Raw genomic sequence first — 72,089 nt, 5'->3', positions numbered from 1 at the left:
TTCTCTACGCAGGTGGACTTGTACACATAGAACTTACATCTGAGATCTAGTGTGGTATAGGTTATATCGGATCCATTCAAAAATCGTTTGGTTTAACTTTCTTTTTTGAGCACATATTACGCAGTAGCAATTTATATCTAGGTCATGAAGAAGGCTAGACACCTGTAGGGTCATTAGAGCCGAAACAGGTAGACCACGGTTGCAGTTATTATGTTAAAACTGCTCTATTTGCTCTGTTTCTAATCCTGACATCATGAGACAACCATTAAAGAATGTCTATGCCTCCTGATAGTTAGTTTTAGTTCACATTAGCAAATTTTTGCTTTAGTTTGCACCGTGCTCATTACTCACATTCTACAACTATAAATCTTCATTCTGTATTTTAAGAATCCTAGGATAAGGATATTACTAACAAAAGCATCCCTGTGTTCCTCCCTCACAGTGAGGGGGTTTTAACCCTCAGCTGTACTAGGATTTACAGCTGGGAGGAGATCCCTTATGATGAAGCATGTCACCTCGGTGAGTGATGGGATTCCGTCCTTTAAGATAGGATTCCGTTGCAGGTTTAGTTATTTGGTGTACGTATAGGCACATAGGTCATCCTAGTTTTAGATGCCTTTCTGAGACCCTCTGACTTGTTTGTTTTGTATTCTTCTCGTCTAGGCCTAGTATTATTATATTAGCAGCAGTTGTTGATAAAATGATTACCATGCACTATGGCCAGAAGGAATTATGTGGAAGAGGAGGAGGAGGATGGCACCATTACTTTTTCCAACGAAGAAGACGTTATGTCTGATTGTCTGGCCAGTTGGCCACTCTTTTTCTTTTGAAAGACTCAGAATCACCAATAGCTCTAGCCACTGAGTCCAGTCCTTTGAGTTGTCCTATTCATCATAAGCTTTTTCAAAAACTGACACCAACTAAATGCCCAACCAGATATATTATTATTTTTAATAGGGCATACTGTCTACTCTAGTCTGTGTACACAAATTGTACTGATAGTTGTGGTGCATGTATTGTATTCAATCTTGCTAGTGAAAATAATTAAATAGGGGGAGGCGTATATGGCATCTAAAAATGTGTAATGTTTTTTCAAGACATAGCGCACACCAGTAATGGGTCCAGCAGGGAAGGTGATGCTAGCCAGAAGGGAGAAGATGCAGCAGCTGCAGGGTTTGATCCAGCAGCAGTGGCAGGTGGTGGTAAGTCATATTCCTTTCTTATTCCCAATTAGATTTATAGGATATATATATTAGCTGCAAGGATATACACTGTACTGTTAAATGAATACATATTGGACTTGCAGAACGCAAACTCAGCCCCAGGTCATCACAGCGCTGTAAGCGAAGCATAAGGGTGACAGCAGAAAACATACTTGTACCGAGGGCTGTAAGAAAAGCCAGGTCTTTCAGGCATTACTGAAAAAAGAGACACCTGGCCCGAGAGTTCTTCCTGGAGGGAGTTCCACAGCTTAGAAGCAACAGTGGAAAAGGCTCTACCTCCCCATTTGACCTTCTTAGATCTCGGTACAGTTAGCAGATTCTTATCTGCAGACCGGAGCCGCCTGCTAGGAATGTAGTGATAGACAATATCCTTAATTGCCTCAGGGGATGAGCCGTATTAGGCTTCGTGAGTCATGCACATAGCCTTAAAAAGGATCCTACAACTCATCGGCAACCAGTGCAGCAACTTGATGGAGGCTGTGACTGCATGAAATTTTGGTAGATTCATCACCAGCATAGATGCAGCATTCTGCACCATCTGCAGACGTCGCACTAGACCCTTTTAATGCCCAAATAAAGGGAATTACAATAGTCCAATCTGGATGTTACCAGAGCAATGACGGCCAGTTTACGTGCTTCGAAGGAGAGAAAATGAAAGATGTTTCTAAGGATCCTAATGATCACAAAACAGGAGGAGACTGTCCTGCTAACCTGAAGGCTTAGTGACAATGAATAGTACACGATAACCCCAAGGATTTTCCCATGGGCAATGAGGCAGGGAAAGACACCAAGCTCTTCCGGCCACCAGTAGCTGGACCAGATCTCCTGTTTACTCCTAAAAATCAAGACCTCAGTCTTCTCACCATTTAATTTCAGAAAATGTTCCACCATCCAGGAGGAAACTGCCTGTACACTGTTCCTAAAATTAAGGGCCGAATCACTTATACTATGCGTAATAGACACCATTATATGGGTGTCATCGCATAGGACGGCACCCCAACCCAAAGGATCTCACACCTTAGCAAGAGGAGCGACATAGATATTGAAAAGAGTTGGGCTCAGGGAGGAGATATGAGGAATACTGCACAAAAAGGATTTGGGGGCTGAGTAGAACTGACCAAGTTTCACCGTCTGTGCCTAAGAGAGGAGGCACGAAGCCCAGAGGGCGAACCCCCCGATACCTATCTCTCTAAGGCGATCAATCAGCCTGTGAGGAGACAGGGTATCAAAGGCTGCTGTGAGGTCAAGTAGAACAAGGGGAGTAGTATACCCTGCGTCTACTTGAGTCAGAATGTTGTTAAAAAAAGCCGTAAGTGCTGTTTCCGTACAATGGTGGCTTCTAAACCCATGTTGAGAACCATAAAGTAGGTGGTGATCCTTTAGGTAGGAGCTAGGATGAGTGGTCAAGTGAGTTTCCAGGAACTTAGCTGGAACAGAGAGAAAAGAGATTGGCCAATAATTCTTCAGTTCATCAGGGTCCAACAAATGTTTCTTTAAAAGGGGCTTCACTATCGCCGTCTTCCAATGAGTGGGATATTGCCCCTCTAAGATGGCAACATCAGTAATAAGGGGAATGATGACTTCATGACCAATTTTTAGCACCTTGAGGTTGACAGGGATCTAATGGGGAGCCCGATTTGACCCGTTCTAGAAGCTGATCAGTCACCTCAGAGGACAAGCAAGGAAAAGTAAGGAGGCTGGGAGATGCCTCCGTGAATGAGGTCTCATTAAGAGGGGGAGAGGGTCGAGCAGACAACCCCGCAATGGAGTTGGATACTTCATGCAGGGCATTTATGTCTGAGATCTTTGTATGGAAAAATTAAAAAAAATTCTCACAATGCTCCAGGGAGAGTTCTGAGGGGTCAGTGACATAGGGAGAGGTGAGGGAGTTTATTACCTTGAAAAGATCCCTGGAAGAATTCATAGATTCAGTGGTCTTGGAAAGGTATAGTCTCTTCTCCACAATAGCAGTTTTATGATTTTTTTTAGACCCTATTTATGCAATTCCCTACTTCCCGGTTCTAGGTCTGTGCGCCAGATCCTCTACTGTTTACGAAAGCCCTGCCTCAGCTTTCTGAGTCTCTCCGTAAACCAGGGAGCAGAGGGTTTTTTCCTTGCTATGTAGTGTTTACTCAGATGTGCAAGGGTGTCCATTGCTATCGTAAGATGTGATAGCTCTGCAGCTGCCAAATTCACATTGGGGACGTTAGAGAGCTCAAGGTTATTAAAGAGATCAAAATGTGACTCCTTATTGATGAGGCTAAGATCCTGCTGCCAGATAGAGCCATCGCTGATGCCATGAAGTGTAAATCAAAAGGGATGGCAAAGTGGTCAGTCAAAGCTAGGGGGATCGGTTCCCCCACCCTTATACGAGGGTCTTTAGAGAAGACACCGTCCAGGATATGCCCCGCTATATGGGTGGGCTTTCTGACTAATTAAGAGAAACCACAGCCACTCAAGGCTTCCAAAAGGAATTGAGAATCTTTACACTGGGTATTGTCTAAATGAAAGTTAAAATCCCCCAATAGAGTGAAATTAGATCTTTCACAGAAGGGTTCTAACAGCCTGCTAAAATCCTGGCTCAAGGAAACCCTAGAGACCGGTTGCCTATAACATAGGATACCCGAGAAGCTTTCCGTGGGGTCTAGGTTGATTGAAAAATAAAAGGCCTGGTAGAGATTAAGCATGAGCGCAAAATCCGCTCCGATCCCGGATTTTGCGGATTTTCGGTAAATCGGCGATCCGCGAACTCTCGCGAATTTACCGAAAATCCGCAATTCGCGAGCGGCGGATTCCTCGGTCAAAAGTTCACGCCTTGCTGGTCTGTAACTAATTTACGATGGCGCCGGCAAGCTGCCAGCGCCATCCTAAAGTTACTTAATTAGCTTCAGCAGGAAGCTCTAATAGATAAGATAAAGCAGGGGCTCGAGCGCCTGCTTTATTTTACCAATTAGAGCTTCCTGTTGAAGCTAATTTAGTAACTATTTTAGGATGGCGCTGGCAGCTTGCCGGCGCCATCGTAAATTAGTTACAACAGGCACAAAACGGTGGTGTCTTCTTGAATAAACATGAAGGGCAGGGTTCATTCTGGCACGACGGTCCTGGCACAAAAATTAAACCTCATCCGCAAGCACTTACAGATAGCAGTTAAGCATGTGCCCTAGTTGAAGCTTAAATTCAGTGACGCATTCATCGGCCCCAAAAACAATCGTGAGCGTTGTCAGGGCTGGGCAGATGTGCCTTCTTCCCAGATATACCATCGAAAATCAGCTGTGATGCTGGACATAGGCCTTTGCATCCTCGACTTTCACGAGCGCAATCCTCGTGACGTTCCTGTGGCCGGGAGCTTCTGTATTTTCATCTGCTGCTCTGATCAGTCTCTGACCTTTAATGCACACAAGAGGCATGTGCACTCGCATGGAAGCCCCGTCCGTTTGGCCCCGCCCACACACTCGAGGTGTGCACCGTCTTCCAGCCATTTACCCACTATGATAGGTCACTCAAGGGACCCCTGCGCCCTTCGGCGTGATTGCATAGTAACACACACCTGGTCGCTGTTGACAACTCTCTGGCACTTTAGGTAGCTGTAGTGTAGTAAAAGCACTATACATTTACCCAACGAGGTAGCACTTACTGATTATCCAGTAGAAAGTACTCCAGTTGAGTAGAGGTATGGCACAAAACGGTGGCGTCTTCTTGAATAAATACGAACGGCAGGGTTCAATCTGGCACGATGGTCCTGGCATTGAAGCCCCGCCCCCAAATCCGCCGATCCGCTAAATCCGCGGATTTTGCGGATCCACGATCCGTGAATACGCAAATTCGTGAATCGTGGATCCGCAAAATCCGCCCATGCTTAGTAGAGATCAGAAGGAGCGGACAAAGCATGACTGCGGCAGATCGAGGTTTCTTTATAAAGAATGCCCACACTCCCGCCCGCCGCTCTAACTTGTCCATTCTAGCAAAAGTGTACCCATTAGGGATAGCGTCTACAAGGTCAGGGACAGAGGCGTACATAGCCCAAGTTTCAGTTATAAACACCCAGGTTGGCTTCCTTGCTGAGACAAAGTCTCTAAAAGCAACCTTATTTTTAATCAGAGATCCTGCATTAATGAGATATCCCTGCAAACAGGGGCGTAACACAGGCCCCCGCAGCCCACGCATGGCGGGGGGGGGGGGGGCCCTGCGCTCCAGGGGCCGCCTCACTTCATCATGAACTAAAATGATGAACACGGCACGTCCGGCCTCGTAATAAATTATATGGTGCAGTTTCATTGCCATCCACATGAGGGGTTCCAGGGGCCCATCTGCAGGTTATTTGCTCACTTAAGACACTTAAAAAATCTCTCTCTGATGAATTATAAAGCACGTAATCATGGAAGACGCTTGGTAAATAAAAACTGACATCACTCTTGAGGATTGAAGCATTAAAGTGGATTTAAAAAATACAGCCCGACCAGTTTCCCATGGCAAAGATGGTGACTGAAGCTGTTCTCTCACCTCGTTTTGTCTTGCTCTGGAATCCTAAAACCGTATGCCTTGCTCTGGGACAGTTGGAGACGCCCCCTAAGGACCACATGATAAACCCTCCCCGTGTTATGAACTTTATATTAGGGAAGAGATATTTTTGTTCTTTGATTCTTTAGCAGATTGCTATTATCTGATTTGAACGTTCACCGAACTAAAGAAAGTCGTTGTGAATGGGTGCTGTCTAGGGACCTTCGTAAAACTGCACATCTCTAAACACAAGCGGAAATTAGCACAAGTTGGCTCTGTGTTTGCAGCACCAAAAGCAAGTATGAATGAATGAAATAATTTGATAACGCGACGAATCACCCCCGTAGGCGTATCTCGGCGCAAAGTGAATACAGCCAGTATTCCTTTTAACTGCACTTAACTTCACTTACCCTCAGGGAAACTGAACCAACGCACGCCTGGGCCCTGTGCCTCAGAGGCTTGCTCTTCATTAATTAAATGGTGCGCAATGCGCACGCGCGGGCCCAAGCCGGGCCTCTGAGCCTCTTCATGAATTAAATGGTGCGGGGCCCGGCCGGGCATCTGAGGCTCCCGCTCTGCTCTTTATATTAAATGGTGTGTTGGTGTGGGTGGGTGCGCGCGGCACGCACTTGTCACCGCGATGCGTCTGCGCGGTCTTCAGGGTGGGGCAAGGGCTGGTGGCCAATGCCCTGATTGCATTTGTTATGCGCCTTGTGGAGCGCGCGCAATTAAAAGTGCGCGTAACACTTGGGTGGCACATCAATCCCAGGACCCAGCCACGGTACGACAGAGAATGTTAACGACCGTCCGATTTCCATCACCGGCCATTAGGCCATAAATTATAATTTAAATTATTACTAGCCCCTGCCTGCAGTGCCTGGCTAGCCTTACTTGGCCTGCCAATGCCTTCTCTGCTACCTGCCCGCCCGCTCGTGCCTACCTCTGAAGATGCAGGCCAGTCTCAGCCCACAGGTCAGGTGAGTCACCACTTGCTTGTGCGTGTGTGCCGTGCTAAAATACTCTGCCAGTACAGCTATGTCTCGCAGTGGTAGCTGCTGTCCCATACATCTTCCAACGTGCCCGTGCCAGCTGCACTTTAAAGTGCATCGAGAGCATGACTACTCTTTATTCTACCACTTTCAAACTTGCTGTGGTTTAAAGTGCCGGCGCCATCTCACCAGAACTTTACTGCTTCCATGCCTGCCCAGTGCTAATCAAACTGTAATACTGTGCTGTTCCTCACAGATGTGCACGGGCGACTCTGTGCTGGGTCGTTTATTCCTTATGTCTCATTTCATTCCTTCATATTCTAGCGCCGCTCAAATTGTAATGCAGTTTTGTGCCAGATGTACATTAATGCTTCACTCTCATGTTATCTGATTCTTCATATTTAGGTGACTGTCATGCAGCACTATACTCTTGAATTAATGGCTCAGTGTCATGCCATCTGCGCCTTAGACTGTCATGGTGTAATGCTGCCCTATACAGACTGTGTGTTAATGACTGGGTGCCATGTCAACTGCGCCGTAATATTTCAGTGACTTCATGCAGCGCTATACATATGGATTAAGAAATCAGTGTCACGTCATCTGCGCCTTAATATACCATTGACTGTCTTGGATTAATGCAACGCAATACTGTATGTATGTTTATGACTCGGTGCCCTGTTAATTAGGCCTTAATATTTCATTGACCTCATTCAGCACTATAAACATGCATTAATGGCTCAGTGTCATGTGCGCCTTAATATTCCATTGGCTGTCATGTTGCAATGCAGCGCTATACCATCTGTTCTTTATTGCCTCACTGACAGGTCATCTATGCCTTAATATGCTAGTGCCTGTCATAGTGTAATGTTTAACGGACATGTCATCTATGCCTTAATGTCCCAGTCACTGTCATGGTTACCTTTATTGTGCCTCAGCGCCTTGAAGTCTATGAATTATCAATGTACTTACTCTCAAGCTGTAATTTAAGTTGAAAGTGCCCCTCCAAGAGTTGTTTCTTGGGCCGGTGTCATTCCAGATGTGAGCTAAATCATTAATGCCAGTGCATCTGGGTGGAGAAGTGTGACTCAATGGTTAGAGCGGCAGACCCTGATGCAGAGGTCTAGCCTGGGACCAGGGTTTAATTCCCCGCCTCAGCGGGTCTTGGGCTCAAAATTCCACGGAAATGATAATTCTCGCCTCGGTGCCTATTCCAATCATGGAGTCCCACTCTGCAACTCTGGGCAATAGCTTGCTTAGTCTCCACAACGGCCCCCACAACGCTAAGGATGCCTGGCCTCCACCTTGGGGGTGCCCAGGAGTGGACACCTCACAGGGAAAGCCAGGATGGGTTCCACAGCGGTATTCGTACGAGCGCCTTGAGACCCTTGCGGGTGAGTAGTGTGCTATACAAATATCAATTTACTTCTCGGCCATTCCTGGCTCGGTGTCCAGGTAGCCGCCTGTCAGTCATATCATCTGCCCTGTAATGCACCAGTGGTTCATTGTGTCCTTGTTCTTCAGTAAACTGATGCCCTTGAGCACGGTGTCAAGAGCATCACCCCCTACCCAAATCTACCTAATCTTTCTTAGAGAGAAATCAAAAGAAACATTTTGATAATGTTTCTAAAGATGTCAATACCCATGGCAAACAGTTTGCGGAACATTAGAGTTAATGTGCACAATGGCATAACAGAAGCCTACCAGAGGCTCTGCGTTCCGGGGGGGGAGGGGAGAGGGGGTGGCCTCTGGCACTGGCAAGTCCCTGGCCTGAGACCTCCGAACTGGGTCCGGAGCATGGGGCCCCTCGGCATGTACTTTGCAGGGGGGCCCCCTCTATTTTCGTTACGCCATTGCCTGCAAACTCTGTTCTTTGGAAGGGGGCCTGATTACATTGTTATCAGGAAGAATGTTATAGACCTGCTTAAAAGAAACATTACATCCTGTGCATACTAAATGCCGCTTTTTTGCTAAACATTCTGGGTCCAAGTATGATGACAAGGGACCCATTCTGACCGAAGGTCTAACAGTACATTTCTGGAATAATATATCAATGCCAGCTGGTCAGAAATGGACAGGGCAGCATCTCCGGCATGTGGCGCAGACTTAACGTGGATGGGCGCAGATGGGCTTGCCTTTGGCGTGCCGGCGGTGCTCCCGCTGTGTGCGTCCACTGTGCGTGTCCGCTGCACGACGAGCCGGCTATGCTTCTTAAATAGTCTAAGGGACTACAGCGCTAAAATCCCCTGGCTCGGCCCCCTAACAACCGGAAATGTGCCTGGATGTACGCCCGCGCCCTCCACAACAAACGGGAAAACCCGCAGTTGAACGGGGCGTTGGCGAAGCTAGGAAGGCACTGGAAAGGGAGACAAGCCCCCGAGAGGTAAGAGGGAGCTAGAGGCTCAAGACAAAGTAAACAGTGCAGCAGCAAAGTACTTAGGAGATTTAAGAGTCTTCTCAAAATGTAATAATAAAAAACTTAAACAGTAAAAAAAAGAGTTCAAGAGCAAGTAACATCAGCAATTACATGGAATCTGTGCGCGTCCACTGTTCGCCGAGCTGGCCATGCTTCTTAAATAGTCTACTGGACTTGAGCGCTAATATCCCCTGACTCTGCCCCGTAATGACCGGAAATGTGCCTGGATGTACACCTACGCCCTCCACAACTAATGGGAAAACCCGCAGTGGAATGGGGAGCTGAAGAAGCTAGGGAGGCACTGGAAAGGGAGACAAGCCCCCCAAGAGGAAAGAGGGAGCAAGAGGCTCAAGACAAAGGGAAGAGTGCAGCAGCAAAGTACTGAGGAGATTTGAACGCTTTCCCCAAATTTTATATTACAAAATATTAAACAGTAAAAAAACTGTTCAATTGCAAATAGCATCAGCAATTACGTAGAATCTGCGAGCGTACGCTCCGTGCCGAGCGGGCCATGCTTTTTAAATAGTCTAAGGGACTAGGGCCCTAAAATCCACTGGCTCGGCCCCCTAACCACCGGAACTGTGCCTGGACGTATGCCCGTGCCCTCCACAACAAACAGGAAAGCCAGCAGTGGAACGGGGCGCTGGCGAAGCTAGGAAGGCACTGGAAAGGGAGACAGACCCCCCCCCGAGAGGTAAGAGGGAGCGAGAGGCTCGAGACAAAGTAAACAGTGCAGCAGCAAAGTACCGAGTAGATTTAAAAAACTTCCCAAAATTGAATATTAAAAAATTAAACAGTAAAAAAAGAGTACAAGTGCAAATAGCATCCGCAATTACATGAAATCTGCGCGCTGAGCCAGCCATGCTTCTTAAATAATCGAAGGGACTAGAGCGCTAAAATTCCCTGGTTCCGCCCCCTAATTGTAAATGTGCCTGGATGTACGCCCGCACCCTCCACAATAAACGGGAAAACCCGCGGTGGAACGGGATGCTGGCGAAGCTAGGAAGGCACTGGAAAGGGAGACACGCCCCCGAGAGGTTTGTTGAGAATACTATAATATAATAACCATGTTTGGATGGATGGATGCCTGGATGGTATTCAATCATAGGTAAAGACTGGACGGAGACAATATAAAAGAAAATGAAACCATGCAAATAGAAATAATGCTAGAAAAACAATTCAATGATAAACGTAACAATCCCTGGGAAAAAGATTGAAAGGAATGTTTATTTTTCAAGGTTTTTGATTCAAAGGTTTACTTGGAGGTTGTATTTCAGACTACTCTCTTGACTCACAGTAGTTTGGAAGCAAAACATATATATTATGTATGCATTTACCACCAATCATCACTAGCCTCCCTCCGACTCCGATGCCCACTCCCTCCCTACCCAATGTCATTTGGAAAGTGTCAGCCACGGGTGGCCTATTGGCTGCATGGTTACAAACAATTGTAGTACCTCACGCAACTTGAATTTGTGACGTTTATCATCATTCATATTCGTAATTAATCATATCATCTGTCTTTTTGTAGTAGTCAGGGTGAAAGTGAAATTGAGCATTTGCCATTGATTTAACAGAGTATTGCCAGAATATTAGAAAAATAGATGATGTTCCAGTACAACTGCCCCACCTGCAGACAGTGGTAAATTAACGTGAGTCTACAACACAAGTATGTCTGTCTAGGCCCCAAGCTGAGCTGGCATGCCTACAAGAATAATTTAGCTAAAGAAGAGAGAGACGAAGAATACTTGTCTACTCCATAGTGCCTAATGCCTAAAACTGTAATCACTTTCAAATCTTAGGCGCTGAGGAATCGAGGATACCACAAATGTTATGTGCTGCTAGTGCTACTGTGCCACTTTAATTTTATGTGTTACTCTTTTGCTACGATTAGCGATTACGATTGTCTTTTTCTCTTTCTTGATATAGCTACTCCTTCCCAACCCACCAGGCAGGAGAACTCGGTTAAGATCCGGAAGCAGAAGCTGGAGGACATCAGGGATGAATATCGGTGGCTGGTGGCTCTGGCGGTGGAGGAGCTTGCTTCTGCAACCTCTAATGCCCTGGACCCCAGCTAGGCCCCCGCATTACATCTGGTGGTATGGTGCTGTGGTCTGGAAGCCGCACGCCGCAAGTCAACAACTGCTGCCCACCCCTGTTCATTTTAAAAACTTTCAGTGCTGCATGCTCCTCTGGATGGCGCACCGAGAGGCCAGGATGGAGGAGCGCTTGGAGCATCGTGAGCATAAGATGCAGTTCCTAGCCTAGCTGATCATAGACCTCAGTCTCTCGCCCATTTTTAAATCTTTTTTTGGTGGGTGGGACTTGTTGGGGAGAGGGTGGAAATGTGGGAGTTGGGGAAAACCTGGGTGTTCTTTGTTGTTTTTTTCGCACATTTATATTTATGGACAATTGGACTTTTTACTGGACATTGGTTGGGGTTAGGGAGAGGGGTGGGTCAGGTGTTGTGGGTTTCTTTCACTCTAGTTGATTTGTTCGGGGAATACGTTTATAGTTTAACAAAAGAAGTTAAAAAAATGTAGGGGTTACTCTTTTAGATTGCCCTGTTTCCTCTGCTGCAAGGGTGCAGACTTTTTTTTTAATTTGCTGATGGTGTAACACACCAACAGATAGATGTGGAACCTCACTTGTCCTACTACTGTCTGTCTCTCCTCCTAGTCTATGCAGTCTGCAACTAAAACCGATATGGACTTGGAAGGGTGTGGGTGTGTAAATTAATTAATTTCCATAGTATATACATTATTGCATTCCCCACAGTTCTTCTCTTACCTGTGATTGATGATTAGGCGAAGTAATGACTGCATGGGGATGGTTTAGTTTCCCAAGGTGCCATGGTGGTGGTAGTTGTAGACACTGCAGTAGCAGTGACAAAAAAAGAAAATGAGACAGTCATCTTAGAGAACGACTAGTAGAAGTACAGTACACAAGAAGAAGACTGCCAAACGAGAAACTATGAGACGCAATGTAGAATGGTGGGCTAGCCTGGTACACGTTACAAACTGAAGTCAAATAGAGCTATGAACTTTTGAAATGGACAAGCTTTACCTTTAGTACTGGATAGATAATGATGCTGGCTATTATGATGGATTATGTACCTCTGAAGTAAATTTGAATATCGAATACTGTCTGTGCGTGGGTAAACAATCTAATATATGCCTGTGTGGGCTATAGTTTTACTTAGAGCAGTACTTATGCCTGCCCCTTAATTGGCGTTCCTTTCACCACATCTGCCCAACCAAGTGTGTGATCAATTAATGGTTTAAATTTAATTGAGTCACAACAATAAATCACACCGCTCGGGGGAGAGGGTTAGGGGTTCGATGAATGGATAGGAAGGAGGATCTAAGGGAAAGGTTTGACAAAGACAAACAGTACAACACAAGGACAACAACACATTCATCCTGGCGGCTGACCATCATAAATCTGCTAGGAAAGGAAAAGGACATGCATGCTTGATAAGTACTAGACTAGTACAGGTAAATTGATTTTCCGTCTACCCCAGAGAGACCCAAGTTACATTTATGCTCTTGTAGTGGGCTTTGAAAGATAGCAAAAGATTTTTTAATATCTATGTCACGAAAACTAAACAAACATAAACAATACACACAGTGTAATGATTGAAGAGAAAAAAATATACTGTATGTATTGCCAAATAGGGAGTTGCATATCTGCACTGCATTCCACTTGGACTGTCGGTTATTTTTGGGTGCCTGGCCTATGCGGTTCAGTGAGGTAAGTGTGAGTTGTTTTTCCAGTATGGCATAGGGTAAGATGGAAAGAAATGAAATTTAAGAATCAAGGGGAAAGTTAAACGGCATAAAGGAGTGCAACAAGATGACTTTGATTCGGAGGCAGCATGGCTTTATTTCTGTTTCTGGCAGTTACCTCCTACAACAGGCCCCCTACCCAACTTCAACATAGCTTCGATTTTGATCCAGACATCACTGAGCACAGACATACACAGCAACATAGCATGCCATTTTCCCAATTAAGTAAAAATCCAATGCACCGCGATAGTATCAGTCAGACAGTCACACCACTCTCACCACCACCACCACTACACAGACATGTGTAGGTCTGGTGTTGTTGTTGTTTACCTTTAGGCCACTTTAAAGTCATCATTATCAAAATCGATTGGTATCAGTGAATTCGAAAACTTCCATCTTTTTCTGGTGGCAGTTCTCAAATTAGTCCCGCTCATGCCCACACCCTGAGTCATTCCATCAAATCTGGTCCTCCTGAGTCTGACTACAACTCCGAGTATGGTGTCCAAATCTGTACCAACAGTTTCCTGAGTGAGTCCTGACTGAATGTAATGGATCGGCCTGAGGTAGTACAGATGTTATTGAAGAGCAAGAAGGGAAAGATTGACTTAACGGACTCACTGTAGAGTAGACTACAGTAGACTACATTTGTGTTGGTAAGCTTTGCATTAACTAAGTGACTGGTCAGGTTTGAGTCTTTGAGGACTATAAGTAAGCATAAAATGAATAAAAAAGCATTGTGGACAGTTTGGAGTGGACCCGGTGAAGGAATCTTGCTATCCGATCTCTCAAAGGGGAAGGAAATAAAATAACCTTCAGGGGAAAATTATTGATCAGCCATCTGTAGGCCACCGCAACATTGTGAATGTTAATCATCATCATCACTAAAACATTAAGCGTAACAAACAATCACCCAGTCTCACACTGCCTGACGCCACAATATGAATCATCTCTCTTTTTCTCAAGTCTCACCTCAAGTTGACAGACACATGATTTATGATGATGACATATCATCATTCACAAGTTGACATCTTCACAACAGATAGCAATCACTCAGTGTGCAATGCATGCCATCATTTACTTGCGCTTCACTTGTGCTCACAGTGATCAATTGGTGGTGGCACATTGCAGAATGCAGATCATCTATTGCTTCATTGTAAAGCCCAGGGTTGGAGGTAGAGGCAGGTACACATTTGTTTGTATTAATTTCTCCATCGAATGTCAGGCTTGATGGAAATGGCTTAGGGTGAGTCAGGACTTCTTCACTGTACACAGTTGCAACTCCATTATGGCAATAACATGTGTCAAAGAGTAAGACGGTGGGGATGGATTGGTCAACCAGACACACACACAAATAAAGTAAATAATATTCCTTAGATATATATTTTTGGGGGTGTTTAGACATCAAAGAAAGAAAGAAAGTAAAGCCTAGTTGTGAGGTAAGTAGAGCTCATCTTCAAACTCTGGCGGTTCACCCAGAAGTAGGTCATCTAACACACTACTTCCATGATCTGAGTCTCCCTCATCTTCCTGCTGTGATACTTCAGGTATGATGTAAACCGGTAGTATAAAGTGCTGATTCAGTTTGATCATGGTTAAGTTCTCTACAGTTTGGGGCAAGAGATTGGTCCTTCTCACTGTCAGAAGGGCACCAGCAGCACTGAAAACACACTCAGCAGAGACCCTTGCTATGGGGCAAGCCAGATAGTTTCTCGCCACCCTGCTGAGCACTCGCCATTGGCGCCTTTTCACATACCAATACAGCAATGGGTTTTGATCAAAGTAGACCTCTGTTGTGTCATCCAGATAGGCTTGGACCCTCCACTCAATGGTCATGGGAGCTCCACTTTGCTCGGCCTCTTTTGTCTTTGCCTCAGTACTGGACTTAAGCCCTCCCAGTAGAAATTATCCCTGTGCTCTTTTGGGGGCTGATGCTCCTGTTGTTGTTGTTGTTAAAGTTGATGTTGTTCTTCCTGTTGTTGGTAGTTTTGGCTACTATGAGCCAACTGCACTGCCCTCAGGCTCTGAAGTTGAACTTGAAGGCTGCCCTGCAGTACTTGTTGTGCCCTGGAAGAGCGGGCCTCTAATTCCCGGCCATTCCATTTCTAGCTGACTAGCTTGCACTGCTATCCAAAGTTTGTAGGTGGCAAAATCCCCGTCTGAAAAGGGAATTAAAGTGTCCAGTAATGATTTGTACCGTGGATCAAGAATTGTAGCACAAATGTCATGATTGGATGACACATGCCTCTTTGCACCCTTGTATTTTCAGATTAGCGAAGGATTAAGTTCTCCACCAACTCATATGCTCCTTTTTTTCCTCCATACCTGCATACATTGGAGACACCTCCTTTAGCTGTTCCTGTAGCATGTGCAACATTGGGATAGCTTGGCCCATGGTACAGTCCTCCTTGCTGACTTCACGTGTGAAGACCTCGAAAGGAAGCAGCAACTCTGTCAGGCATTTTATTAGGTCCCATTGGTCCATCTCAATGATCATGCCTTTCAAAATAGCATACCCTCTTTGCATGACATATTCATTGATTGGTCTGTACTGCTTAAACAGACGTTCAAGCCTGTAATAAGTTGAGTTCCAATGTGTTGGCACCTCCTGGATGAGGACTTTAACTTGCATTCTATTATCTTGTTGAATGATCCTTAGCTGCTTCCGGGCTTTAAAAGAATGGCTGAAATGTGTGCAGATTCTTCTGCAGGTGGTCAGTAAGTTGCTGACTTGGTCTTCTTTTTTCAGAAAATCTTGAACAATGTTGTTAGTGCAGTGCGCCAAACACAGGACCCTGAAATAGCTACCATCGGCCATGGCCTTATCTATATTACTGCCATCATCCATGGCAACAAAACCAATGTTAAGCCCTCTTGGATGCAGCATTCAAAGACTATAGTGTTAAATGCTTCCAAAAATATTGCAGCAGTATGGGATTTCTCTATGGCGAACAAGGCTACTGTAGCATGCTTCAGAGCACCAATAAAAATGTCAGCAGTGTCACCACCTGCATATATGTTTCGTTTACCCCCATAAAGGAGAGCCAGTGTGCAGTGATGCACATGTAATCAGTGGCTTGGCAACTGGTCCACCTGTCTGTTGTTAGAAAGTTAGTGTAAACAACACTCTGCTGCAAAGCTTGTCCAAGAAATTCCAGCATGTCATGATGAAGTGCTGTAACAGCACCTCTGGCAAAATAGGTCTGGCTGAGAACCTTCTATTTTGGGCAGATGGTTTCCACTAATTCAAGAAAATCCACCCCTTTCACAAAAGAAAATGGGAGGAGGTCCAACGCTAACATTTTTTGCCAGCTTCGCGTTGTACAAATGTGCCGTTGGCTGGTTGTGTTTGTACTGCCCCCTGACCTAAACATGCTGAGAATCATAGCCTGGATTTTTTTCATTTCTGGTGCCACTGATGCAGGTGACTTCTTGAGACCAAATATTGTTAGGCTCAATGCACATTTTTTCATTGCGGTATTCTCTTCCTTTGGACTCCTTGGTGTCTCGGCCTGACTCTTGTGCCATTGTGATGGTGCTGATGATGATGTGGGCGTACCACTGCACTGCTGGGGACAGGTCTGCTTTGTGTACTGGAGAAAATGTCTCCCTCTTGTTCACCTTCCAGCATGATCAGATCTTCATCACCTCCATCATCAACAATTGTAGTTTTATTTTTTTGCCACTCAGGAGCGCCTCCCACTTGATCAAGTGGTGTTTTTTCAGATGGGCTGTTTGGCCTCCAGTACCATAGTTTGTACCAAGCTTGCCCCAACTGCACAGATGGAGCATATAGCAATGTGTTATCCTCTTTATCCTCAGGATCAGCGTGTAGATAATAAGGCCCCCTCCAGATCTATCCAAACCCAGCTTGCTATAACAGCCTTGGGCAAAGGAAGGATCAGATGAGGGCTGAAGGAAGAAACGGGACGGGAAGGAAGGGGACAGCAGGGAGGGAGAGCTGGAAGACAAAGGACAAGAGGTTGGAAACGTTTCTGGTATTTGGGATCTGCTCTAACAGATAAAGACGTTGTAGACTCTCCCTACCTTGAAGACAGAACGATTGGCTGCTATACTCAGGAAATACTTCTCTGCTACTGATAGCTGGCCTTGGTATCTTAAATGGATCTTCCCCTCTGAAACACACAATGTGATACGAACAGTAAGTACACATAGGAGTGGACCCTACCTTCTATCATGAGTAATTCGAGATTTGTAACACACCTACCCTTCTTCCTTTCCCTTATAGTCACAAAAGCGGATCCTAGGAACAGTTCCTTAACAGTATCCAAATTAACGGTGGGGGTTACGTCACCCAATAAGAGAAATGAAAAAACGAGTACCTTGTTGTCTGGAGACAAATGTCTGAACCTCCGACGAAAGAAACTGAGGGCGCCTGGTTGACTTCACCTAGACGGAATCCCCTATGGACAACGACGTTACAAACCCTCTGCAATAGCCGAGGAAAGAAGGCTCGCCAACAAAGGGTTTGGTTCTATGAAGACGAACAAATAATAAACAAAGAACCACTTCCGCAATAGCCGAGGAAAGAAGGCTAGCCAATGGAAATGGTAAGGGAATCGTGAGGTAACAACCCCATCTCCGCATGAGCCGAAGATCCACGGCTCGCCAACGGAAATGGAAGACTCCCATTTGCGCACCGATTAGGTTCTGAGTCCCCTCCGCAAGAGCCGAGGAAAGAAGGCTCACCAACGGAGGGAACAGGAAAGATGCGCCTAACTGCGAACAAGGTCAATAGCTCCACGGAGTGGCGGTTGCCTCACCGCCTGTTCTGTATCGCTCCCGATGCCTCTGCAACTCTTCGGTGCCCCAGAACTTGAAACACGGACAACGGATTAGCCAAAACTCAAATGCAGAAGCCAGGTCGAACCGATACCATCCGGGTCTGGAATCAGGATATCCGACACCGGACCAAGGAAGTGGTTGCCTAAATACCCAGCCTCCTGCCGCTTAGCATTCTGGGCAATGTAGTTCCATGCCCCGGCAGCTTCTCAGTGAGGCGCGAATCGGTCCATAACAGTGCATCCCCCTTCACCTAGAGCGCCGAACTGGACCAGGACGCAACGGATGTAGCCTATGAAACTCATTCAGCAGACGAGGAGCATGCACTCCGGATGCCGGCTCCCAAGAGTTCTCCTCTGGTCCGTATCCTTTCCAAGCCACCAGATAACGCAAACCCCTTCCTCGCCTCCTTGAGTCCAGGATACCACTCACTTCGTACTCCACCCCATCTGGAACAACCAAAGGCGGAGGCAGGCGACGCACGGCAACAGCGGCAGGCTTCAGTAAAGACACGTGGAACACAGGATGGATCCGGAGATGGTGAGGCAGGTGTAGTTTCATGGCCACCGGACTAATGCATTGCACTATGGGAAAAGGTCCAATGTAACGAGGATTGAACACGCTGTATCTTTTAAATCTGAAATTTCTGGTCGACAGCCACACTCTGTCCCCCACCTGATACAGCGGGCCTGGACGACGTCGTTTATCCGCCGAGGCTTTATACGCCTCCTTGGTCGCTTTCAGATCATCCCTGACTCTCACCAGTATGTTCCGTACATCCGCAATCCTTCTAGCTGCCTCAGGCACCGTATCTTCCCTAACCGGCTGTAGGAAAGGTAGAAACCTCGGATGACGACCATATGTGCAGTAAAAAGGGGAGACCTTGATGGCCGAATGCGTGACGTTGTTATATGCCACCTCAGCCAACCACAGATATTCCACCCAGTTGTCTTTCCCTTGGGATACAAAGCACCGCAAGTACTGCTTCAAGGTTTGGTTGAGCCGCTCGGTCTGACCATCGGTTTGTGGGTGGAAGCTTGTGGACAGAGCCTTCTCGATATGCAGTGAGGAACACAAAGACTTCCAGAACCTGGCGGTGAATTGAGAGCCACGGTCCGAGACTATGACTGCAGGCAAACCGTGCAAGCGCACAATATGAACCATCAGCAACTGTGCCAGCTGCCCTGCCGTGGGAACCTGAGGGCAGGCGATGAAATGGCCCATTTTAGTCAAGAAGTCAATGACCACTAACACTGCAGTACATCCCTGATCTCTGGGCAACCCTACCACAAAGTCCAAAGAGATGCGTTCCCACGGCACTGAGGGGGTAGGCATGGGACAAAGAAGACCAGCGGGACGTCCATGATCTGCCTTTACGGTGGCACAAACGGTACAGAACGAAATCCATCGTTTCACATCAGCCCTTACAGATGGCCACCAACATTTGCGAGTGATCAGGTTGACTGTCTTTTCCACCCCCATGTGTCCAGCACTAGGTGAGGTATGACACCATGAAAACATTTGTTTTCGAAGAGGTTCTGTAGGGATCAACAGCCGTCCTTGTTTGACAGGGAAACCGTCCCTTACTTGCCATTCCGGATGTCCCTGCAACCATTTCTTCCAGTGCTCCGACTCGAAGCCCCTGCGTATCCCCTGCAGAAAAGCGTCAGGTTGGATGGCCCCTATCACCCTAGCAGGATTCACGATGGAGGTGTCCATTCCCTTTACGGGGGTTTTCGAGGATGACTGGCGTGTGAGAGCATCCGCCTTCCGATTATCTACTCCTGGACGAAAGGTGATAGTAAAGTTAAATTCCGAAAAGAAAAGCATCCACCGAAGTTGCCTTGGGGACAAATGACACGCAGCAGACATAAATTGCAAGTTTCTGTGGTCAGAATAGACAGTCACTTTATGTTTGGCACCCATCAGAAAGTGACGCCATTCGGTGAAGGCGATCTTGATAGCAAAAAGCTCTTTCTCCGCAATACAATAGTTACGTTCCGCCCCATTGAGTTTCCGGGACATGTATGCCACAGGATGCAAGAGCCTTGTCTGTTCAATCCGTTGGGACAGAACAGCCCCTATCGCCACCTCTGAAGCGTCCGCCTCCACGATAAACGGCAATACAGGATCAGGGTGCATTAGCACTGGTGCGGACACGAATGCTTGTTTCAACTTTACGAAGGCCTCTTGAGCGTCCTCACCCCACACGAATTCTTGCTCCTTGCGCAATAACCTGGTAAGGGGTGCCACCACTCCAGAGAACCTGTCTATGAAGCGGCGGTAAAAGTTAGCGAAGCCCAAGAAACACTGGACGTCCTTAATATTCCTAGGCACTGGCCAATCACGCACCGCCTGTACCTTCCTCTCTGACATTTCTTGGCCCTGAGGGCTCAGCATGACCCCCAGGAACTCTACGGTAGACACGTGAAAGTCACATTTGGACAGTTTACATTACAATCTATGTTGACGCAGAATTGCCAAGACAGCTTTCACGTGGATTTCATGCATTGCCTCTGTTTCTGAATAGATAAGAATGTCATCTATGTATACTATGACGTACCGGTCAAGAATCTCCCGCAGCACGTCATTGAGGAAAAACTGGAACGCCGCAGGGGCGTTACAGAGCCCAAACGGCATGACCAGGTATTCAAATAGCCCATACCTGGTCTTAAATGCCGTTTTCCATTCATTTCCCGACCTCATCCTCACTAAATGGTACGCCCCTTTTAGGTCCAATTTAGTGAATATCTTTGCTTTCTTTACTTGTTCCAGCAACACATTAATCAGGGGCAGCGGGTATCTATTCTTGACGGGTATCTCATTGAGGGCCCTAAAATCCACACACGCCCTTAATTCCCCGTTCGCTTTCGGAATGAAGAAAAGGGGAGAAGCAGCTGGTGATTTGGAAGGACGTATGAACCCCAATTCCAACAGTTTGTCCAGGTATTGTCTCAGATGGATGTTTTCGGGTTCGGTCAAGGCGTACAGGCGTCCTGATGGCACCACTGCCCCAGGCACTAGATTGATATGACAGTCGTACTGTCTATGGGGGGTAGTACTTCCGCCAGGACCTCGTTGAATACTTCATGGCACTCGCTATAGACATCGGGTAATACCACCTCTTTTTCAGCTGCAGTGGCCACACAAGTACCATTAGCAAGGGAAAAAGAGGGACTCTGAGTATTACTGAAACAGTGTTCCCTACAATAGTCCGAATTCATGTCTACAGTGTCTTCACCCCAATCGATTTCAGGGTTATGCCTCTTTAACCAGGGTAAGCCTATGATGATACCATACTGGGGGGCTTTTATGATGCTGAAAGTGACACTTTCACAATGCATCCCATATCTCATTTCCGTTTCAGCTGTACGATAACAAACGGGACCTAAGTCCAATTTTCTACCATCAACTGCATATACCGCATTACTACTCTCGGTAGGAATAAGAGAAATCCCGATCCTCCCCGCCTCCGCCTTATCCATGAATATGCCAGTGGCCCCTGAATCCACCATTGCACAAGTAGGGACTTCTACCATGCTGATTAACAGTACGATGTTTATGAACAAATGATGCGCCCCCACTACGTTGTTGACCAAAGAAGGGATACAAACGCGACTCCAAGGAACCCCTTCATTCACCCTAGAGTCCATCAGTTTTCCGCCGGTTTTTCCAGCGCCGCGGAGACCCCTTTGCCAAAACGGAACTTGGAGAACTTGGGTTTTACAGGACATTCCCTAACAAAATGTCCTTTTTTCCCGCAATACAGGCAAAGGCCCTGTTTGCGTCTCTGTTCTTTTTCAATGGGTGTAAGAGCGGCACGTACTGCACCTATATCCATCGGTCCTACATTGGGAGTGAGAGTGCTATCCGATGCTCTAGTAGGGCCTGATACTGGTATGGTTCTGGCCTTGGCCTTGGAATCCCCCTTTCTATTCTTGAGTCGGTGATCCAAGCGTAACACCAGATTTATTAAATCTTCACAGGACGCCGGTTGTGGATCAATTTGAGCAATAACATCTTTCATTTACTCAGTTAACCCCTGATGAAACAGAGATGCCTGCTTTGCCTCGGGCCACTTGGTCTCTGTAACCAACCTCCGAAAGGAATTCAGGTATGTCAAGATGTCCTGATTTCCCTGTCGGAGTTTCAATAACTCCTTGTCTGCCGTATAGGTGTCAGCCCGTCTATCAAACACCTTGACAAACTCATCCCTGAAAGCCTCCCAGTCGTGTATCAAGGGATCATCCCGTTGAATCAGAGGAACCGCCCATTGAGCCGCATCCCCCACGAGCTATGATATCACAAACGCTACCTTGGACTGATTTGTGGGAAAGGAACGCGGTTTACACGTGAAATGCATCATAACTTGTGTCAAAAACACTTGTACTGTACCGGCATCCCCTTTGAACCGTTCTGGGTTGGCAAGTGGTACGCTAGCCGGTATTTCAATTACCACTGGACTGGGAGGGTTGGAACCAGAAGCCCCCGCATTAAAGGGATTTCTCTGCATGGTGTCCAAGCGATTGCGTAAATCGGTGGTTTCCTGTCTAGAGGATAACAGCTCAGCCTGTACTGTTATCAACACAGCCAACGCATCATCAAGAGAGGCCATTTCTACCCACTGACCGGGAGGACGTATAACCGTGGGTCGGATATTCTGTTATCCTCTTTATCCTCAGGATCAGTAGATAATAAGGCCCCCTCCAGATCTATCCAAACCCAGCTTGCTATAACAGCCTTGGGCAAAGGAAGGATCAGATGAGGGCTGTAGGAAGGGAAGGGAAGGAAGGGGACAGCAGGGAGTGAGAGCTGGAAGACAAAGGACAAGAGGTTGGAAGCGTTTCTGGTATTTGGGATCGGCTCTAACAGATAAAGACGTTGTAGACTCTCCCTACCTTGAAGACAGAACGATTGGCTGCTATACTCAGGAGATACCTTTCTGCTACTGATAGCTGGCCTTGGTATCCTAAATGGATCTTCCCCTCTGAAACACACAATGTGATACGAAAGGTAAGTACACATAGGAGTGGACCCTACCTTCTATCATGAGTAATTCGAGATTAGTAACACACCTACCCTTCTTCCTTTCCCTTATAGTCACAAAAGCGGATCCTAGGAACAGTTCCTTAACAGTATCCAAATTAACGGTGGGGGTTACGTCACCCAATAAGAGAAATGAAAAAACAAGTACCTTGTTGTCTGGAGACAAATGTCTGAACCTCCGACGAAAGAAACTGAGGGCGCCTGGTTGACTTCACCTAGACGGAATCCCCCATGGACAACGACGTTGCAAACCCTCTGCAATAGCCGAGGAAAGAAGGCTCGCCAACAGAGGGTTTGGTTCTATGAAGACGAACAAATAATAAACAAAGAACCACTTCCGCAATAGCCGAGGAAAGAAGGCTAGCCAACGGAAATGGTAAGGGAATCGTGAGGTAACAACCCCGTCTCCGCATGAGCCGAAGATCCACGGCTCGCCAACGGAAACGGAAGACTCCCCTTTGCGCACCGATTAGGTTCTGAGTCCCCTCCGCAAGAGCCGAGGAAAGAAGGCTCGCCAACGGAGGGAACAGGAAAGATGCACCTAACTGCGAACAAGGTCAATAGCTCCACGGAGTGGCGGTTGCCTCACCGCCTGTTCTGTATCGCTCCCGATGCCTCTGCAACTCTTCGGTGCCCCAGAACTTGAAACACGGACAACGGACTAGCCAAAACTCAAATCAGAAGCCAGGTCGAACCGATACCATCCGGGTCTGAATCAGGATATCCGACACCGGGCCAAGGAAGTGGTTGCCTAAATACCCCGCCTCCTGCCGCTTAGCATTCTGGGCAATGTAGTTCCATGCCCCGGCAGCTTCTCAGTGAGGCGCGAATCGGTCCATAACACAATGTTCACCTCCTTCTGGCTAACTGAAAAGAAGTCCCAAACCAGGGAGGTAAACTTTCTGATACTGCTTGTGCCACTTGCAATGTCAGATGAACTGGTAGGTGGGCGTGATGTTTGACTCTATGCAGTACTGACTTCTACTGAGGTGGTTGTGGTGGGTGTAGGTAGCTGCCAGGTCTTTGTAAATATGGCAGCTTGAGGTGGTGTTGGTGGTATCTGTGTTGCTGGTATCCATGCCACATCCTAGCAATTTTAGATGAGATAATGTGGGTCTCCACTGTGGTGGGGCTAATGTACATAATGACTGTCTCATCATCATCCTCCACATCCACATCTACCTCAATAAATCGAAGGCTTTCTGGAAACTTTCTTTTCCCTAACCTTGTCCAGTGGCGTACCTCACCCTCAGACTGAGGTGGTATCCAAGTAGCGTCTAGATCATCAGAAGGGGGGCTTGCAGAAAAAGTTGATGGACTAACGCTCCTTTTCCTTGCTGGGGATTTGGAAGACAATGTATCTTCTGAAAGAGTGTTTTTTTCTTCTTCTTCCTCAGCAGGAAGCTAGATCTCCTGAACTGCACCTACTTTGGGTAGAACTACTATTGGTGGTGGCTGTGGCTTCTGTTGCCGACTTATCTGAGTTTCCTACATTGCTTAGGTACTACTTTGCAATAACAATAAGTCAATTTCAACGTCACTGCTCAGTGGCATTGCCATGATTAGACTGCCTGCCTCTGAGTCAGACATGGGTCTAGGTTAGTGGGGTGGGTCCACTGATGCTGGGGTGCTACTCCCAGCTTGCTCCCTGGACACCACTGCTGCAGGTGCATTTTCTGGTTGGCCAAAAACATCTTGGCAGTGCCTTCTTCTTCTCACCGGCAACTTTGAATTTCTTGGTACTGGTACCTTTCCTTGGGGTCTTCTTCAAACTGCCGTTAGCACGCAGCGGCCCTTGTCTTAGGTTCACAAGTTAAAGAGACGTCTATGGTCACACGTCATGTGATGTCGTGCACGGTGAAGGCCTTCTGTCTGGCAGTTCAATGATTGATGTTGTCGCCTCCTTTCTTGTGCACCTAAAAGCAAAGAAGCATATCAGTGAAATGAGGCATTTTTGTTGCTCACTTACTAGTACAAACAAATATAACAACAAGGGCTTTCATGGTGTACTGTAGCGTACAGTATGCTGAGGAAAGAACAACAAGCACAACAAAATATACAAATGTAACGGTTTGGCGATTGGTATTGTGCATCATGTCGGATGCGGCACAAATGACAGTGGAACAATCCCTAGACAATGAATATTGTTGTGCAATGTGCACGTCATAGAGCAGACGTGGGGTTAATGTGGGTATAAATGATGGCAAACCATGTTACTTAGAAACTAAAAATAAATTGAACAAAAACTTGAAAAAATAAAAACAACTGAATATAAAAAAGAAAAAAAATCAACAAATTTGAAAACTAAAAAAATTTAAATGAAAAAAAGAAATTAAAATAAACAAAACCCCCAAAATTTAAATAATTAAATAAATAATTATAATAAGTAAAAAAGAAAAATTAGCATCAAGCGTCTAATTATTCATTTACTAAGTTGCTAGTGTGCGACATGGTCATCATCAATAACAAGCAAGAAGAAGGCTATTGAGAACAAAGAGAAGAGTAACACATGCAGGCCTATGGCAAAAGCACACTGACTGCGTCCACAAAATGGCTGCCAGACACATGGCCAGGCCACCACAACAAGAGCAATAAGCCAAGAGGAACAAAGGGAAGACATACAGGCCTAAGACAAAAGCACACTGACTACCTCCAGAAAATGCCCACCAGTCACATGGCCAGGCCACCACAACAAGAAGCAACAATCCAAGAGGAAGAAAGGGAAGAAATGCAGACGGCCTATGGCAAAAGCACACCAACTGCCTTTACAAAATAGCCACCAGCCACATGGTCACTCACAAAAACAAGCAGGAGGCCTGGAAAACGATGAACAAAAGCAGGCCTATGGACACAGACTTTACAAAATGGCCTCTGACCAAATGGGGAGCCAAGGCAAATGCTGGCATACTACTATTACTAATACAATCACACGCTGAACCCTGATAACTACAGGCCCATCACAAATGGACCTTTCCTGAGCAAACTGATAGAAAGAGCAGTGTTCACCCAGATGTCACAATTCATTGAAGAGAATGACATACTTTCAGATTTCCTAACATGATTCCATCCCGGAAGAGGCACTGAATCTGCCCTCCTTGCCATCTGGGATGACCTAAAGAATACAGTTGACCACAACAGGGTTGCTGCACTACTTCTCTTCGACCTCTCAGTTGCCTTTGACACGGTTGACCATGACACTCTGGAAAAAAAGACTTTATAAAGCCGGCATAGATGGAACTGCTCTAGACTGGATCGCGTCCTACCTTCAAAACAGAACTAATGTCATCCATACCCCACCTTTCTCATCCAAACCGTACTCCACAAAAGCAGGGGTCCCTCAAGGTTCTATCATCTCGCCCATGCTTTTCAACATCTACATAAAGTCATTACCAGTACTGATCAGTAAATTTCACCTCATGTGCTATTACTATGCAGATGACACGCAAATACTCCTTCAACTGGAATGCCCCAAAGACATTGGAAAATCACCAATTTTCTACTGTTTCAGAACCGTGGATCAGTAGATGACTTGGAGCCATCTCAAATTGAATGCTTCAAAAACTCAAATACTCACGTGTGGCGATTGGAAACATTACAACCTGCTTGCCGCATGGCCTGATGAACTGAGATCACTGCCTAAAGTATCAAAGGAAGTAAGAAACCTTGGAATGACCATGGACTCCAAGCTGTCGATGAATGCCCAAGTGGATAAACTAGCAAGATCAAGCTTTGCTACTATAAAAACGTTGCGGCGAATTTTCCCTCATTTGGGATTTCCACACAAGGTCCAGGCTACCATCTCCCTTGTTCTGTCCAAACTCGATTACGCCAATAGCCTCTACCATAGATCACCTTTAATGACCATGAAAGCACTACAATGGATTCAGAACTCGGCTGCCAGACTACTCTTGCATATCAAACCGCAAGACCACAGCTCCCCTGCCTTGAAAGCCCTGCATTGGTTACCGGTTGCCAGAAAATCCACGTTTAAGCTGCTTTGTATCACCAATAAAGCCATACATGGAATAGGACCACTCTTCATCAGGAATAAAATCACCAAACACATTCACCATACAAGAAAAAAACCATGGGTTGCCCATCCTTCTCTGTTCAAGCAGCCAAACTATGGGACTCTTTACCCCCAACATAAGGTCCACCGACAGCCACCTTATCTTCAGAAAACTACTCAAGATTTGGCTCTTCCCCACATAAGCAGAATACGCAAACAGAAATTTACAGCATATCCCTCTGTATATAAGCAATTGTTTTCACTGTTGATATGTACCTATATTTGTGTATTATTTTGTGTAAACAGTTAAAATAATATTGTGTTGTTACGAGAGAAAATATTAAATAAATAAAAATCATCTTTGATCTGCAAGTACATACTTTCATTGTGCATCTATGTACCTTCCATGTACTTGGATCTGTGTGTGTGTTACTTTTCTCCTGAAAAAGCATATTCAATGCACTACCCTATTTCTCATCCTGTGCTTCTATCAATATCTTTATTCTACATATACTTACCTCCTTTATGTATCTATATACTTTCAATGTACTTATGGATCTATATATTTATGACTTTCTTCTAATTTAGCATTTCCAATGCACTACCCTATTTCTCAGCCTATACTTCGCTCAATATATCTTCCAGCCCAACCTTCTGACTCATCTCAAACTTCTTTCTACTACTCCTTCCAATGCACTACCCTATCTCTCATCCTATACATCTATCAATACATCCTCTACATCCACTCTCTCATTTATCCCAAACCCCATACCACTACTATGATCGCCAAAATAACCCTTTCTAGACTCTCTCCTACTCTACCCCTCCTTGCATCATCTGACACCTCTTTTTACGATACCGATCCCCCTTAAACAAACCTTTCTAAACTCTTCCCTCTGACTCCTCCCCTCCAAAACTCCTTTTTACTCATCCAAATGCCTCCTCCTACTGCTAAGACCTAAAAAGAAAGAAAAAATCCTTCATTATTTTTTCCCTCCACTATCCTTTTCAATCAAAATTAACAGACTAACAAGTTCACTTATCAAATTCCATATTCAACTATACTAATATATTACCCAAATAACTGAATAACATATCCACTACTCAAATTACTTCTACTATACTAATTTTCAACACTAACCCTTTATGGGTTCCGGAGTGGCGTGCTACTCACCAGAAAAGCGCTTCAACATCCATCAGGTATAACAAGTGCTATATGAATGCAAATCTTTCTTCCCCTTTTATCCCTCTGCTATTCTTCTCACTCCAAGTAACTGACTACTATCCACCACTGACATTACTTCTTATTTCACCATATTAATTCACCACTAATCCTTTATAGGCTTCCTGAATAGCGTGCGTCAACAAGCACTATATAAATACAAACCTTTGTCCTCCTCTGTCCTTCTGCTATCATTCCAAATCCAAATAACTGACAAACCTTTCCACCACTTAAAATGTACTTGCATGTTTCACTATACTAATTCAACACTAATCCTCTATGGTTCCCGGAGTAGCGTGCTACTCACGGAAAAAAAGCTTTGACGCCTCGTCCGGGGTAGTAAGCGCTATATACTCGCAATTACAATACAACAAAATACAATACATAGGAGGCACGTAGAGCAACACATCTTTAATGCAACAATGCTAAAAAAAATCAACAGGGCTAAAAAGGTTTCATACACATATAAAAAAGATAAATACCACACAACAACACATTTTCAATCCAATGCCATCCATGCCCTAAATGATGTTTAAATACAACAAACACCCCAGAAAAAGTTGTTTCATGCATCCATGAGTAGTTCTCGGCCTATTGGCTGGAAAACCCATCGACAGACTAGGCCACAAAGTCAATCAATTCAAATCAATATTGCAAATGTATTTTAAAAACATGGAGAAAACGAAGTGAACTGAGCTACATATTTGCTGAATAAAGCAGATGAAAAAAGTGCATGCAAAAAAACAACCAGCAAGAAGACATGGCCACAACAAAGAAGGCATGCAGGCCTATGGCAGAAGCACACTGGCTACCTTGACAAAATGGTTGCCAGCCACATGGCCAGGCCACAACAAGAAGCAATAAGCATACAAAGGGAGAACAATGCAGGCCTATGGAAAAGTACACTCGCTGCCTTCACAAAAAGGCCACCAGCCACATGGCCAGGCCACCACAACAAGAAGCAATAAGCCAAGAGGAACAAAGGGAAGACATGCAGGCCTATATCAAAAGAACACTGACTGCCTCCACACAATGGCCACGAGCCACATGGTCACTCATAACAACAAGGAGGAGGCCTGAAAAACAATGAACACAAGCAGGCCTATGGACACAGACTTTACAAAATGGCCCCTGGCCGCATGGGGATCCAAGACAAATGCTGGAGCCTACTATTACAAATACACTCACACACTGGCCAGACAAATGAGGCAAGCTAAACAATACATCTCATGAAAAAAGTGTAATAACAAAAAAAAAACATTTTGTATTTCAATCCAATACCATCCATGTCCTAAATGATGTCTTAATTCAACAGACTCCACAGAAACAGTTGTTGTTTCATGCACCCATGAGTAGCTCTGGGCCTATTGGCTGAGAAAGGCCTATTGGTAGGCTAATGGGCTACATAGTGAATTAAATAAATAAATATTGCAAATTGATTTCAAAAGCAAAACATGGAGAAAATGCAGTGAACATGTTTCCTTTATGAAAGAAGAAAAAATACTTACAAATAAACAACTAGGCCCCTACTGAAACTACAGGCCAGCCACAACAATACATTTAATAAAGTAGATGAAAAGCACAAATAAAGCTAGGTACATGGCCCCAATCAAACTAACAGCACCAGTTTTTCAACTTACTTGTGAAATCTCTCTTACAAAGTCCTCAAATCCAATGATAAATTGTGCAGCAGACACAAAGAGTGGTCCTTCCAGCTCGAAATCCAAATGGAAAGTGACCAGGAGATGGACAAAGCACTGGGAGGAGCTTTCTGGACAGGAACAGAAAGTTGGAGACAGTGGAACACTTCCCTCCTCTTGAAAAATAAAGTCAAAAAAGAAAACGGACTTCTTGCACAAAAAGGTATAGCCAAATGTCAATTTGAGGAGTTTCTTTACTCCAAATCATCATTTTGAGAAGGTTTTGATGCTGCTCCGGGAGAGAACCTTCTCCAGACTGCAGTCACTGTAGATTCTGCTCATTTGGGAACGTGTTCTTCACAAAACCTCTACCTGAATTCCAATGGCAGGGAGGAATGATGTGCTTGCGACCACAAACACTCGCTGGATTATGCGACCGCCTAGCAAATCTTGTGCCGCTCGCGAACGGCTGGGAAACCTCGTCGGCGATCGGGATCAATGGTAAGTTACTCTCGCGGGTGCAAAACGCATTTAGGTGCACCATTACAAAAAAACTCTGGTCCATTGCGGAGTTTTTCTGCAACTACGCATTCTACACGGAGTTGCCAAAACTCTGCAAACTCCACAAGCGGAGCGGAGTTTTAATCCGAGGCTTAATGAGCATCTATTGCCGATTGTCTCATTGTCATTTTATTTTAATTTCTTAGCAAAAGATGTTTTTGCAATACATACGGTTTGATTTATTATGGGTGCATTTTCATAACCTTTATCTGATTCTTTCATGACTTGGGTTCTATTTATATTGTTTCTAATTTGTTGTCTTCTGTATTTATAACAAATGCCATTTCTTATTATGTACATTTTTACCTAAATCACTGTTATTATTATAAACTTAATTTGCCGCAGGTTAAAGGGATAGGGCTACCCCTGTTTGATGTAACACCCCGAACCATGGCATTGGGTGCCTGGCCTTTTTGCCCAGAATTAGGCAGGAAGCCAACCCCCTTCCCAGATTCAAGAACAAACTGGTATCAAGGCTACTGTGCTGTGTGCAAGAGGATCCCTGCCAATCCTTGCCAGACCTGGGGTGAGTACCGCTAGGTATCATGCACATTGTCGACAGGTTGTGAACATAGTACCAGCAGCAGGAAGGCAGCATTGCAGGAGGGAGATGGGGTTTAAGTAGGGGGTTAGCAGCACACACCAATAACTCACTCCGACAGTGGTTGACTGAGTTTTTTGCCAAACTCCATGCTCCAAGCAGAGCACGGAGTAGCAAAAACTCCATCAACTCCACTGACGGAGCGGAATGTAATGCCCACCGCTACTTACAAATGTTTTAATGAATTCCCAAAGTTGACCTATGAGAGGAGTAGGCCTCACAGTAGTGAAAAATGAATTGGGGTGTTTGTCACTACCAGGACATGCAAAACCGAACAGTGCATGTCCTGCTTTTTACTTACACAGCACGCTGTTATATGGCCTTCCTAGGGCCTGCCTTGGGGTGACTTATGTGTATTGAAAGGGGAGTTTAAGGCTTGGCAAGTAGTTTTAAATGCCAAGTTGAAGTGGTAGTAAACTGTTCACACAGGCCTTGCAGTGGCAGGCCTGAGGCAAGTTTGAATGGCTACTTGTGTGGTTGGCACAATCAGTGCTGCAGGCTCAGTATTAGCATTTATTTTAAAGGCCCTGGGTATATGGTACACCATTTTATAAGGAAATTACAAATAAATTAAAGATGCCAAAGAGGTTTAAACCAATTATACCGTGTTCAGAGAAGAAAACATATACACTTTAGCACTGGTTAGCAGTGGGAAAATGCTCAGATTCCTAAAGCCAACAAAAATAGAGGCTATCAAAGAGGAGGAGGATGGCAAAAGATTTGGAGGGATCCTTCAGAGTTGGCCATTTTCTAAAATAACCCCTGTCCAGACTAAAGCCAAGAAAGACTAATCAATACCTTGATGCCCTTCCTTGATTAGGGCAATAGTGTCATGTAGTTACTAAAAATACATAGGATCTGTGTGCTTAGACAACATAAAATAAGGGATTTGTTTCTAAACTGATTCCAGACATCCCCAAAGGTTATGTTAGCCTTTAGACCAGCTGGTTCACAGTGCTACCATAAGCCCACTAATTTTACCAAGGAGCGAAAAGTTTCTGGCAACTATCAAACATGACAACCCTTGCTCCTTTTGGGATCATGGAAACAGTACAGCACATTTCATTCAGTCAAACCTACTTACTCAGTCTCAGAGAGATGCACAGAACAAACAATGGGGATGTTTTTAATACGCATTTGTTGAACCAGTGTCATTCTAGTATAACATATGTTTGCTGCGAGAATTATGAGACAGAAACAGATATATAAGATTACAAGCACCAACAGAGTATATAAAAGGTAGAATTATACCATGGTACTAAAACAGTGAATATGTATGCAGGCATATAGATACAATGCAGAAATAAAGCATACTCCTACAATGCAATCCCTACCTAAGTGTACCTAAGTGTACCTAGTATGTATGTGGGTGTAGAGCCAAGAATCCCCTAGGAAAGAGCCAACCTCATTAACTGATGGGCAAGAATGAAGGACCCCATCTTGGTCTTCAGTTGGACACCCCACAAGGGATGTCAGACCACTGCGTGCTGGAGCTTCTGCGTTCACGGACCTCAGCATCTAGTGTCAGCATGGAAGCTTCTCCTCTAACTATTTAGAGTTTGGTATGGTTCTTTTATACCATAAATATAGCTGTGGGATTTCTTATACAATAGATTTGTTGTGAGTATGATTATGTAAATGAGCCTAAATCAATGCCTGCATTTATGCAAAGTAGTTAATTCCCCCTGCGATGAAGAAGATCATGACGTTTACGCAGAGTATATTCATGCTGTGATGTACGACATTTGCAGGGGACTTTTATAAGAATCCTCATGCATAATAAATTAGGCTAGCTTCAAGGAAACCACATAACTTGGTAAAAGGTCAGTGCTATGAATAGTTCTGCAGAGCAAGATAGGGCAAAGTAGGTAAAAGGTCGTGTAGCTACCTAGGTCTAGGTTGGGGTTCATTGGGGTACATAACAATAGAACAAGGAGCATTGACCACAACTTGCCAGTTCTACGCCTCTCTGAACTCATTGGGACTTTTCTGTATATACTCTTTGGGGCCACTGAGTTAACCCATGTGGAACCCTTCTCCTCACCTGTGGACCCTATCTGTGTGGCACCTAACTTTAATTTGATCAAGGATGTGTCCCAGTAGGTAGATAGCGACACCATGACCAACAAAGTGTTGTGGCCCATTCCACCCCTTGGGTTTTACTTCAGTCCCCAACCTAAGAAAAACTCTGTCCACAGAGACAGCAAACAGCAGAGGCAACTGACATCTGTCAGCCTCAAGAACCTGGCCACAGGACATTCAGGGCTCTCTGACCTCTGAGGTTTGTCAGAGTGGGGGGCAGTAGCCCCAGGTGACTTGCATGCTTTTTCCACTCTCCCTCCCTCCAGTACAGGGGTGGCATGCAGAGCCTTGTCACTCAGCTAGTATGTACTCTGAGGCTGAACATTTGCCAGGCAAGTCATGACTTCCAAGGGAGTGCAACTACCCTCAAGGGAAACGCAGTCTACATGTTTTTGCACAAGTTTGCCTGGTGCAGGTTCCCAGACCTCTGTCTGTTTGTTTGGGGACTGGAGCTTGACAAGACCAGAAGTGGCCTCAACAAGGTCAGTCTTAGGGTGTTCTGCTCTCACAGATGGCAACACCTAACTCACTGGACTTCCCACTGTGGGCTGTTTCCAACTCCTGTCCCTGCCTCTGGCCTCTGTACCCTCTGCTGTGGAGTGGTGCTCCCAGAAAACAGAACTGGAAGTGTGGTTGCGACAGCCACCCCTCCAGCTCTCCTGTCACTATAGATTGTCTTTTGGTAGAGACCAGGCTCCCTGTATGTGTTTCCTATTAGAACATTCCCGGTTCTGGGGCTGGAAATAGTGCCCCCCCTTAGTCTCTGCCCACCTTGACCTCCTGGTCAGGGCATCTGCTTCCCCGTAGCGCAGCTCCACTATTAAGGAACTGCCAATAGTGCATTCTGGTGATCCAAATAAGGTGTTTGAGGCCCTCCTCCACCCGCAGGCTCCTGCATGTGCCTCATCCCTGGTGGTCTAGAGGAAAAGCCTGCTCTTCTGTTAGTCCGCTCTGTGTGTGTCTTCCTCTTTCTGATTTTTCTCTCTCTTGTTATCTGTCTTTCCTTGCCTTTGCCTCTATTTATTTGCCTTGTTCTTGTTTCTTTTGTTTCCCTGTCTGTTTCTGTGTTTTTGCTGCCCTTTTCCCTGCAGCTGCTGCCCCTGTATCCCTGCCCCCTGAGTGTTATTGCTTCCACCTCCTAGCTCTCAGCTACTCTCTCTCCCCTGACCCCTACATAATGGCAGCCGCACCGAAGGTGTACCAAAGGCAAGCCCATCTTCGCCCGTCCACGACCCGTCTGCGACCAGGGCCAGGTTCCCATGGTCCCTGACCACCTGCTGGTAGGACCCCAGCACTCTCGACACATTCAACCCTGATCACCACAACAACTGCCAGCTCTGGATGCTGAGCAACATCAAAGGCCTGATCTCCTGCTGCCACTGCTACCGCACCTTCACCCACCTCCGGACCCAGACTGCCACCCTCAACCCACCAGACGCCAATGTAAACAAGCCCCTGAGTTGCATCCTCCTCAATGTGCGCTCCCTGCACAGATATGTAGTAGAAGTCTGGGACCTCCTCCAAACCCACTGACCTGATGTCACCTTCCTCAAAGAGACCTGGACCAATGCCAGCTCTGCACACGACATCGAAACCACCATCCCCGACGGATATAAGATCCTGAGGAAAGAACAACCCAACAACCCTGGAGGAGGCCTCCTCATTGTCCACAAAAGCTCCCTCAAACTATCACCAACTCGGATGACGCCTCACCCCCGTGGAACACATCCACTTCCAGATCCAGCCCAACCCCAGAATGATGATCCGTGGAACTCTCGCATATAGACTGCCCAGACCCCACTCGCTATTCACCAATGCCATCGCAGACTACATTGCTCCCCATTCTCTCACCTCCATGGACTACATACTGTTTGGAGACCTGATCTTCCACCCAGAAAACCTCAGCGACCCCAACACCACCGCCCTCCTAGAGAACGTCACCAACATTAGACTGAAGTAACTCATCTCTTAACATGAAAGCCATCTGGTTTACTAAGGACCGTCGAGAAGCCAAGCTCTCCTGCCAATGACTGAAGACAACTTCGAGAAACAACAAAACCCCGGAGGCTCACTACAACTAAAAGGCTGCAACCATGGGACGCCACCAACTCATTAATTCAAAGCAAGAGAAAGTTCCTTCAGGACAGAATCCTCTCCAATGCCCACAACTCCAAGGAACTCTTTGCCATCATACACAAATTTATCAGACCGAACAGCAAAACCACCAACGTCCCTCCCTCCCAAGACCTCTGCAAAAAACTCAGCTCCTTCTTCTACCACAAGATCAAGATGCTCTAAGACAATTTAAACGACCAAGACCACAGCACCGACCCAACACCCCCCCACCAGCCATGCCATTCAGCCGACCCTCCTCATGTGGACCCCTCTCACCACAGAAGTAACCACACATATGATGAAAAGCATCCACTCTGGAGCACCCAGTGATCCCTGCCTGCTGTATATTTTCCACAGGGCTGCCACCGCCATTGTACCCAAAACATAACTAATGATCAACTGCTCCCTTGAGACAGCCACATTCCCGATGACTGGGAATGCCCCAAAGTCAAACCCCTCCTCAAGAAGCCCTCCGCAGACACTACAGACCTGAAGAACTTCAGGCCCATCTCTCTTCTCCCCTTCCCTGCCAAAATCATCAAGAAAGCCATCAACATCCAGTTAGCACACTTTTTAGAAACCAAGAACATCCTTGACTCCTCCCAGTCTATATTCCACAGCACCCACAGCACTGAGACCACCCTCATTGCTGCCACAGATGCCATCTCCTCAACCAAGGCCACACTGCAGCCCTCATCCTCCTAGACCTCTCAGCAGCCTTCAACACAGTCACCCACCACACACTAGCCACCAGACTCCACAACGCTAGGATCCAGGGAACTGCCTTAGACTGGATTTGATCTTCTTCTGAGGTAGAACACAAAGAATAAGACTTCTGCCCTTCCTCTCCAAACCTATAGAGATCATATGTGGAGTGCCCTAAGGATCCTCCCTCAGCCCCACTCTCTTCAGCGTCTACATGGCCCCCCTCGCAAACATCGTCAGAAAACACAAACTGAACATAGTCTCATACACCGATGAGGCCCAACTCATCCTCTCCATCACCAAGAAACCCAACATCACTGGACAGTTTCCAAGAAGGGATAAACGATGTTGCATCCTGGATGAGCAGCAGCTGCCTGAAGCTCAACTCTGAAAAAACAGAAGTCCTCATACTTAGATCCACCCCCTCCAGAAGGTACAACACCTGGTGGCCCCCTGTCCTAGGAAAACCCACCCACCCTATGGACCACGCTCAAAATCTTGGCATCATATGCAACTATTCACTCACCATGACCTTCCACATGCATCAACACCCTCCAAATACTCCGCAAGACCTTCACATGAATCCCCTGACTCCAGGAAGACCATCACCCACGCACTCATCGACAGCAGACTAGACTACTAAAACACGCTCTACGCCGGAATCGACAAAACACTGCTCTGCAAACTCCAGAAAATCCAGAACACTGCAGCCAAACACTTTCTCGACATCCCACGACAACATGACCACATCACTCAACACCTCCATGACCTCCACTAGATCCCCTTCCAAAAAATATCATTCAAACTACTCACACACGCCTACAAAGACCTCCACAACTCTAGACCCCAATAACTCAATGGAAGAATGACTTTCAATGCCCCAAAGAGAAATCTCCACTCTGCAGACCTAGCCCTATCCAGAGTCCCCCTTATCCACAGGACCAGAGCGAGTGGCAGATCTTTCTCCTACATCGTGGCCAAAACATGCAACAAACTCCCCCTCTGTATCAGACAAAGCCCGACACTGCACCTATTCAGAAAGGCTCTCAAGACCTGGCTCTTTGGATGACCACACAGCTGCTCAAACCCCTCCCAGTGGCTTGATACCCTCACGGGTGATTAGCGAGCTTTAAAATTCCTAATTGATTGATTGATCTCTCCTACTCTTAGAAGGGACATGAGACCCTTCCCCCCCCCCCCCCAATATACTGGGACCTGACTGGTTCACTCGAAATCTCCCTCATTCACTCTGTTTGGGGAAACCTGAGCCAACCCCCTTAGGATCACTCCCCAATGTCTTCTAAGGGACTCTGGTGCTCACCCAGATGTCTGCCTCCTTTGCAAGTTCCCTGGAGCGAAATTATAATCAAACAGGTGTTTGCTTAGCTCCAAGAAACAGTGACAGAACATGTCCTCTCTGACAATCAAATTGTACAGCCCCTCTAAAGTGTTAGTATGATCTGAGGTATGGGTGCCACAGGTGTCATAATAATGCCCAGAAAATGCCCTCGGGGGATGAAGTCATCACTAGCAAATGAGGTATGGGGTGCCCTCCCACCTTATTATGACTTACGGCTATGTGTGGCATTTTAGCCATCCCAGAGTGGACTATCCTGCTCACACCCATATTGTCTGAACCCTTTTCTTGATGTGGGGAGCTTGGTAGCCCATCCTAGAGGTGTGGTTGACTAAGGGCAACATTCCCACGGAAAAAAACAGTTTTGCAACTAATTTCCCTCCAATGACCCTTCAGAGGAGGCCATTTTCCAATAAGCAACCATCTGAATAATACTTGCTTCTGTTGGAGAAAATGTCTCTCTTTGGATGATCACCCACAAAGATTTGTCTGATACTGCTGGTTTTATGACTCTGTGTGTGAATTGTGGCCTGCAAACCAGACCTTAGTGTCAGTGTTCTATCCCTTTACAAAGTAGAAAATACTACAATTGTTAACCTACTTATAATTCCTAGATTAGTTTACCAGTTTACTAAGGACATTGGGGCTGCAAGTTAAAAAATCCACCCAGGGCTGCAGCACTGATTGTGCGACCCTGAATGTGACAAACACAACGCTGCTACCAGACTGTCACTGGAAACTGTAAGAACAGTTTGAAAACTGCTTGTTCAACTTTATCATTTAAACTAATTGCAAATCCCAAACCTCCTTTAATGTCATATGTGTAAGTCATCCCTGGGGATGGCCTATCAAGCGCTAAGACAGGGTGCAGTCTACTATAAAGTAGGACATGTATTTTAAGCATGTCCTAACAGTAAAAACCGTATATTGTAATTTTGTGCTGTGGAACGGCTAATAGTCCTATGGGCAAGGAGGGAGCTAAAGGCTGACATCTCAGCTCTGTTTACTTGTGAATGAGGCTACTAAAGTGGGTACTTCAAGGTATTAAATTAGTAGGGGCATCAAACCTGCCTTGATGTCCAAGTCGGGTTTAATGTCAGTTTTAGAAAAAGGCAACTTTTATAAAATTGCCATTATGTTGCCCAGTTGTTCTAGTGGACATTCACAGATGCAGGCCACCGTTCAGCCTTCTGCCCTCCTAGGGAGGTGTGCTAATGATGCCAAAGTACAGGAGCAATAGAGGCCTACCACAGAGGGATGTGTTACTTCCCCCTCGCAGGAAGCCACACAGTATTTTGGCCCAAACTGTAAACTTCAAAGGAGGAGCTACCTTTGATGGGCAAATGGCAACCACACTCGAGAATGGCTGCTCCTTTGTTCAGGTTTTTTTCAATGGGCATGTTGCCCTCAGGCAACCACACCTCGACGATGGAATACCAAGATCCCCACACCAAGCAAAGGTTTCAGACAACTTGGCAGTGAGCAGGATAGTATACTCTGGCATAGCTAAGATGCCACACATAGCCAGAAGTCATTGTAAGGCGGAAGGGAACCTGGTAGCTCATTGGCTAGTGACCACTTCATCCTCTGAGGGCACATTCTGGGCATAAATATGTCACCCATGGTACCCAGACCTCAGATCATATCTGGACTGGAGACAGGACTAAAGAAAGACTGCCCTGTTGACCCATGGACCTGGCAAGAGAGGCTGCACTAACTGCTGGTCTGTACTTTCTGCTCCTTGGGCTAGAGAAGAGAGGGTTTTGTCTGTGGTGGTTAGCTTATGGAAAAGTTGATTCTGAGCCCCAGGTAGAGAAGGTTAGCTCCAGGAGTCACTCAGATAACTCTCTGTTCCAGCACCAGAGCAATAAAAGCTGAAGTAGGCAATTCTGACTTGTCAATAGCCACATTCACAGAATCAGCACTGACCGCTGACGTGCAGCGAAGAAGACCACTCCTCATGACTCAAAAGTTGCACCCCAGTCTGTCAGACCCTGGAGAGTCATCAGAGTGCAAATTGGTAGAGAAAGCAGACACTGGTACTCACAAAAGTCTTGTTAGTGGACCTGCTGCACTATGAGGTAAAAAGCAGAGATGTATGTTTTACATAAAAATCTATATCTCTGGAAACGTCTAGTGAATTTTGCTCATATTTGTGTTTAAAAGTTCATAAAAATATGATCTATTTTTATAAATTGATGTGGAATTTCTTTCATGGTGTGTGTCTTTCTAATTCTGATAGCTGGGGCATCTGAATGCTTTACACTAGTTCCTTTCTTTAAGACTTGCTGCTCGAAGCCACACCTACCAAGCTGGAGTTATTACAATTGAGCCTGACTGGACACGAGGACGTTTTGTGAGTGTGTTACACAGTCACAATCCTCACATTTTGGGTTTAAAACCCAGCACTCACAATAATAGTTTTAACTGGAAGCTATACACAGTGCCACTGTTAATCCTGAGATCATCACTACCGCCTCTACAAGGGTGTTAGATTTGGCATCTTTTGGCATGTTTTCCCTACGTTTTTTGCTTTCTGACCTCCCGGTTTTTACTCTGTTGATGCTAGCTTAGAGTTTCTGCGCACTTTTCTCACTGCTGATCAGTGGGAAACTGCAAGTTATTCTGTGGTAAAATGTGTTTTAAATTGGTGTTTCTATGATTGGCCTGTTTGATTTATATGTCAGTACCTTGTTAAGGGCACTGCGTGTGCCAGGGTGTGTAGATCAAGTACTGTTGGTGGGCTGCAGCACTGGATTGTGCCACTCACCCAAGCAGCCCTTAAAAATGACTCTGACCTGCCATTGCAATGCGTGTGCGCAGTCTGGTACCGCCTTGTCGACTTGGCAAGTGCACTCACTTGCCAGACCATAACCTTCCCTTTTCTTACATGTCAGCCACCCACTAAGGTAGGCCCAAGGTACCCCTGTGGGCAGGGTGCAGTGTAGGTGAAAGGAAGGACATGCCGTGGTGTGTGTGGCATGTCCTGATAGGGTGTTACTGCCAATGTTGTTTTTCACTATTGCAAGGCTACCTATAGGACAGGATGGGAAGTTTGTTTATAACATATTATAAACATAACTGGCCCTGGGAACTAGGAAGGAAAATAAAGTTTAGTATGCCTGAACTCAGAATCTAAAGATGCACCTTTTAGTGAATGTGATTTTTACATTCTGTGTTTGAAAGGACCACTTTTAGAAAGTAGGTATGTTCTTGCTCAGTCATCCCATGTGCCCTTGCTGGAATGTGGATTTCCTGTCTGGGTTTTGGATGACAGAAGACTGTGGAGCAGGGGTGGCTCCAGATAGTCTAGGTGGGTCAGGAAAGGGATGAATAGAACTGGGCTGCAATTGGGGAAGGGAGAGGAGATTTCCTCGCACCTCAAAGGGCCTGTTCTGCCTCTGACAATGCTGTCTCCACCTCCTGCCAGGAAGTCACACCAGAGAAGGCAGAACTGGTTCGGGCTGGTCACAAACACTCTCTGCATAAGAGATAAAAGGATTTTGGGATAAAAATATTGGGGCCCAGACCCCTGAACTTTAGAACTCCTTTGGATCAGGATGACTACCAGGAAGTACAGCTGGAGCAGCTGTGAGGAGGAACTACCACTTTATTTATTTGTTATTTATTTTATTTGTTAGTCTTATAAAGCGCACTATCACCTTGCAGGCATCCTGGCGCTACTGGCTCAAAAGGGCAGACAGGTGTCCGACAGGACAAGACAGGACAGAGGATTACAGTTACTTAGTAAACAACCAGGTTTTAACCTGTTTCCTATTAGGGAGAAGTTCCCTAATTTGCCTGATCTCACACGGGAGCAAGTTCCAAAGTTTGGCCGCGGCCACCTCAAAGGATCTCCCCCCTCATCTGGCCTTCCTAAACCTAGGCACTCTCACCTCACTTTGCTGTGTGCTTTGCTGCGTTGGCCTGCAGTGGCTGCTTCGGTCTTGGGCAGTGAAAGGACTGGACTGAACTTTTTGAAATCTCCTTTTGTGAGTTTCTCCAAGGGCTTGCGATAGAGCTTGCCCCCCTGTTCAAGAAGTCTCAGGAACAGCAAATACTTCAAGCTCTTCTCCCCTCAGCCCTGGGGACTGGGTGTTTTGTGCTGCACACAGAGGAAAATGCAACCCAACACTGTCTATGACACAGCTGCTGACTCCGTGTCCTGAAGGCACCGCAGAGGGCACCGCCACACTGCGATCCTGGTCTCAACGACAATGCCTGCTGATGCCACCACCAAGCTGCTGCTTGCACCGCGACCTGTGGGTCCCGCACTCCACACCGCCTCCCTTCATGACAACACCTTGGTATCCCCGATGACGCCGCCCCAAGCCGGAATCTGAGCCACTGCTTGCACCATGGTTCGAGGGCACCACTCATAAAGTTACACAATGCACCACCCTCATCCTGCACCACAGCCTTGGCCTACCGACTACCGCACCATAGACTCCAGTTCATCAGCTCACAATGAAAATTTACAGGATGAAGGAAAAAACGCCGTCCTGATATTACTCGACCTATCGGCAGCGTTTGATACCATTTCCCACAAAATACTCATTGGTAGATTGAGAGAAAATGGAATAACAGAGGGGGCTCTTGACTGGATAAGTTCTTTCCTGTCGGAGAGTAAGCAAACCATTTCACTGGGACCTTTTTTCTCGAGCGAGATAAAAATCACTTCTGGAGTTCCCCAGGGCTCTATTCTAAGTTCGCTACTTTTTAATATTTACATGGCGCCCCTCATTACTCTAATTGAATCATACGGGATACTAGTAACATCGTATGCCGATGATACCCAATTGATTGTATCCTTAGATAAAAACTCCACAAAGGCTGAACAGAATTTTGAGAACTGCCTGACCGAAGTCTTTTTGTGGATGAATAATAACCATCTGAAATGTAATTCAAGTAAAACGGAAATATTGCCCATGGGAAAAAATGTCAATTTTAGCCCCAGTAAATGGTAGCCAAAGGGCACTACTCCGCCTCCTAGTTCGGTTGAAGTGGCCAGAAATCTGGGTGTTCTTTTTGACTCGTCCTTGTCTTTTGACCATCATGTTTGGAGTGTTGCAGACCAAAAATCAAATTTCTAACATTTGTAACCACTTAATGCCCTTATTCATGCATTCATTATTGCATGAATGCATCCACACATTCATCTGGCTATTGACTGCAGTCTCTAAAAGCACGAAGAAGGAACGCTTAAAACAATACACTGTTCTGTTTTTGGCTATTTTAACTTTGCTGCAAACAATTCTAATGACATTGCATCATCCTGTATTTCAGGCGTCATCATGAATGTACTTCCTAGTTATTATTAACTGACAAAATCAATACAAATATATTTTTAAATCAATTGGTACTCTTATTTGCCAAAACATTGTTAAGAACTGTGGCTATAATCACATAAGAGTCTCCAAATAATTACTATGATAATATTGAGCAAACACTTCATTTTTAGTATGTCACTGGAGATGGGAATAACTCAGAATAACAATGAATTTAAAGAAAGCCATACAGGTATTCTCATGCAGCCTTTACGAATCTGCTCCATCAACGCACCATTAGCAAGGTCATTCATAAATAATACTTTGTCATTTATCATACTTGCAATAGTATAGTCTCATAATAAATCATCCATTAAATGAACATTGTTCAGGGTTAGACAGTATAGTGAACCCTTTTAGAAAAATATAGCATGCTGTCAATGGGAGTTATCTAGGGACAGACACATCATTGTATTGTATTTCACTTGGGTCACGCATGGTGCCACAAGGGCAACACAATACTTAAAATAGATTTCCCAAGACATGTTAGGCCACCATGCAATGCTTGGTAAATCTGGAGTAACATAGCAAGTTGCTGCATTGCGTTATCCTACCCTGGGAAGGAGTACCATGGGTGCAGCATGGGTGTTCCCAAGTATCCACCCAAGGATTTTGACATATTCTTAGATTTAACAAGACTGATCAACAGATGAGGCTTAACAAAAATAAATATTTGTCTTTCTCCTTGTTGCTTCCACTTTCTAAGTATGCTGCAAAAAGCCTCAGGGGATTGTTTGGTCGAGCATTCAAGACTTGTTGTAACTTCTCTTGTGTGCTTAAAGACATCTCCCTACTTTTGATTTGTTTGTTTCAGTGACCTTTAAAATTCCTTGCCTGCTAGTGGTCGGTCATGCCTCTTTGTCCCTCCTTTTTCACTGCTGTTCTTCCCATGCACCAGGGACTAAGTACTGTCACATTCCACTATGGTTCTTTATGTGTTCTATGGAGGACTATTTCTTTCTTGTTTTCCTGGTCATTTACTGTTTGCCTGTGTTCAGCTTCGGTGCCATAGCTGCTTACATATAAATATAGTATTTCTCCCTCCCACCTTCTCTTAATGCCACAGTTGTGTTAGTGCTGCCTCCCATGTCAGGCCTCCCGCTCCCTTAATTGCATGTATTTAGCCTGTTTGCACTTTTCATGCACACAGTCAGTTGGGCTTCTTTTTGGTATGATATTCGTTTTATTTTGGGCTTTCTTTTAAAGTGGATTGGACTTGTTGAAGTCTTGTCTCCCACTCCTACTTGTGCCTGGTGTTCCTGTCCCATCTTTCACCCCTCCAGCCATTTTACAACAGCTGCAGCCTAGTAGCATCCACCGTTGTACCATACTTTCAGGTAAATTTGAAATAAAAGCATGAAGTTGCACCTTTACTTAAAAAAATGCTTTTCTCCCGTGTTGCTGTTTGTTTTTCCACAGATTTTGCTAAGAAATGGTTAATCACTCTGAAGACTGTTTGGCTGTATCATACTTTAAGATAAATGTAAGTTGAAATCACAAAGTGGTGCTTTTCTTTAAAAATGCTTTTTCCCACCTTGCTGTTTGTTTTCAAAAAAATTGCTGCGCGCTTAGCCCCAATCTCTCATCTTACAACTGAAGCTCAGCTCAGCTTGGGAGTTGCAAATATTTCTGTCTGGCTGAGAAACTTCTATCCAAGATGAGGCAGAGCTAAAAAAGAATTCTCTGTGATCAGCCAATTGTGCATGAAGAGGGAAAATCCTCGAACGGAACCAATGAGCAGCCCCTGACCCTTCACGATGAGCAGGGTTTGGAAAATGACTTGTGCCACTTAAAATCGTCGCCCCTGACATGGCATTCCCGCAAATAACCAATATGAGCTTTTGACTCCTCCCCCATTCATTTTTACTGCTATTAGCCTCCTCAGCGGTTGAAGGGGGGTAAGTCCTGGGTGGACAGTATATCCGCCACTCGCTGGGAATCTCGCTCACGCAGGTGCCTCTGTAAACAATTTTTTCACTGCATCCTGCCGGAGTTTCCTCAATTCTAGGACCAAGTAAGTTTATTACCACCTCAATTAACATGACACTCCCATCAATAATGCAGTACCAAACACCCCTATTTGTATTATCAGCTTTAATCACAGCCATCCTCCTACTCCTCTCTCTTCCTGTGCATGCGGAAGGCATCACAATGCTCCTTACTGACAGAAACTTGAACACCACATTTTTTGACCCTGCTGGAGGAGGAGATCCGGTATTATATCAATACCTGTTTTGATTCTTTGGTCACCCAGAGGTGTATATTTTAATTCTCCCAGGCTTTGGCATAATTTCACATATCTTAACATACACTACTCCGCTAAAAAAAGAGCCCTTCAGCTATATGGGAATAATATGGGCGATAATATCATTTGGGCTACTAGGCTTTATTGTATGAGCCCACCACATGTTGATGTTAGCCTTAAATGTGGACACACAAGCTTATTTTACATCTTCTACAATAATTATTGCCATCCCAACGGGTGTAAAAGTCTTTAGCTGACTTGCAACTATACACAGAGGCTGTATCAAATGAGACACTGCAATGCTCTGAGCCCTTGGTTTTATCTTTTTATTTACTGTTGGTGGACTCACAGTAATTATGCTGGCAAACTCGTCATTAGACATTGTTTTACATGACACATATTATGTTGTAGTGCATTTTCTCTATGTTCTGTCTATGGGTGCTGTATTTGCCATTAAAGGAAAATTTGTCCACTGGTTTCCTCTTTTCTCCGGGTTTACACTACATTCAACCTGGTCTAAAATTCATTTTGGCGTAATATTTATTGGAGTTACCTCACATTTTTTTCTCAGCAGTTTCTTGGTATTGCCGAAATTCCACGATGGTATTCAGTCTATCCAGACGCGCACACCCTATGAAACACAATGTCACTTATTAGATCTCTAATCTCCCTTGTTGACATGATCATAATGAGGTTTATTATCTGAGAGGCATTTGCATCAAAACGGGAAGTGATAACAACAGAACTAACACCAACAAACATTGAATGGCTACATGGGTACCCACCTCCATATCACACATTTGAAAAGCCATCCTTTGTTCATGCCCGAATTTACTAACTTGAAGGGAATCAAACCCCCCTGAGTTAATTTCAAGTCAACTGTATAACCAATCTACCACTCTCTTCAAGATGTTAGTAAAAATATTACAAGGGCTTGTCAATACCTAATTACTAGTTCAAACCTTGCACATCTTATATGGCACACCCGTCACAGCTAGGCTTTCAGATGCAGCACCCCGATTATTGAAGAACTACTACATTTCCTCGACCACGCACTAATAGGCATGTTTTTAATCAGCATTCTGGTACTTTATAATATTGCAACAATAAGGGGGGCGTGGCTAGCGCGCAGCCAAGATGGCCGCTTCTCTGTAAGCTCCGTCGCGTCGCCGGGGGTCCTGTTTTTTTATTTTGTGACTGACCCCGTTTCTGCGGTTTTGGAGAGACTGTGGCGTGTTTTTCACTCCCTTTTCGTGGTGATGACTGTCCCCTCAGGAACGCTCCTCAAAATGGCGGCACGTGAAGCATGACTGAATCTTCGACGTTTGCGGAATAACTACTGCCTGTAATCTGCTACGTACTTTACAATGTACTTTTTCAGTCAGCGTTTTCTATATATTTCTGCTTTTGCGCCTTGACATATAGCTATTGTAGCGGAATATTCAGGTGCTCCTTCTTCTGTTTGATGCTCTCTTCAAGTTCCTAATGCTTCAGCTGCATCTTTCTTCTACTGTGGATACTGCTTTGTCATGATTTTCCCATTGTGCTTGAGGTTTGGTCATGCTTATGTCTTCTCTAGCTTTACCTTAACACATTTTCGAGCTCTGGAAACGCGCCATTATTTTATAGTGTGCTCTGTCATAAGGGTTTGGCTTTTTCTTTTTGCTGGCCTTATAGGATACTATTTTTTGGGTGCAGGTGTGTGCTCTGTTTTGAATTTATTGTCGAAGGGCAATAAGAACTTTATTTTTTATGCCCAGAGTTGCGCATACTATTGTTTACCAGGAGGCTGTCCTCTAACAGAGAAGTGTCTCGTGCTACATCAGTGGAGGCAAACACATGCCGAGGGATTCTTTATTGTCTCTATTGCCTTTTCTCATGGCAGACACCATGGGTCTTTCTCCCAAAGCCAAGGACTCTAAAGGCAATCTTAAAAGATCTAAACAAACTTCTCCTACTCCGGAGCTTGTACCGAAAGACTCTTGTACAGAACTAGATGCTATTCTCTCTTGCCTAAATGCTGTTCATGATATTGCGCAGAGCACTAAAACTAACACTGATTTACTTCAAGTTGAAGTTGCGGCAATTAGGAATGACTTCAACAATTTAACACTCTGTGTTTCCAATGCGTAATCGCGGATAAGTGTTGTGGAGGATTCCGCACATCAACCGGCTAAATCCATGCAGAAAATGGAGTGCTCCCTGGTGCCTTACGGAGAGATCTTATGGAGCAGGAAGATAGGAATCGTCAAAGCAATCTACGTATCTTTGGTTTGCCCGAGGATGCAGAAAAAACAGCGCCATCAATGTTAGAGTTTTTGCTCAATTGGATTCCTACTGTGCTGAATATTTCTTTTTAGAGAGACTTTCAAATAGAGCGTGCACACAGGGTTCCTACATTTCGTCCGAAGTCTTCACCACATCCTAGATCGCTGGTTTTCAAACCATTGCAACATCAACATTTTTAGCAAATTGTGTAACAGAAGAGGAAAATTAAAGTGATTAATTGGGAAGACGACATAGTTGCTATATCCCAGCATTTTGCTAGAGATACTGTCGTCAGGCGGAAAGGTTTTCTAAATTTGTGAAGAAGACTTTTAGACATGAACATTACCTTTTCTTTTGCTGGTCCTTCACGTTTTGGAATAACCTTCAGAGGTCGCACTCAGGTTATTTATGAACCTTCTGAGTTGTCTACCTTTTTGGATAATCAGACCGAATCACAGATGGAGTCTTCTTCTTCTCCTGGTCCTTCTGGATCTTTAGTATTTCTTGTGAGGTGTCTGTAATTTTGCTCTCACCTGTTTGTAGTATCCATGCGATAATGCTAGGATATCTGTTTCTATTTAGGAGATGTGTTTGATGATGCTTGCAGTTTTACATTGGTTCTAACTCTTTCTTTGCAGGTTCGGCTCCCATGATACAAGATGCCGTTATTTTCATACCTTTATTTTCCTTTTTTCTGTTTTATGGCTCTAGTAATGGTGCTCTTTCCTATTGTTTTCTTTGATCTACTTTTCTAATCTCCCTGCCTATTCTCTCTTGGAGTAGTATCTCTCAGTTCTTGGTTGTTGGGGTTTTTTGGGGCATTATTGTTTTTTTTTGTTCAGAGTTCTACGGCCAGATTCATCAACGTAAAATCGGCTTGCAAAGGGCCAGATTCTGGGAATCTGGCCCTTTGCGAGCGCAATTTTTGCATTTGGGATTCATCATCCCAAATGCAAAAATCGCTATTATAGAATTCACAATTTTGCGAGGAATTGCATTTAAGGAATCTCGATTTGATATTCCTTAAATGCAATTCATGAAACATTTAAAAATTGCGAATTCGCAATTTTGGGCTGCTATTTACCGCAAAGTCAAACCTCGTGGTAAATAGCGAAAACTTAGAAAAATGCACTTAAGTGCATTTTTCTAAGTTGTATGTTACACACTCCTTAGGACATGTGTGTGCATAACACCAGCATCCAATATCATTTCAGGGGTGCAACAGTGTGTCCTTTGGACACCCCTGCACCCTTAAAATCACAAACTCAAAATGCGAATCGCTAATAGCGATTCGCACATTGATATGTCTTCCCATTCATTCCTATGGGCCTTTAGGCCCATAGGAATGAATGGGGAGTTATTCCTTATTTGCGATGAGCAATTAGCTAATCGCAAATAAGGAAGCTGTAGGAATCGCAAAATAAATTGCGATTTGTACATGGATCCCGTTTTGCGAGTCTGTAATAGCGATTCCTTAATAATCGCTATTACAGACTCACAAAACGGGACTTTGATGAATCTAGGGGCTAATCCCTTGATATTGTTTGGTTTCATGTATTATGTTGGTACCTCTCCTTTCTTGCTTTTTTATTGGATAGCTCAATATATATTTATGTGCTGTATTAAAGTCTTATTGTTGGTTATATCAATTTTCGTTCTCTTGTTCATGTCTGATGGTGTTTCTGTGTATATATGGTCTGTTATGTCTTTTCCATGTATGTTTTTCTGTGAGTATAATATGCAGTGATTTTCTAATTCATTTAAGATCATAGTTCATATTTTATTTCTAATCTTGTTGTTTCAGTATTCTTATGCTTTGTTCCATATTCCAATACTTCCTTTCCTTGTTATTAGATAGCCTATTGGTATTATGATCTGTTTATTCCCTGCTAGTTGCATTTCTCTAATGAGATATATGAATTGTTATATATGAATTCTATTTTGTTTTTATGATTCTATATCTATTTATGTATGTTATTTCTATCATATATTGTTCTATATATAGTGCGCTCTGGCGTTTTTTTTATGATGAATATTATATACGTTTTTCTTTGCCTAAAGGCTGTTCATTTTGCTTGATAGCTCCTCGTTAGATCTATTGTTCTCATCAATTTATAGAATGAATTTATATATTTATTTTAATTTACCTCTTTTGCTGCTTCTGTTTTCTTATTCTCTATTGTTTTCTGCTTATGTTGGTGGTTGGGGTTTTTTGCTGGCCTCCTTGGTTGCTCCTTCATGTCTTTTCCCCGTATGTATTTTGTCTATTATAGACTTCCCCTGGTGGGTTCTTTTTTCTCTTTCATCCGGTATCTTGCTTTCTTTTTTCTCTTCACCTTCTCTTTCTTTCCAATCTTTACTTATTCCTTCTTTTCTAGAGTCTCGTGCTGGTGTCCATTGTTTGTGTTTTCATTGGTTCTGTTTTGTCTTTGTTGTGAAGATGCTGATGCTATGTGTTTATCTTCTCTTACACTAAGTAGTATTTGGTATTTTGATTCTTCACTATTATGCCAGGCTTGAACGTTTTATCACTTTTCTGTGCGTGGGTTGAATCATCCTGTGAAGAGGGCAAAAATGTTGGTCTATTTTAAGAGCCTTTCCAGTGATTTAGTATTGCTGCAAGAAACCAAAATATTGTGTAAAGAAGCTTTATTGTTACGGAAGGAGTGGGTTCTTGATGTTGTTTGTTCTGAGGCTTCTGGTAAGAAGAATGGAGTGGTGACTATGATTTCCCAAAATTCTGGATTGACTATTGTTACTGCGGAGCATGACTCTGAGGGTAGGTGGTAGCTGACTCGTTTATCCAATGGTTCTCCCGATATTTATGTGATGAATATTTATGCACCTAATAGTGATGATCCCTCTTTTTGGCGTCTTATTACGAGGAGTTCCTCATAATGGTAATTTGATTGTTGGAGGGGACTTTAATCTCACTATGGACATCATCTTGGACAGACGCTCTGCTTTTAAGTTTTGTCCCCCTAGGGCTCACAAACAGATGACTAACATGTGCTCTTCCTTTAATCTTACTGATGTGTGGAGATTGCATAATCCCACTGGTTAGCGATTTCACCTTTTTTTCTTCTCCTCACTCTAGCTTTTCTCGTATTGATTATCTTCTAGTTCACTCAGTTCTTCTAAAACACTCTTCGAATCCTGTCATTCACGGCTGACTACAGAGATCTTGTATGATCAAGTTCAAGTTGATTTACTTAATGAGGATATTGCACAGATTTTCTTGGAGAATGAGTCCTCGGTTAGCTCTCCTGTGGTTTTATGGGACGCCTTTAAGTGTACGATCAGGGGCCAGATCATTAATAAAATGGCAAAAAAGAATTCAGATATTAAAAAGCAACTTTCTGCTTTAGCGGATACTATTAAGCGGAAAGAATCCCTATATAGGAATTCTAAAGATAAGGCGCTTTTAAAGGCTATCAAGAATTTAAAATACTCTTACAATTCTATTGTATCTAAGAGAGCTCACATTGGTGTCCAGGCGCAGAAGTCTAAACAGCTGCTCCTAAAGAATCGTGCAGGGAAGGTATTGGCGGCTACGTTAAAGTTCCAGGATTCTAATATTAGATCAGCGCAGATATCTTGTATAAATGATAGCTCTGCAGCTAGGAAATTTCAAACTAAGGAGATTCTCGAGGTCTTTCATGAGTATGACAGTAAATTACCCAAAACATTTTGGGGGAGGACCCTTACTCACCCAATTCGGGCCATGGGGAATTGAGATGCAATAAACAAATTCCCAGTTTGATACAATCATCAAATGCCTACCGCATGAATAACCAATTGTGAACATTCATACAAAAGGAAACCTCTAGAACCTAGTACCTTTCGTGCCTCAAGTTTACTAAAAACACCTAAAATAACAACGACTGTAATCTAAAATAGTGAAGAGAAGTTCATACACATTTATTACGTAAATACATTATGTTATTTGTTCAGTGTCTCAGATATGTACAAACACAGAGTATTACATTACAATAATAACAATATCATAAAAACAAATGTAATACATTTGGCTAAAAACAAGTGTCGACGCAGCGTTTTGGCTGACTTGAAGATAAAGCACCTTCTTCAGGACGGTTTCTAAATATTAAAAAAACACATAATTACAAACCCGTACATTAACGAGAGAGTCTATTATGTTTACAGTTTCTACATACAAATTGTACATTTAATTCTCTTTTACTAATTACAAAAACACATTGAGGTACTTAGAGTTGAGGCTCCCTGGTTTCATGCAAATACAATACTCGTTCAAATGATCAATTTGAACCAAAAGACTAAACATTTGATATATTTGTTGCTGTTCACTGTTATCAGTTTATAGGATTGGCATAAAATCACCAAATGGCACATATTCGAAGAAATCTTCTCTCCCTGTTCTCTTTCTCGTATCCCACATTCATACATGGATATAAAACTCCATCCTACCTTTAGCATTAATTCAAAAACATCATATGATCTCCTAATCCCGGTTTCTGGGATCACCATGGGCCAGCTGAAATAATCCAGCTCCTATGTAGAATAGTCACTTTTTATTAACCTAAAAGTAAGATTTGGAGTCAAACCTAAACTCTAAAAATGAATATTATCTTCTGCCTTCCATTCATTTTGTACTTATAAATTACCTATAGATATATTTTGGAGATTCATCAGAAAAGGGGGATTATCCACTTTTTAGTTCGGGATTGTTGTCCTCAAACCTACAGGAGTATTAAGAAAAACTCACAATTAGACCACTCTTACTTGCAGAGAAATTATATCACGTGAAATGGTCATTTATAGCTGCTTACTCACCTAGGAAGCAGGCGGCAAGACACTAAAAAGGTTCTGTCTACAGCAGTCTTAGTCCTGCTGTTTTCCTGAGCCAACGATGTACGGGGGATGTCCTCCCGACGTTCATCGTATCTCTAGTTGCAGTCTATAAACAAGAAGTTGTTTGGAAATATATCACAACTTATTATCGTACTCATGTTACCCTAGGTACAATATGGCACTTAAGATGAAAATGCATTGGTTTACATAGCACGGTGAACGTGTCTCAGTAAGAGGATCGGACAGGCATTTATCAATTATGACAAAATTGCGTGAGCCCGCTTATCACGAATAGCACGTATATCTGTTTTTAACAGCTCACGACACGGCTCAGTAAAGGATACGTACATCCCACAACGTTGGATATCCAACATAGAGTGAAGAGGTTATTTTCACGTATTCATGTTAAAATACGTCCTACAAATACGGGGCGGGCATTTTCGAAATATCTGAAAATCTACATACAGCCACATTATGCAGCAAAATAATTCTGCTATCCCAGCTGGATGAGCCTGTTATATTACCGAACTATGGGTAGGGGGGCTCCGACAAGTTTAAAGAACCCGCTTCCCTCCGGATCACCTGTCTCACAAGTGTACAGCCCTCCTGCTTCGGTCGATCGCACGTATGGTGGAGTCTTGCGTCACCCCTTCAGAATGGATTTGGACAGCTGAATGGTCCAAAATTTCTCCATATATATGAGACTCAATCACCCATTGATCGGAGCTGATTGGTTCACTCACACCAACCCCACCTATATCTGCTCAAAACATAGGCAGGTTCACATTTTTTTATGCTGTTCTCGAAATAACTCAACTTTATTAATCAATGTTATTCTACGTTTAAAATCATTTCATCGGACGTTTAAGTTGTATAAAACGTGCACGATCTATTATTATTATTATTAACTTATCTCTCATACAGACTCGATCTGTTTCAATATTAACGTGATGGTCATAAATTGCCACATCTAGCACTATAAATAGATTGTTTTTTATTTATTTATTTGTATTAACTATTCACATCTATGTGTGTAATACTAGGAAGCATATCTTAGAGATGTTGTTTACACGCTATTGGTCACACATAATCAACTGTCCACAAAATACTCAGGGGTGTTCCTTAGACAAAACATCTATATATATATATGTGTGCACTAGCTAGCCGGTATAGGGTCAGAATAACTCATACCATGGGGGATAGTCCTATATACCGCCTAAATACGTCCCTTAGCATAATCTCACCAGGTAACTTTTAACATTAAAAAGGGCCTGCATCAATTCTATATTATCTATTATTTCTATATTTTTTACCTTCAGCATATTCAAACCTTATGGGCAACTTGTGAATCAGTCAGAGAATCTATTTACGAATGATGACAAAATATATGGGCCTTCTGGATGTAACAAGGAGTAAGACCTCTTTTGTTATTGCAAGCGGAACAGTTATATTATTCGTTCCCAATCTTCCTTGCTATTCATACCTGCCCGTACTGAATTAAAGCGGGACATATAATACTGCTCACGTTTCTTTCTTTTATTATTTATATCTCCGCCTCTCATATTCAGTTCAACTATTTCTAGGCCACACCATCTAAAATCTTCAATGGTATGTCCTGCTTTCTGCCAATGCTCAACGAGTGGAGCACCTTGTTTAAGTCTTCTTATAGCAGATCTGTGTTCATTCATCCTGATCCTTACTTCTCTACTGGTTTCACCGACATAGACTTGATTACATGGGCATTGTATCATTTATATCAAGTTCTGTGTCCTGCAGTTTATGAAGTTTTTGATCTTAATTGTTGTTGCACTGTGAGAAATACAATTTCCTCTAATGATGGTGTTACAATTTATGCATCCTTGGCAAGGAAAAGTACCAGTTGGTAAAGGTGCATAGTCAATGCTGGATTGTATGTTTTTTTTACTTCTTTCTAGGTGTGTACTAAGCTATTTCTAATAGTACGATTTCTTCTATACGAGAACAAAGGTTTAGGTAATTTTTCATTATCTTTGTTCGTTATAAGGTGCCAATTCATATTGATTATGTTCTTCACTTTATTGCTAATAGCAATATAATTGGTCACAAAAATCAAGGGCTGTTGTTCAGTGATGTCTGTCGTCCTCTCCTTTTTCTCAAACAGGGAGCCCTATTGTAATACCTAGCCTGCTTGTAGGCATGTCTAATTAACGTTTGGGGTAACCTCTCTCTAAAAAATTTTGGTTTACGATTGTCCGCATGTCTCTCAAAATCTTTCAACGTTGTGAAATTTCTTTTCAGTCTTATGAATTGCCCAAAAGGAATATTGTCCTTTTGGTATGGCGGGTGATTACTTTCAAAATGGAGCATGATATTCCTGTCCGTAGGTTTATTATACAATTCGACACTCAGAGTGCCCTCAGTGTGTTTAATTATTATATCTAGGAATTCACATTTGTTTGTTTCTATTTTAGAAGTAAACTTAAGGTTACTATCTCCTAAATTTAACCAATCTATAAAATCTCTCAGGGTGTCCAATGCTCCTGTCCAAATAAAAAAGTTGTCATCAATGTATCTTGACCACATTGAAATAATCTCGTAGAAAGGTGTCATTTCATTAAAAACATGCCTGTCTTCAAATTGGGAGACGTAAAGGCAGGCCAGGCTGGGATCACAGGTTGCCCCCATGCTGGTCCCCTTCACCTGTTTATAAAACCTATTGTCAAAAAGGAATATATTGTTTTTCAGCACAAGTGTCACAGTCAACAATAAAAGTATGTGGCGGACTAAGATCTAGATTATCTGTACAAAAAAGGGATTCGATCATCTCAATTGTTCTATCCTGAGGAATATTGCTGTAAAGGGCCTCTATATCTAAACTTACTCAAAATTGAGTATCGGGGTTGAAGGTGAGACCCTCTACCTTTTGGATATTAGCAGTGGTGTCCTTATATATGCTTTTTGGGCTATTACTAGTGGTTGCATAAAAATGTCCGCATACTTGCTCAAAGGTTCGTTCAGGGATCCTATGCTTGACACTATCGGTCTCATTGGAGGATTATTAATATCTTTATGCACTTTTGGAAGACAGTACAGTCCTGGAATGGTCACATTAGTGTTATTGAGAAAGGCAAATTCTTCCTCACAGATGATCTCATCATCCTTTGCCTGCTGTAATAATCTACTAATATTATCTTTTAGTAACGTCCACTCATGTCTGCTAGACACTTGATAATGAGCTTTATTATCCAGCAGCCCGTACATGCTTTAATTATAATCTACAGTATTCATGAGGACTATACTCCCGCCTTTATCCGCAGGTTTTATGGTGAATTCATCACACTTTTCCAAATTACATAAGGCTACTCTCTCCTCTTTTTTAAGATTGTTATTTATCCAAATTTTTTGTTTGTTTAATATTCATTTTTAGAGTTTAGGTTTGACTACAAATCTTACTTTTAGGTCAATAAAAAGTGACTATTCTACATTATTATTATGGAGGTTTGTAAAGCGCCTGGTTACGCGCACCGGCGTGTCCCCGCGCTAGAGTGAGAGAATATGAGGAGGCCAGACAGGGATTGGTTACACAAGTACGGACCGGAACAGGTGAGTTTTGAGAGCTCTACGGAACTTAGCCTCGGAAGGTTCTAGACGCAGTTCAAGTGGAAGCATGTTCCAGCTCTTGGCTGCAAGGAGCCTGAAAGATCTACCCCCCATGCGCACTTTGTTAATTTTGGGGATAGCTACCAAGCCAGAACCAGTGGATCTAAGCATCCGCTTAGGTCTGTATGGAGTGATAAGGCTTTGTAAGGGGGCGGGCGCCTTTCCCCCAATGATGCGATGACATGTGCATAATGATTTAAAGGTGATCCTTTCCCTAACTGGGAGCCAGTGGAGAGCCTTCAAGGCCGCTTTAGAGGCTGTTCTTCTTGGAAGCCTCAGCACCAGTCGGGCTGCGGCATTCTGTTGCACCTGAAGGCGATTCAGACCTCTAACCGTGGTCCCCAGGTAGAGGAGGTTGGAGTAATCTAGTCGCGATGTCACAAGGGCGTGCACCAGTGTCCGCCTGGCACCAACGGGGAGCAGGTCCAGAATCTTCTGCAGGCTCTTGAGAATTCCAAAGCACATCCCAACCACTCGACCAATCTGGGGAGTGAATGATAGGTTAGAGTCAAACATCACCCCGAGGTTTTTGGCCTGCTGACAAGGCACGGGAGTGGTGCCTAGGCATGCTGGCCACCATGCCGAGGACCACACATCTGCACCACCCCCCACCACGAGCACCTCAGTTTTGGCAGCATTCAGCTTCATAGGAGCCGTATTATTTCAGCTGGCCCATGGTGATCCCAGAAACCGGGATTAGGAGATCATATGATGTTTTTGAATTAATGCTAAAGATAGGATGGAGTTTTATATCCATGCATGAATGTGGGATACGAGAAAGAGAACAGGGAGAGAAGATTTCCTCTAATATGTCCCATTTGGTGATTTTATGCCAATCCTATAAACTGATAACAGTGAACAGCATCAAATGTATCAAATGTTTAGTCTTTTGGTTAAAATTGATAATTTGAACGAGTATTGTATTCGCATGAAACCAGGGAGCCTCAACCCTAAGTACCTCAATGTGTTTTTGTAATTAGTAAAAGAGAATTAAATGTACAATTTGTATATAGAAACTGTAAACATAATAGACTGTCTCGTTAATGTACGGGTTTGCAATTATGTGTTTTTTTAATATTTAGAAACTGTCCTGAAGAAGGTGTTTTATCTTCAAGTCAACTGAACGCTGCATCAACACTTGTTTTTAGCCAAATTAATTAAATTTGTTTTTATGATATTGTTATTATTGTAATGTAATACTCTGTGTTTGTACATATCTGAGACACTGAACAAATAACATAATGTATTTACCCAATAAATGTGTATGAACTTCTCTTCACTATTTTAGTTTACAGTCGTTGTTATTTTAGGTGTTTTTAGTAAACTTGAGGCACGAAAGGTACTAGGTTCTAGAGGTTTCCTTTTGTATGAATGTTCACAATTGGTTATTCATGCGGTAGGCATTTGATGATTGTATCAAACTGGGGCATTTTTTTTATTATATTACAGTAAATTATACACTCCCCTTAATCAATCCTCTCTTGATCAATGCCAACAATTTTTTAATTCAATTCCTACTCAGACTGTTTCTGATGCTGATGTGGTAAAGTTGGGGAGTCCGATTCATTCCGAGGAAATTATTCATGCTATTAAGTCCACTCGCTTAGGGAAGGCTCTGGGTCCAGATGGGTTTCCCATTCTTTTTTATAAGATCTTTCTCCCATCTTTCGTATCTCGCCTCAAGGATGTTTTTGATGACTTTGTTTCGTCTGGCTCCCTCTCTGGTTCTGCGGCTGAGTCTACTATTGTAGTAATTCCTAAAGAGGGTAAAGATCACTTGGATCGTAAACGTTTTTGCCCCATATCTCTGCTAAATATGGAAGCAAAAATGTTTGCCAAAATCCTGGCTAAACATCTGGAACCATATATTCCCTCGCTTATTCACTCTTCACAGACTGGCTTTGTTAAAGGTAGGTTGGCTAGGGATAATATCCGAACATTTTGTCATATCTCAGGGAAAGCAAAGCTTTCTAGCCTTCCTGCTGCAGCCCAGGCCCTCGATGAAGAGAAGGCTTTTGACAAGGTTTCCTTGCCTTTTCTACATGAAGTGCTTCGATCTCACAGTCTTGGTGATTCCTTTGTCAACATGGTGATATCAGAGTTAACGGAGTTACCTGTTCCTTTTTTAATCTGTGTCAAGGTACTAGACAAGGGTGCCCGTTATCGCCTCTTTTGTTTTTGTTATCTATTGATCCTCTTCTTCGTTTACTTAATCTTAACCAAGATGTTAAAGGATTTCAATTTGATTCAACTTGTTTAAAAACAGCTGCCTATGCAGATGATGTGCTCATTTATTCTGATGACATAGTTAATGTAATTCCTGCTATTTCCGAGACTATTAATGTTTTTTCAGGTGTTTCTGGTTATGTTCTCAATGAAGATAAATTGGAGATGTTTCCTCGTAACGCATATTGTTTTCTTGCCCACATGGGAAATGCTGGCTTTAAATGGCAATCAAAATGTATTAAATGTTTGGGGATTGGGTTTTGCCACACTTTAACAGACACAGTTTTGTATAATGAAGCTCAAATTTTAATTGAGGTTCATCAACTACTGGATACTTGGTCACCTAAATACATTTCGTGGTGGGGACGTCTTCAATTTTTAAAAATGATGATCACGCCCATTATTAATTTTGTGTCCTCGATGCTTCCTGTTAAGTTGTCTTCATCTTTTTTCCATGAAATTCATTCCCTCACTTCAAAATTCCTTTGGAGTGATAAGAGAGCCAGAATAGCCTATAAACATTTAAGGAAACCCTGTGATATGGGAGGTTGTAATTTTCCTGACTGTGATCGATACCAAGTGGCTTTTTTAGCCTCTCAAGGGGCTCTTTGGTTCTCTACAGATCCTCGACATACTCCGCCGTGGGTGTTTATTGATCAAGAATTATCTTTTCCTTTACCTACCTCCTCTTTTTTAACTGCGTCCACATTGTCTATTCCTTTTTCTCGTGCTATTATTTTAGATACCATTGCTGCCGTGAAAGCTATTGATAAAAAAGTAGCTAAGCCAACCCATAAGTCTAGATGGTCTTCTTTGTGGCACAACCCTAAAATTAGGATTGATATTGATTCGGCATAAGTGGCCTATTGGGCTAACAAGGGTATAACGTTAGTTCAACATCTTTATGGCCCAAATCATGATCCATTGCATTTTTCTTCCTTAGCTTGGCAGTTTTCACTCACTAATTTGGATGTTTATACATTTTTTTAAGTTAAAGTTGCCGTTGCTGAGGTTCCTCTTGATCCAGTTTCTGATACTGTTTCTCTTTTATCTATGTGGTTCAAAACAGGTCATGTGGCCTCTAAAATCTATACATTTTTATCTTCCACTCCGCCTTTGTTGTCCACCGTTACACAACAGAAATGGCTTCACCACTTTGACCATGATCTTTTTAAGCATATTTCCCCAGAAACTTGGCAAACTATTGGGGAACTTTCTTTTCGTAATCAAATTGCTCCCTCTCTAATTCAGTCTAAATATTTTTCTCTCAATCTGCTGCATGGGACTCCGTTACACCTACACTCCCTCAATCTTAAGGATAATAATCTCTGTTGGAGTTGTAATTTAGCCGCTGGTACACATCAACCCATGTTTTTTTTAATGTTCTTACCTCCAACCTTTTTGGGAACTGGTTCGTAAACATCTCGTCCTAATTTAAAAAAATAAAAAAAATTTTAAGGGTTTTATTGAAGAAAACAAGAGAAATGTACAGTTATCGGGTGTCATACATAGAATACAATATTGCGATAGGTGAGCGAATAAATCAATGTGGAAAATTCAATCCCAAGGAGTATGCAATGTCAACCTAGTTCGGTACATCAATAAGGAGAAATACGATCAATAATACAGCAAAGTAGCAGCCAGAAGGGCTCACCCACCCATAGTTCAGGATAATGAAGACCAAGTCAGACACCCGATACATAAGAAAATCAATACAGGATAAACAACCCGTCTCTCGTAAAAGAAAAAAGGAAAGAAAGAAAAAAAAGGCCATAGAACTAAACTAAGGCAAAATAACAAACCCCTCCCCAATCCCCCCACCCTGCACCCCTGCAATGGCTACGGCCCATCCCCACTAGCAGCGTCCCTGTCGCCCCGGAACTAGACCTAAAAGAAGGAAGAAGAAAGAGTGAAGGAGGAAATATCAAACAGGCCCTCGGTCTCCCTTACCAGTAGCAGCCCGCCCCTACACGTATCCAGAATAATACAATGCAACGATTAGAATCAGACAGGGGGAGCTTAGGAGAACCACCTAACTCCCGCGCTAGTATAGGTTACAATCCCGTATCAAATGAAATCATTGTTCAAACCCATCCAGTCAAAGTCAACCCTGGCCGCTGCGATTTTTCATGCAAGCCGTGTCCGCTCGATCCGCCATCTCCATGAGAGTATCAAAATGTTGAGAAAGTTCAAAGTCAGTACGGAAGGATTGAGGCCAGGAGAATAGTACACAAAGTCTAAGAGTCAAACGATATCTGCGGTCCACCAAAGATAAATCGCTAGTGCGTATTTGAATCATCCAGGAGAAAAAGGGTGAGGTAACAATCCTACAGTCACTGGGGAACTCGCTCTGAAATATAAGATCATCCATGTCCTTCTGGGGCGGTATCGGCATAAAGCATGATGTAGATTCGATAGTCCGGGGCTCGCTAGCAGTCGTTCGGGGATCGACAAAAGATACAAAGTCTGGCTTCAGAACGGGGCCCTCCGTCTCAGACGCTTCCTGCTCCGCGGGTAGAACAGCTTGTTCCAGAACCAACAAAGGGTCGGAGTCCGGTCTCCGGTAGATGATATCAACCGTTACGACCATCCTCTGGATGATGGCGGTGATCTGTGAATGGAGCTCCCCAATGGCGGCCATTACAGTATGCAGCGACGGTATATATTCCACCCGCTCCATCGCCCCTCACGAAGCGACCAAGCAGGTCTCTGAACCCCGGAGGTCGACTACTCCGGGGCACCAGGCACAGGCAAATCCGATGACAACTGTAGGCACTCTCAAAAGCGCGATCTCAACACCGTTGCCTCCAGCGAGGAACGAAGCCCATCGACCCCGGGAGCCCAACGGGGCCTCCGGGCAGCGGATCCCCGACCACAGCAACCAATGCGTCACGCCGCCATAGCTGCGAGATAAGACTGCCACCTATCCACCATCCGAAACGGACAAAAAAACACTCCACTCCAGGAGACCGGACGCTGCCCACGTTCCGCGGCCGATGTTATTCAACTCCAACCCGGCTGGGTTAGAAATCGAGGCCCCGGCTTCAACTCTGGGTTAGGCCGAGAATGAAACACGGCGTATCTTCGTTATTCAAGCAGCTAGAAATTCCGGGATTGCTCCTTGAAAGTCAGGAACACATCAGCTGCACGGGAGTCCGGGGAGAAATCAGGATAATCGTCAGGATTTGTGAGCAACTGGCGGAGGTCGGTGGAGCCGAGAGCTTATGCGGCCATCTTGGTTGCTAGCGTAGCTCCTCCTCCGATGATCCTCGTCCTAATTTTTAACATTCAATTTCAGCTTTCGTTCCCTTAATTTTGTTGGGTCCATGGGCTACAGTATTGCCATTGCCGTCGGATTCTTTAGATATGCAGTTATTAGACTTGTTGCTGACAATTGCGGTGAAGATTATCCTTACTGAGTGGAAATCATTTGGATCCATATCCTATCATACATGGTGGGCTTGGGTCTCTTTCCTCCGTGGGGCTCATACCTCTGTGGAGGAGAATCACCTTTCTCCTTCTATTACTAGTGGGGTATGGAGATCTTTAGATAGATATGTGGAATTAGCTTCAAAAGGTATGGTAGAGCAATATCACTTTGTGTCGTCTCCTTAATTTCCTTTTCCCGCCTTTTTGTAGCAGGAGACTCGCTCTCTTATGTTTCTCTTTCTCTCTCTTCTCTTTCTCTTTCTTCTTTTATTTTTCCTCTCTTTCTCTTTTGCCTTCTTCCTTGTCTTTTCTCCTACGTTTGATTTTTATCAAAGTGATGCACCTGACTCTTTGGTATGGTTCCGTTTCGATTTTATTTTTTTCAACATGCTAATCGCATTGTTATATAGGAGCTATTTTTTATAGTATTTACAATGAATATGTATTATTCTGTTGTCAGTGTATTGCTTTTTATCATATCTTAACTATTTATATGTCCTTTTTAAATTAATAAAGATATTAGAACTAAAAAAATATTATTGCAACAATAATAAGCTCTAAATTAACAAATACAAACGCTATAGATGCCCAAGAAATTGAAATAGTATGAACCATTATACCAGCAATTAAAGAGTAAAAGCACTTTGACATCAATGATATTGAAGCTATGAGTTTACAAATTATGAAGACTAAGGGCTCCATTAGGATGTCGGGCGGATTGCCTCCGCCAGGGTGGCGGTGGCCACCGCCACCCTGGCGGAGGCAATCCGCCCGACAACCACTCTCGATTTCCCCTCCGCCTGATTAGGATGGCGGAGGGGACCGCAGCGGTCAGAAACACCGCCCGCCTGTTTTCCGCCCCGGTCGCCTGGCGGCCGGGGCGGATAAGTTATAACATGGTGGCGGTGTCTATCAGACACCGCCAGCCATATTAGAATAGGCATCCGACAATGCCTTTCCGTGGCGGCAATGCCGCCACGGAAAGGCAGGCGGACTTCACTCTGGGGGCCCCCTACGGGCCCCCAGAGTGCAGCACAGTAGGGGGGTGCACACAGGGGGGTACCTATGGTACCCCCCTGCATTTGCATAATGAAAGCGGCAGGCACCGCGCGGTGCCTGCTGCTTTCGTTATGCAAATGCTGCAATGCTTTTTCAGCATTGTGGCGGGCGGCGCAGAGTGCACCGCCCGCCACAATGATGGGAATACAGGATGCGCCCGCCACTGTGGCGGGCGCATCCTAATGCTGCCAACGGGACCCCCGCCCTCATGGCGGCCGGTCCCAAGTACCGTGAGGATGGCGGGAGGGCAAAGTCCGCCCGCCATCCTAATGGGGCCCCAAATATTTGACTCATACAAACTATCAGCCCAAGAGCTTACTCCAGGACAAATTTGACTCCTGGAAGTAGACAATCAAATAGTAGTCCCCATAGAATACCCACTTTAAATGCTTATTTCGGCAGAAGTCGTACTCCACTCATGAGCAGTCCCCTCTATAGGTGTAAAAACAGATGCTATTCCAGGGCAACTTAACCAAACAACCTTTATTGCATCTCGTCTAGGAGTTTTCTAGGAACAATCCTCAGAGATTTGTGGAGCCAATCACAGCTTTATACCAATCATTGTAGAAGCAACAACCCTAAGATACTTTAAAAATTGATCTTCATCAATACTAGAAGCGTCATTAAGAAGCTTTCATGGAGAAACAATAGCCTTTTAAACTATAGACCGGTGATAACCAGACACCCTTAATGACATGCCACAACCCAACCCTGGCCCATGATTTGCTATCTTCCTGACATCATGAATTATTTATTTAACCACTTTAACAGCCACAAATAACAACGTTAAACATCAAAATGAACCAACAACACAGATATACAAAAAAAGAAAAAAACACTACCTTGAAACTGACCATGAACTTAAGCTTTTTGACCAATTTATAAATCCACCCATATTTGGAATCCCTTTAATAGGCCTAGCACTATTACTCCAATGGCTATTATTTTCCAAAACAACCAACCACTGACTCAACAACCCAAACCTGATTTTTGGGCACGTTTACAAAACAACTTATACTCCCCATTAACACTAAAGGACACAGCTGATCTCTCCTATTAGCCTTCTTAATAATATTTGTAATCACTATTAACCTGCTGGGTCTTCTGCCATATACATTTACCCCAACAACTCAAATCTTTTTAAACCTAGATCTTGCTGTTCCACTATGACTGACTTGCATATAGCTGTGTCTGAACTCTGGTGGCAAAGTGAGCTAAAGAACAATGATGGATTCAACCCAGATCTGTGACTGGGGGTCAGTGTCTGAAATGTTTCAGCACTCCATTCATCATCTCCTTGTGTTTGCTTTGTTTGCCCTAAGTTGGCAGGGTATTCCCAGATGTGGGTCCCTTGCTCACTTTGCCACTGGATTCAAGCTAGCCTGGCTGATGAGGGCTGTGAGCCGAAACAGGTCCCAGGATGCTTGTTTCCGGTCCAGGGAAGACATGGCTTGGCATTTTGGGCTGGACTGTTCCCATGAGGCACAGGGTCAAGACTGATTTGCATATGGCTGTGTCTGAACTGGGGTGACGAAGTGAGCTAAAGACCGATGATGGATTCAACCGAGATCTATGACTGGGGGTGAGTGTCTGAAAAGTATCAGCGCTCCGTTCATCATCTCCTGTGTTTGCTTTGTTCACCCTAAGTTGGCAGAGTATGCTCAGACGTGGGTCCCTTGCTCACTTTGGCACTGGATTAAAGCTAGCCTGGCTGATGAGGGCTGTGAGCCCGAAACAGGTCCCAGGATGCTTGTTTCCGGTCCAGGGAAGACATGGCTTGGCATTTTGGGCTGGACTGTTCCCATGAGGCACCGGTTCAAGACTTATTTGCATATAGCTGTGTCTGAACTGTTGTGGAGAAGTGAGCTAAAGAACGATGATGGATTCAACCCATATCTATGACTGGGGGTGAGTGTCTGAAAAGTTTCAGCGCTCCGTTCCTCATCTCCTTGTGTTTGCTTTGGTCCACTATTTCTAGCTACAGTTCTAACTTGACTTTCAAACCAACCAACTGCCGCTCTTGGACACATGCTACTAGAAGGCACTCCAACACCCCTAATTCTGGTTCTAATTATTATTAAAAAAATTAACCTGCGTATTCGACCATTAGCCCTAGGGGTGAGACTAACAGCCAACCTTACAGATGGACACTTACTAATTCAACTAATCTCAACAGAAGTGCTAGTTATTATACCATTAATACCCGCAGTATCTGCACTAACCATGCTTGTATTGTTTCTACTAACCCTGCTAGAAATTGCAGTAGCCATCATTCAAGTCTATGTCTTTGTTCTCTTGCTAAGCTGTACCTGCAAGAAACCTTTTAATGGCAAACCAAGCACACGCCTATCACATAGTGGATCCAAGCCCTTGACCTCTCACAGGAGTGATTGCAGCCCTTTTATTAACCTCTGGCCTAGCAATCTGATTTCATTTTGGATCAATGATCCTGATAAGACTAGGACTAGTAATTATATTACTGACAATACTGAGAAGGCACATTCCAAGGACATCAAACCCCACCATTTCAAAAAGAACTTCTATAAGAAATAATCCTTTTCATCACATCAGGAGTCTTGTTTTTTAAGGATTTTTCTGAACATTTTACAACTCTAACCTAGCTCCAACCCCAGAACTAGGAGAATGCTGACCCCCCTACAGAAATCACAACACTAGACCCGTTTGAAGTTCTTTTATGAAACACTGCCATACTACTAACCTCCTGTGTTACAGTAACATGGGCCCACCCTAGTATTTTGCAAGGAGGCCGAAAGAAGCTATTCAATCACTATTCTTAACAATCATCCTAGACCTTTATTTTACTGCACTTCAAGCTATAGAATGTTATGAATGCCCATGTACAGTTGCTGACGGAATTTATGGTTCCACCTTCTTTGTTGCAACAGGATTCGACGGCCTACAAGTCATTATCGGATCGCTGTTTCTCTCCATATGCCTTTTACGACAAATTGAGTTTTATTTTACATCAAACCACCACTTCTGCTTTGAAGCAGCAGCATGAAATTGACACCTTGTCAACGTAGTATGACTATTCCTATACGTATCTATCTATTGATGAGGATCCTGCATGAAATTTCGTTTTAGCCTGCTCCTGTTTCTTTTCCCCGTGTTCTTTTTTACTGCCTTCCTTGTTACCGTGCCCCGGTTCAGAATCTCTTCCACCTGCTTTTTTAGGTTTCGCCTGGTGATCCGCTGCGCAGCAGCGTTTGCGCAGGCGAAATCTTTTGAGAATAGAATGTGGTGGCTGTCCCGCCTCTGTCTTCCATTGGCTAGCTCCATAAATGGAGGCTAGCTATTGGAAGAGAGAGGCGTCCGTCATTGTGCGAGGCGATTCGTGGGCGTTCCGGCAATTTTTTCCCTCTCCGCCCATTTTTGTGCGTTATGCGGCAGTGGGCGTTTGTTTTTGTTTTTTTGTCTAGGCATGTTTGTTTCATTTCCAACGTGTGCTTTGCAGGGGTGGGCTGTGCGATTTCGAGTTGCTAGCAGGTAAGCGGCATATTTTAATACTTTTATTTATCCCGTTCCCGCCCCCCTCCCGCTGTCCGTGAGCCCGTTCCCGCCCCCCTCCTGCTGTCCGTGTGCCCGTTAACGCCCCCCTCCCGCTGTCCATGTGCCCGTTAACCCGCCCCCCCTCCCGCTGTCTGTGAGCCCGTTAACCCGCCCCCCCTCCCGCTGTCCGTGAGCCCGTTAACCCGCCCCCCTCCCGCTGTCCGAGAGCCAGTTAACCCACCCCCCTCCCGCTGTCCGTGAGCCCGTCCCCCCTCCCGCTGTCTGTGAGGCCGTCCCCCCTCCCGCTGTCCGTGCTGAGCCACCTTCCCTCAATGCAGACTTTTCCCGGGGAGGGCAGTAAATTAAACCCATGATGCCCTCAGTCCGGCATCTCTCACTGTCTGACCCCCAGTTGGTGTGTCTGTTGTTGTTCGTCCCGTTTGGGGTCAGTTCTGGGCTTTCCCAAGACAGTCTGGCGTGCCCATTAACCTGCCCCCCCTCCTGCTATCTGTGTGCCTGTTAACCCGCCCCCCTCCCCCTCCCACTGTTCGTGTGCCCGTTAACCCCCCCTCCCGCTGTCCGTGTGCCCGTTAACCCGCTCCCCCTCCCGCTGTACGTGAGCCCGTTAACTCGCCCCCCCTCCCGCTGTTCGTGAGCCCGTTAACCCGCCCCCCTCCCGCTGTCCATGAGCCCGTCCCCCCTCCCGCTGTCCGTGAGCCCGTCCCCCCTCCCGCTGTCCGTGCTGAGCCACCTTCCCTCAATGCAGACTTTTCCCGGGGAGGGCAATAAGTTAACCCCATGCTGCCCTCAGTCCGGCATCTCTCACTGTCTGACCCCCAGTTGGTGCGTCTGTTGTTGTTTGTCCCGTTTGGGGTCAGTTCTGGCTTTCCCAGGACAGTCTGGCAATAGATGCTTGTGGCAGTCAGGAATCAGCTCGAACTTAGAGGTGGAGTCAGGAGATCGGTGGTACTAGCTAGCTCACTGGCACGTGTTTTATCATCAATGGAAGGATAAAATGCTGAGCCACCTTCCCTCAATGCAGACTTTTCCCATGCATGTTACAGAACGGTGCTACATTACAAGCAGTTAACACCCCCAGAACTCCCCCCTGTGAGCGAGCCAAAGCTCAAGTGAACCCTGTCGTAACTAGCCTCTGGTTAACAATTTCACTCTAATACCAGGGGGACACTTGGCAGGTGTGATATACTGCAAACGGTTGTGCTGACGTGCACATTGGTAATATATTATGGATATGTTATGTGTAATTTGCCTGCCCCCAACGAACCTCCCTGAGCAAGAGAGGCCGAAAGTGGGCAACCCAGAGGCAAGGGGTACACATGACAACATGTAGCGGGACGAGACGCACAGTGTGTGGGGGGGCTCTGTGTGGGTGTGTGGGGGGGCTCTGTGTGGGTGTGTGGGGGGGCTCTGTGTTGGTGTGTGGAGGGGCTCTGTGTGGGTGTGTGGGGGGGCTCTTTGTGTGGGTGTGTGGGGGGGCTCTGTGTGGGTGTGTGGGGGCTCTGTGTGAGTGTGTGTGTGGGGGGCTCTGTGTGGGTGTGTGTGGGGGGGCTCTGTGTGGGGGGCCTCTCTGTGGGTGCGTGTGTGTTGCATTTGCTAGAGATTAAGCTATTGGCATTGTAAATGACAATGCCATTTATTTATCTGTTTTCAAAACCAACACATAAATACAAATGTTGTCATTTACAATCCCAATAGCTCTAACATTTGCAAAGGCGAAACTGTTGCATTGTAAATGCTTGTTTCTAATTGTTCCAGCCAGCGAACAGGCACACACTAATGAAAGTCTGTTAAAAGGTAGATTCCTCATTCATATTAACAACTGTTTGGTTTTATAAGTGGTGCACGGTACTGTTGTTTGTAGTTACATAACCCTCTAAAAAAAAGGATGTTGTATATACCCAACTTGTTCGATTTGTCACCATAAATGAGTAACGTCAGCCCTGCCCAGATTCAAACCTGGAAATTGAATAGTACACACAGGGTTAAAACAGTTAAGTTCTCGCTGTCGAGATCTAACACGTAATACACTGTATCTAAAGCATACACATGGTAGAGATAATATGGCAGCCTTTTACAGCAGCTAAATACAGGTTGCTTGGGAATGCCAAAAATTATTTCTTGCTGTTCAGGCGATTCCAGGGTTACCTCCAGTCTGCCTGAAATGTAAATTTCCATAAGGTCTGCAAACAAACGGAGAAAAAGGAATTGAGTTAGAATACACGCCTAGTTTTTCGAACAGTCTTTCTTCCTTCTGAGATCAGAAAGCAAAAACAATGCATGAAAGCTACTTCGGAAATTATTTGGACACTTGAATGTACAAACAGTATGTTTCATGTTTTCACCGTTTTTTTCGTTTTTAAAAGCATACACAATGTCTAACTAGTATTAATTATTTCTGGCATCCAGATCAGGTTGCAGTTTTACATCCGGAAGTGAAAGGCATGGAGCAGGCAAGCAAACACTAACCATACTTCAGTGTTACTTGTCAGGCCCAGAGCTGGTCTCGCTTCAAAGTTAACATTACCTAGCACCACATAAAGAGCTTGCCTTTAGTCAACAAAACCGTGATGTCTGCTGCATTATCCTTACACCTGCTTTGTGTGTGATGTGGAAGACCAAATGCTGTTCTTAGCTGTTAAATGGTTTACTCTATATTCGCAATGTTATCAGCCAAAGAATGAAAACAGGCCTTGCTGCACATCCTGCCATAAACAAAACAAAGTATAGAACTCTTTTACAGGAGTAATCTCAGTTTTTCCACTGTACCACATTCTCATGCCAGGAAAGTCCCAGTAAATTGGGCAGAGTCTATCAAATTCCTATCAAAGCAGAAGTTGTTCAGAAAAACTGGACAACAATCACACTAACTTGGGCCAGTATAGTGGTATTGGTGTGTACGCAGAGAACAAGCTTGTCCTCTGTATTTGACTTGGTGTTTTCGCAGGCAAGGAACAAGATATACTGGCCATTTCGTGTCATAATATCGTAAGTCTCATAACATACAGGGAAAGGGGGGTCGTAGGGACAAAAATTATTTAAAGACCTCTCCTGGTTCAAGTCCCCAGCTACAACACTTAATTCACACAAGAGAACACAGGGGGTCTAAACACCAACTTGTATGGCTAGCTATCCTTAACTCCAAGAAAGAATGTGAGTCAGTGCCCTAGTCACCCTGAATAGCCTGAAAAACGGGATACAGTGCAGTGATGGGCCTGCGTGTATCAAGCACATACAGTACCGGTCAACAAGATCCAAGTCACTCTTATATGGATTACCATCAAATGAACTTCGTTATCAGTCATATCATATGGTTCACCAGTATCACGTGGTAGGTCCCTTGATCATCGAGACCATTTACCAAGAAAGTCAATGGCAGAGCAGGATCGAGTCCACAGGTACTTATGGACAACCATATAACAGCTATTCATTGATGGCTGAGAGAGTGATAAACACGCAGTGCAACAAAAAAGTGGTGAATTTTAAAATAGAGTAATGTGTCCTAGAAATATTTTATTCATGTAAGGGCACACCCCCTAATTAAAACCAGAACAGTGCAAACGATAAGTGAAAACAAATATCTGTCGGAAAAGAAGGCCAACATGTTTTTGCCTAACGGGCTACAAGTCCCTCGACTTTCGTCAGGGCCTCTGCTCTCAAAATGTTGCTACTGCTATAAAGGGTGAAGTACAAATTATAACAAAAAGTGTATAACACAATTGTTGAAGGTTGGAACAAATAGAACCTGTGACATGCTAATCCTCCATATCAGTGGATGTAAAAGAACATCTACAAAGAGATGCAGAAAAGTAGGTAAGTATGTGTAAACGTAATATATTAAATACAAATACCCCACGCACCCTGCCCATCACACATTTTTTATTATTAGATGTTCTCACCCAGTTTGACAGGGAACTGGACCTCACCTCACCTGGACCGTGCTCAGGTATTCGAGGCCCCGCTCTATGGATCAAAGAAAATAAACAGAAAAGACACACATAGGGAAAATAATAGAGCTATTCATAAAAGGGCTCCCAAACTTTCAAAAGTCCTTTCTGATAGCTAAGCTAGTCCTTAACCATTCGTAGACCCATTGGTAAATTGGCAGCTCAATATCAAGCCCGCACAAACTCAACATGTATATAAATGTGTATGTGTAATAATCTTAGTATTCTTGAGTCTACAGTGTATACTCACAGCAATCACTAATATGTGGGCTCAGTCGCCCCTCTCAGGCACACACGTGTCTTCTTACAAAAAATCCCTGCTCTCGTATGTGATTGTAGCGATTGTCAGAGAGGTGAAATGTAAAATGCATCCCTTAACTTCCCTGCTGGTTTTGAAAATCAAACCTCATCTCTACATGTGTGCCTGCTTAGCATTAGTTGTCTATCATCTCTGAAAAGCCTATTTCCATAAGAGATGGCACATCACTCTCACTCTCACGAAAATGAGCTCAGGCTAATGCAGATTTTCCACAGTTTTAATGTAAAGAAAATCATGATATTATTAAAAAAGGCACGGAGGCTAATATTATGCATAACCCGTTTATTACTGCCCAAACACAGCAGCAACAACATCATAGATTTAGAAAATCACCAAACATTCTAGAACTTAGAACATGTATAAAGCACCATGTCAAGCAGCCATCTTCCTCTTTTGTGACTGCGAAAATTAAATAATAAGTCCCAAATTTCCAACGTCTCCAATCTTCCTTAAACTCGACTTCCAACTTCTCTTCTTTGAACTCGAACCTTCTCTCCGTCGCCTTCTTCAACTTTATCCTTCAAAATAAACCAAAAAAAATGATATTACAGGGCGGGCATAGTAGAGGGATAATATTAGCCTTTATGCCTTTTTTAATAAAATCATGATTTTCTTTACATTAAAACTGTGGAAAATCTGCATTTTATGTCAAAGGCCCGGAGGCCAACATTATGCATGTTCAAAGTTCTTCCAAAACCTTAACCAAAACATTTTCCACAGGCTTAAAGTAAAACTTTCTAAAAGTTGAATCGTTTGACCAATCTGCCACCTTCAAAATACCACTCAGACTGCTAACGCTATAGTAGCCATAGCCCCTCTAACAGAATGAGATCCGAAAACACTGATATCCAACCCTGCCTTAAACATGATGTTCCTTATCCATCTTGCTAAAGTAGGAGCAGACACAGCCTTATACGGATTAACATAAGAAATCAACAACTGCTTACAGTCCCCTTGCCTCAAACCAGATGTCCTTTTTTCATATTCCTTCAGACATTTAACCACGCACAAAAAACTCTCACCCTCCAAATATGGATAAAATATTGTTTTTTACATAGTCTTTGTCCTTCTCTTTAATTCAAAACATACTCCTTCTGGTTGATAAAACCTAGAATTTACATCTAAAGCTCTTACATCTGACACCCTTCTAAAAGAAATCAGACATAAAAGCATCGCCATCTTCCACGTCAAAAGTTTAAAATCCAAATCTGCATTCTCTCCCCAACTTTCAAGCTCCTTCAATACCAATGAAACATCCCAAAGAGAATCATATTTTGCCTTACCACCCTAACACTCCTAACCAACCTCCTGACTAACACATGCTGTCCAACTGGAACTCCATCCACCAAAACATGCCCTGCAGAGATTGCAGATCTACTCAAATTAACTGAATTATAAGCCAAACCACCACAAAAAAGACCTGACAAATAATTTGCCACCTCTACCACAGGTGCTGAAATGGGATCCAAACCCCTCTCAACACACCAACCCTTCCACTTTCTCCAAGCTGATCCATACACCCTAGATGTTCCCTTAGACCATGACTTTGACACAAGCTCCTCAGCCTCCTTTGATAATCCCTGCATTTGCCAAATTCTCCTGAAATCAACCATGCCACCAACCTCAACTGCCCTGAAACCACAAGTTCGTGAACGTTTCCCAGAAGATCCATCAATATTTCCCTGCAATCTGGAAGAAATACAGGATCCTCCACCAACCAATTCATCACATCTGGCAACCATACTTGAGCTTTCCAAAAAGGTGTTATCAGGACTAACTCTATCTCCTACCTTCTGACCTTGTTCAGAACTCTCTGAATCATTGAAAATGGGGGAAACACATAACTTCTTCCCCCCTTCCAACTCTGTAGAAATGCATCAACTCCCCTCGCCTCTGGATCCAGTCTCCAGCTGTAAAACTCCTTCAACTGAGCGTTCAACCTGTCTGCAAACAGATCCACCCTCAAAGGCCCCCACAACTTCTCCAGACTCAAAAATACTTCTCTCTTCAATCTCCAACTGCTCGCATCCCTCAGGTATCTTGAATACCAATCGGCTTCTACGTTGCTCAGTCCTGGCATGTACTGCGCCTGTACCATAATCTCTCTTTCCAGACAAAACTTCCAAAACTCCTTTGCAAGTTCCGCTAACCCTTTTGAAAGTGGACCACCCATCTTGTTCACATAACGAACCGCTGACAGATTGTCCATCTTCAGCAGCACACA

Source organism: Lissotriton helveticus, chromosome 12, assembly GCF_964261635.1.
Source record: "Lissotriton helveticus chromosome 12, aLisHel1.1, whole genome shotgun sequence".
Taxonomy (NCBI): Eukaryota; Metazoa; Chordata; class Amphibia; order Caudata; family Salamandridae; genus Lissotriton; species Lissotriton helveticus.
Note: the sequence above shows the minus strand (reverse complement) of the source record.